The sequence below is a fragment of the Aquarana catesbeiana genome, linkage group LG09 (assembly GCF_042186555.1).
Source record: "Aquarana catesbeiana isolate 2022-GZ linkage group LG09, ASM4218655v1, whole genome shotgun sequence".
Taxonomy (NCBI): domain Eukaryota; kingdom Metazoa; phylum Chordata; class Amphibia; order Anura; family Ranidae; genus Aquarana; species Aquarana catesbeiana.
Window position 1 is genome coordinate 225,033,846 of NC_133332.1, and position 72,089 is coordinate 225,105,934.

The 72,089-nt window shown below is 42.4% G+C and overlaps 2 protein-coding genes across 2 annotated transcripts in view; both read left to right on the forward strand.

Moving 5' to 3' along the window:
- Positions 1-8,460: 8,460 nt before the first annotated feature.
- Positions 8,461-55,621, forward strand: ALAD (aminolevulinate dehydratase). The gene is made up of 12 exons (XM_073599834.1): positions 8,461-8,611; positions 30,433-30,561; positions 30,647-30,697; positions 36,520-36,616; positions 36,902-37,037; positions 37,516-37,599; positions 38,797-38,885; positions 42,691-42,746; positions 45,845-45,932; positions 48,316-48,402; positions 50,496-50,625; positions 51,517-55,621. Exons 2-12 carry the CDS (start codon positions 30,449-30,451, stop codon positions 51,576-51,578), a joined length of 993 nt encoding a protein of 330 aa, XP_073455935.1. The 5' UTR covers positions 8,461-8,611; positions 30,433-30,448; the 3' UTR covers positions 51,579-55,621.
- Positions 55,622-66,404: 10,783 nt separating this feature from the next.
- HDHD3 (haloacid dehalogenase like hydrolase domain containing 3) overlaps positions 66,405-72,089 on the forward strand; it is an 8,799-nt gene continuing 3,114 nt past the window's right edge. The window contains exon 1 of the mRNA XM_073597972.1: positions 66,405-66,743. The gene's annotated coding sequence lies outside the window, so the exon portion shown is untranslated. The remainder of the gene's footprint in view (positions 66,744-72,089) is intronic.

The window sequence follows — 72,089 nt, forward strand, 5'->3', positions numbered from 1 at the left end:
AAAGAAAAAGGAAAGGGAAAAAAAGGAAAGGTAAAATAGAAATAGAGAGGACTGGACTAGGGGAGGGGAGGAAAGAGAAGAGGGGGGAGAGGTGGGGGAGGGTGAATGGAAGAGAAAAAGATGGCAGGGATGGAGACCCAGACATGCGGCGTGCCCTGATGTCACCCCTTCAATTGCAGGAGGAGGTGCCCTAGAATTCCAAATAGAATTCCACCTCGGGCCAGAAAGAGCAGAGGGGCAAGAGTGCCCCTAAAAGAATAATTATCTGCTCTAAGACCATGAGGTCAAATACCAACAATAAGGGGGGAGGGGTTGGGGGGGAGGGAAGGGAGGAAGGATGGGTGAGGGAGGGAAAAGGATTGTTAGTCTCGGGTAGGTCTGCTGCGGCACCTTTGGTCTCTGATATAATGTGTTCCCCATGTCTCCCTGCTTGGGGTGCCCCTCCCCCCCGGCCTGCCCCGGGGTGAGTGGGGGGGGGGGGGGGGGGCGGAGGAACTGGAGAGAAATTGAGAAACATGAGTTGTATAAAATATTTGACATATAATGTCTGAGGACTAAATTCCCCATAGAAAAGGCATATGGTATTACGAGAACTGGAAAGAAGTAATATTTTTACAAGAGACACACATTGCACAGGATACAAATGTCAAGCTATATTTGAGGAATATTCCAATATGGTATTATGGAGATTCTCCAATCAGGAGGGCAAAAGGAGTAGCAATAGGCTTTGGGAAAAACGTTTGTTTTACAGTAGAAAAGAGAAAAGTCGACCCAGAGGGCCGCTTCCTTTTCCTGAGAGGGACCTTACAGGGTATGAAATATACGGTTGCAAATGTATATTGCCCCAACAAGAACTCCAAAAAACATTTGGTAGGAATATTAAATGATTTGATGGAATTCAAACAAGGCAAGCTAATACTGGCTGGAGATTTTAATTTCTCCATGGATCATAAATTAGATAGTTCGTCAGTTGCATTGGACATAGAATATAAACAACTAAGAAGGATTAAAAAAAAATACATAAAGTACTAGTTGACATCTGGAGAATTCAACATCCAAGTACAAAAGACTATACATTCCACTGGACGTGCACAGTACGTATTCTAGGCTGGACTATACTCGGTTGAGCATAGAGGCCTGGAGGTTGTAATGGAAACAACAATAGGAATAACAACAGTGTTGGATCATGCCCCTGATGAAACTACAAGTGGAGACCTTTGGGAAAAGCCCATGGAGACTAAATGAAGATCTAATAGATGATAGGGAAACAGAAAACACCATAATAGAAGAGATCGACCAATATTTCCTGAAGAATGAGACGCCAGAATTAACAAAAGCAACTATATGGGAAGCACATAAGACTGTCATAAGGGGAAAACTGATTTCTATTGGGGCAAGAAAAAAGAAGGAGAGAGAAAATACCATGGACAAAATTGTAAAAGAAATTTATGACTTGGAACAAAGACCTAAAAAGCAAGCAGAAGTGGAAAACCACAAGACCCTAATTATAAAAAGAAACCAATTAAAAAATTGGCAAAAATCTTAAGAAAAAAGAAGTCCTTAAATTATATTAAAAAGAAAACAAATGAAAGAGGAGAAATGCTAAATAAGACAACAGATATTGCATCGGCTTTCCAATCGTATTACAGTGCAACTCTATGCAATAAGAATCCAAGAGACAAAAGAAGAAAAAGAAACAAGAAAAACACAAGATTACTTAACCGATTCCCGACCGGCGCACGCCGATGTACGTCGGCAGAATGGCACGGCTGGGCAAATGGGCGTACCTGTATGTCCATTTGAATTGCCCGCCGTGCCATTGCGTGCGCGCGCCGGCCGGGAGCTCCGTGAGTCGGGTCGCGGGTCCCGCGGACTCGATCGACACGGGGATACCCACGATCGCCTCACGGAGAGGACGAACAGGGAGATGCCTTTGTAAACAGCATCTCCCCGTTCTGCCTAGTGACAAGTGTCACTCGATCTCTGCTCCCTGTCATCGGAGCAGAGATCAGTGACGTCACACATACAGCCCATCCCCCTACAGTTAGTAATCACTCCCTAGGACACACTTAACCCCTCCCCGCCCCCTAGTGGTTAACCCCTTCACTGCCAGTGCCATTTACACAGTAATCAGTGCATTTTTAATTGCGCTGATTGCTGTATAAATGACAATAGTCCCAAAAATGTGTCAAAAATGTCCGTCATGTCCGCCATAACGTCGCAGTCACAATAAAAATCGCTGATCGCCGCCATTACTAGTAAAAAAAAAATAATTAATAAAAATGCCATAAAACTATCCCCTATTTAGTAAACGCTATAACGTTTGCGCAAACCAATTATTAAACGCTTATTGCGATTTTTTTTTTTTTTTACCAAAAATATGTAGGAGAATACGATCGGCCTAAACTGAGGAAAAAAAATGTTTTTTTATATATTTTTGGGGGATATTTATTATAGCAAAATGTAAAAAATAATGCGTTTTTTTCAAAATTGTCGCTCTTATTTTGTTTATAGCGCAAAAAATAAAAATCGCAGAGGTGATCAAATACCACCAAAAGAAAGCTCTATTTGTGGGAAAAAAAGGACGTCAATTTTGTTTGGGAGCCACGTCACACGACCGCGCAATTGTCAGTTAAAACGACGCAGTGCCGAATCGCAAAAAACGCTCTGGTCAGGAAGGGGGTAAAATCTTCCGGGGCTGAAGTGGTTAACGAAGGCCAAATTACGAAAACGGAACACTTGACAGAGTTGGAAAAACCAATCACGCAAGATGAAATAAAATTGGCACTGAAAGAAACCCCTACAGGCAAAAGCCCAGGACCAGATGGGTTTACGATCAAATATTACAAAATTTGTCAAAATTAACTGATCCCAAAGCTGTGCGACTATCTGAATAAGTTAGGGGAAGACAAAGAAACAAGGCGAGAGTCACTATTAGCTCACATTACAATAATACCCAAAGAGGGAAAAGATAATACCATCTGCTCTAACTACAGGTCCAAAGCCTTACTGAACGCCGTCGATTAGCGATTGGGAATAGTTTCAATTAAAACACTTGGTAAACACATTACCTCAACCAATTAGAGATGGAAAGAACTTAAATCCATTGGGAAAGCTCTGTGGTGTACAAATTTCATTGAAACATGGTATATCTAGAGTGAACGGAATACTGACAGAATTGGAAGGACAAGAGGTACCCATCTATATAGAGAAATGGGAAAAAGAAATAGGTACGAAACTAGAGGACCAACAAGTTGAGAGAATGATAGGAACAGTTTATAATTATGCAGCAGATAAACACAATAGAAATGAACTATGAGCTATTGGTTAGATGGTATCTGACACCGGATAAAATTCACAAATCCCCACAGTGTTGGAGGGAACGTAAACATCGGGCCACAATGACACAGATCTGGTGGTAATGCCCAGAAATTAAGAAATATTGTCAGGAAATCCTGGAATATATAGAAGAGATAACTGGAGAAAAGATAATCAACAGCCTGCAGACGTGTCTATTTCATGAATCAAAACTTTCAAACAATACGGAAAAACATTAACTCCAATATTGTTGAATGCTGCAAAAGGACTGATTCCAAAGAAGTGGTTAAGCATAGAAAAACCAGATGTAAGGGAATGGTTTGAGCAAATAGAATACTACAGCAGAATGTAATACCGTTGCATCAGAGAAAAACGGCAATCAGGAAGATACAACAGTATCTGGGGAAGATGGAAATTTTTTAAAACTTCGTAGAAATACTTAGGAAAGATGACAGAGGGTGGCAGGGCCTGAGTAAGCCCGGAAATAAGAAAGAGAACCGAGGGCAGACCAAACGGGAAAGGGGAGGGGAGACGGGGATGGGAGGGAGGGAGAGAAGTAGGTGGGAGGACAGACGAATATGGATAGGGAAAGAACAGAATTTTCATAAGACAGATATAAAAAGTAATGTCAGCGATTAAGATTTTAATATTAAACTTTGAAAAATTTTGATAATAGAAGAAACAGAAAAAATGGGAAAAATGGGAAAATAAACTTAAAGTTGAATAAGTCTCTCGACAGTGTTTGCTGAAGTAATATAGGAAAAAAAAAAGCAGACAAATATGGATTTTTTTAAAAAAGTAAGGGTGCTCTTGTAAAATAGTTTAAGACTGAATGGTTAGAGTTCAGTCATTACAGCTACAAAAGTTTTCTTCTACAGAATACAGTGTATATTTGCCTGTGGCTAATTGGGAGTGGCAGCTCATCTTTTGCCTACGTCAACTCCCATAATCTCGGCATTCACACCAAACCGACCAGACAAAATTCAGTGTGATTTGTTATTCATTCCAGGACCTTGTCAGCAAATTCCTAATATGTTTACATATTCAGAGAATCCTTTCCTCTGGATGATTTCAGGATAGAGTGTTTGCCCCGTGGCATGCTTGCCCACAGAGACATGGGTACAGGACAGAGCCAGGCTGTATGTCTCCTTAAAGTGGAACTTCACTCCCCCAATCAGCATTTTTAATCCTTATGCTGCTAGCATTAGTAAATAGATGGAAAAGTATATCATATTTACATTTTAAACTTTTTTTTTGTTTACATTTCTGCAGTTACCTCCTGATTTCCAGGCCTAGGCAAATGATGTCATACATCCCAGGAGTCTTCAGGGTGGGAGGAGGGGCTTTCTCAGCTAAGCACACCCTCCTGCCTGCGTGCCTGAGCTAATGGGAGATGGATCCCAGGAGGTAAATGCTCCATGAATCATCTGCCCTTACTCAAGATGGCCAAGGCCAGAAATGCTAGGCAAGTATTTTGTGGTTTCTCAGTAAAATGAAGCATGGGGACTTGAATGGGTGGGTGAGTATGCTTTTAAGGGTCTGTAAAGTTACAGTAGACTTTTCAGTTTAGACTGGCAGGTTGAATCACCCATAGGATTCTCTTCTCTCCTATAAAATGTTTTCTACATTTTGGATAGAGCAAGCTGGGGTTATAACCCCTGTCAGATATTTTTCACCATCTGTGTCCCATTGCTGAGATTTCCCCTCACTTCCTGTCCCATAGACAAACAGGAAGTGAGAGGAAATCCCGGAAAATTAAGAAAATTCCTGGGGGACCCCCAGGTCATTAGAACTAGTATCTCCAATGGAATTTTCCCCCTCTATTATTTTCTGGGGACAACCCAAAATTTGTGATTTTCTTTTACTTTCATTTTCAATACTAATGGTAAACAGGACAAATAGAGAGGGTGAATCTCCTTAACAGGGGCACAGACAGCAATAAAAAATAACAGGTGTTCTAATCCCTCCCCACTCTGTCCAATACTAAAAAAAAAGTTGTGCCATTAGTTATACTTTAATTTTAGCAGAAGGGCCTTGTTCACTTTTAGGGGTTCTTATTTAGTTTACAGAGAATGCAGTATTAGCAGTGTCTCTAGAAAGGCATGAGACAACACACAATATATACATATATACAACATTCCAGCGTGGCTGTACAGCGAGTCCACTTAGCACAGATCAGACTGGGGTTCTCGGTCACCCCTACCCCTAATGGACACAGGGTGATTTACATATAGGAGGGGCTGGGGGAGCTGATCACAGGGTTTCCAGACCTCTCCAAGGTAAGCTGGGTTCCACAAGCCCCCCACCTAAAGTGACTCCCATCACAGGCATGGAGTGGATACCATGGAAGGACCATGCCAATGGAGTCTTTAAAGTAGAACTATAGGCAAAACTTTTTTTTTGGGGGGGGGGGGAGGCAGGGTTTTAACCCCTGTCAGTTTTTTTTTTTTTGCCATCTGTGTCCAATTGGGGATGTTTACCTTCACTTCCTGTCCCATAGCCACAACAAGACGTGAGAGGAAAGCCCTGAAAATTAAACAAAACTTTTGTGCCCCCCAGGTCACCAGAACTACTGTCCTCATTAGATTTTCCCTCTATTACATTTCTGGGAACAACCCAAAATAAAATTTGGGATTTTTTTCCCTTTCACTTTCGAAAATAACAGTAAATAGGACAAATAGAGAGCATGAATCTCCCTAAGGAGGACACGAACATTAATAAAAACCTGACAGGGGTTCTAATCCGTCTCCAGTCTTTCCAAAACTAAAAAATGCCTTTAGTTATACTCTAAAAGGGTTTATTCCAAACTATGGCAAAATATGTTTTTCTTCAACTTTATTTAATATTTTAAATGATGTGTGGGGGGAAAAAAAAAAAAAAAAAAAAAAATATATATATATATATATATATATATATATATATATATATATATATATATATATACTATATTACCAAAAGTATCGGGACACCTGCTAGCTTCAACTCTTCTGGGAAGGCTGTCCACAAGGTTTAGGAGTGTGTCTATGGGAATGTTTGACCATTCTTCTAGAAACACATTTCTGAGGTTAGGCACTGATGTGGCCGAGAAGGCCTGGCTCACAGTCTCCGCTCTAATTCATCCCAAAGGTGTCAAACATTCCCATAGACACACTTCTAAACCTTGTGGACAGCCTTCCTAGAAGAGTTGAAGCTGAAATAGCTGCAAAGGGTGGGCCAACTCAATATTGATCCCTACGGACTAAGACTGGGATGCCATTAAAGTTCATGTGCGTGCAAAGGCAGGCGTCCCAATACTTTTGGCAATATAGTGTGTGTGTATGTGTGTGTGTGTGTATATATATATATATATATGTCCCGGAGACAACTTGGTGGAGGTGGTCCTCCGAGTTAAATTCTGGGCGAGGGTATTTATGTGACAGACGCCATATTGTGGGGTTCGTTTTACAGCCACCAGCTGGCCCTCCTGGCCGACAGGTATGCATTAGAGAGCAATCTCGTGGTCCTCTGTTCCGGAGGCCCACGTCGCTGCGGCGCATGGGTGGGCCCAGAGGCTTGTCTGGGGCCTACCACAGCAGCCGTGGAATGGTCCTGAGCTGTCTATCCAAAGGGAGGAAGCTGGACAACCGAGGAGATCCCAGGGGAGGACCTGTCATGGAAGGATCACGCAGTGTGCTGGTCTATAGAGGGACCTGGTGACTCGGTTGGAGGACGTATCCTAAAAGTAACTATACAGCATAGTGTTGCCGGGTTGGCTTAAAGGTTCAAGCACTGTGATTGACGTTCATTGCAGAAAAAGACCAATACATCCTGTGGCAGAGGATCGTACCGGTTTATCCCAAACAAGTCTGTGGCAGAGACTTTTGTTCGTGCTACGTACTGGCTGCTAGGCAAGTGAGAGAGGCCTATCCAGGCGAGCAAAGAGTGTGTCCCACGAGGGGAGCGCATTCTATTATAATATCCAAATTCTACCAGGACATTTGTCAAGAACCTTATGAGAAGATATTTGAGTTTCTTCTGCAGTTTCCCTTCTGCCTCTTTCCTGCTATTTCCTTAGTAAATTGTTCAATAAAGCATTGAAAACGTACTCAAGTGTTGGTGCGTGTATCGTCCAGAGGTAAACTCAATGGAACCCCTAGACCCAGTGCAGGTAAAACAGAGGGAAGGAGAGTGAAGGTAACAAGCCCGCTTAAACCAGCAGCTCCACCGAGAGTTGGTGCTACATTTGTTTTACAAATCTGTGTTTTCTAAGGAAAGAGCATAGTTGTCTCATTACAGGCATTCTTTCTTTGAATAAAACCTCTGCTGAAGTCCTGCAGAGGAAGAGAGGGGGAGGAATCCATTACTTGGGTGTCTAAATTCCAGCTTGGAATGAGGAATCTCACCAGCATGCCATGGGGTTGATTTACTAAGGGCAAATAGGCTGTGCACTTTTCAAAGTACAATTGCACTCTGCAAGTGCAGTTGCTCCGGAGCTTAGTAAATGAGGTAAAGCTTCACTTTTCAAAGAATACCCAATCACATGCAAGGAAAATAAAAAAACAGCATTTTTGCTTGCACGTGATTGGATGATGGAGGTCAGCAGAGCTTCTGCTCATTTACTAATCTCTGGAGCAGCTGCACTTGCAGAGTGCAACTGCACTTTGCAAAATGCACAACTTTTGTGCCTTTAATAAATCCCCCATGAGTCTCCAAAAAATAGGTCCAAAACTTTATTCACTGTTACAGCAAACAGCAACATTTTGGAGCCTCACAGGACCCATTCATCAGGCATGTGACCTAAATTCCAGCTCAAGCTATTAAACTCTGTAAACATGCTTTTTTAATAAGAGGAGAAAATGAAAAATAAATGTGATATAGCAGTGTAAAGCCCCATCTGCATTTATTCCTTTAACCACCAGCATGCTAGGGCAGAAGTCTATTTAAGACGTGTATCTGCATGACTGCACACTAGACCTCTACAGTCACAACATGAGAGCCCATCATTACAAGATAAGGCAAACAAACAACACAGGGAGCATAACTACACTATTAATTACGTATTCTAGTGAGAAAGTGTACAATGCCTTTAAAATAAAATTCAACTCTACAAAACCTATTGAATCTGATCAGAACCTGCTGTACTTCATTTTCGCCACAAGATGTCGCCAGATAGGCTGCACACAGTGGGGAGATGGGAGTGGTTATGACAATGAAGGGGGCGGTGCTGAGGCCAGTTCCGGATGACATGTGTCTTTATGACATGAGGACAGAGGACATTGATCTGCAGAGTGTATAGAGAGGAGATCGGGGACAGGTGAGTGATCAGACTGAACGATTAATTATCATCTGTACTGCAATAGCTGTGTGCATATATTTATACTGAGCCTCCTGAGTAGTACTGGGATCTTCTCTGCTGGACGGTGTGCATGAGGTCACAGATGTATACAGTGGATGGGATATATGAGGTCAGAGATCTGTGCAGTATACAGTGGAGGATGGGATATATGAGGTCAGAGATCTGTGCAGTATACAGTGGATGGGATATATGAGGTCAGAGATCTGTGCAGTATACAGTGGATGGGATATATGAGGTCAGAGATCTGTGCAGTATACAGTGGATGGGATATATGAGGTCAGAGATCTGTGCAGTATACAGTGGAGGATGGGATATATGAGGTCAGAGATCTGTGCAGTATACAGTGGATGGGATATATGAGGTCAGAGATCTGTGCAGTATACAGTGGATGGGATATATGAGGTCAGAGATCTGTGCAGTATACAGTGGAGGATGGGATATATGAGGTCAGAGATCTGTGCAGTATACAGCGGATGGGGTATATGAGGTCAGAGATCTGTGCAGTATACAGTGGATGGGGTATATGAGGTCAGAGATCTGTGCAGTATACAGTGGATGGGGTATATGAGGTCAGAGATCTGTGCAGTATACAGTGGATGGGGTATATGAGGTCAGAGATCTGAGCAGTATACAGCGGATGGGGTATATGAGGTCAGAGATCTGTGCAGTATACAGTGGATGGGGTATATGAGGTCAGAGATCTGAGCAGTATACAGTGGATGGGGTATATGAGGTCAGAGATCTGAGCAGTATACAGCGGATGGGGTATATTGGGTCAGAGATCTGTGCAGTATACAGCGGATGGGGTACATGAGGTCAGACATCTGTGCAGTATATAGCGGATGGGGTACATGAGGTCAGAGATCTGTGCAGTATACAGTGGATGGGGTACATGAGGTCAGAGATCTGTGCAGTATACAGTGGATGGGGTATATGAGGTCAGAGATCTGTGCAGTATACAGTGGATGGGGTATATGAGGTCAGAGATCTGTGCAGTATACAGTGGATGGGATATATGAGGTCAGAGATCTGTGCAGTATACAGTGGATGGGGTACATGAGGTCAGAGATCTGAGCGGTATACAGTGGATGGGGTATATGAGGTCAGAGATCTGAGCGGTATACAGTGGATGGGGTATATGAGGTCAGAGATCTGTGCGGTATACTGTAGACAGGGTATATAAGGTCAGAGATCTGTATAGTGGAATGAGGTATATGAGTTTTGAGATCTGTACAGTATACAGTGGATGGGGTACGTGAGGTCACAGATCCATGAAATATATGTACTATATAGCAGTGGAAGGTGTACCCGAGTGGTTTGTTGAACTAAAAGTTTCAGCATGCCTTGCTAAATTGAAAATCACTGTGAAAAATTGCATGCCCACTCTCACGCAGCATATGTTGTGACACTCTCCAGCTGGTTCGTTATTTGGGAAGATTGCCACTGCCCATCGAGTGAATGGCTGCTCCTTGCTGGTGTGGTTTGGCCCTAGACAGGAGGACAATGCAGATCCTCATCTGCCATGACTGGGCTGTCTGACCTCTCAGGGGTAATGATGATCCCTGGGGTTGCCACTATGGAGTGGAGAGAAGTATTGCAAGAATGACGGCAGATCCCGGGCACTCAGGACCGACATGTATGACCCGGCTTGAGATATCTTCTGGTCTGTGGCCAGCCTGGGTCTGGTGGGCTGAGCTGCATACACCATACAATGTGATAATCAAAACAAAAAAAGGAAGGCGCTGTCCTAATAACCCAATTCTAAATGCATAAATTACAATTCTACCATAAAGGGGGAAAAAAACGAAACGTTCATGAACATGGGTAGCTTGCAGATGAATCAGTTCACAAGTCCATCTGAAATGACCAATCACTGTGCTCTTCAAAAGAATATTGATAGCTTTTGCCTAATCTTCAACATATAGTGCTCCAGCAGGTGTGTGAAATAAATATGCGCTCACCACAACCAAGTCCATGGATGCCCTCCCGGCAAACTAAGCCTGCACTGTAGCCATCTTTCGGCTATAGCACAGGCAGGAAGTGGTTAAACATTGTCCATGCATTTTTAATGCTGAATAAAAATGCACTGGACTGCATCTGGTATGAATGTGGCTTTAGTGATCATGTAGCACAATCTTCCCCTCAGAGTGTTGTGTTTGGTTTGGAGGATGAGCCCCATTCACACCAAATACAGTAGGAAGTGTTCCTGAATGCATTCCCACCACATAGACAGTGCAAAGTCAATGTTGACTAATGAGCATAGTTCACAGCATTACATTGGAGTGCGGAAAAGTATAGCAAGCTGCATTATTTTCGTAACTGAAATGTGCAAAAATGTGTGTAAACTTAACTCTGGCACCAGAAAACAAGTTTGGCTCTTGCTGTCCTTCCCTACACCTAAAATGCTTAGAACAAATGAACCGCAATTGTATTTCGAACGCACGTGTAGAAACGCCTGAAAAACGTGCAGTGACTGGGCCCTAAGCGGGGTTAATTTCATCGACTAAAACATTTTCATTGACTAAATTAAAACTATTTTAGTCTACTAAAATACTTCTAAAACAATTGCGATGACTAAAATCCGACTAAAACTAAAATGGCATTTTAGTCAAAAGACTATGACTAAAACTAAATTGAAATTTGACGTCAAAATTAACACTGATCTGTAGTGGTTGTTCAAACCTAAATATCACAAGACCCCTTTCACGCTGAGGTAGTTTTCAGGCGTTTTAGCACTAGAATAGTGCCTGCCTCCCATTCTCTGCAATGGGTGCTTTCACGCTGGGGTGGTGCGCTTGCGGGACATTCGGAAAACTCCTGCAAGCAGCGTCTTTGGGGTGGTTTGGGAGGCCTGTATACAGCGCTTCCAAAACGCCCCTGCTCATTGCAATGAATAGGCAGCGCTTCCGAATCGCCTGAGAAGCAATTCAGAAGCGCTGCCACATGGGAGTTTTTATCCCCTTTGCTGGGGTTAAAAGCGGCCGAACAGTGCCGCTTAAATAGCGCTAAAGTGCCGCTAAAACGAGCGGCGCTTTAGTGCTAACGCGGCTGTGGCACATTTAAGAGAAATGCTTAAATAATGCATTACAATTGTTGACTAAAATGTACTGGAGATTTAGTCGACTGAATACGACTAAAACAATTGCAGAAGACTAAAATGGGACTAAAACTAAAATGCCATTTTGGTCAGACTAAAGCCTTGTACACACGGTATGATTGTTGGCAGGGGATTGTCTGTCTGCTGACAGACTATTGTCCTAAAATCTGACCGTTAGTACGCTCCTTTTGACAATTGTTGTCCAACTTTCAGCCAACAAATGTTAGATGGCGGGCAAGTAAATTTTCGGCGGACAACTTTCTGTTGTCTGATTTTCGGATGGTCAGTACACAAGTCCGTCACACAAGTCGAAAGTACAAACACGCATGCTCGGAATCAATGCTCACCAAACCCGAAATTAGCAGAAGGGGCCCAAAGGGTGGCGCTCAAGAGCTGAAATTCCTCGTAGTACATCACTTCATTCGTGTTTGTTGCACGACAATTTTGTACCTTTTTAGTATGCAAGACAAGATCTTGGCACATTCCCTTTTGACAAAAATCAGATGCTCGGTTGGCCAACAATCGTACCCTGTGAACGAGGCTTTAGACTAAAACGAAATCAAAATTTGCTGCCAAAATGAACAATGGCCCTAAGTCTAGGGAAATTGGGATTTGAGTTCTGGGTGGATGCTGATGTAGTATGCAGGTTTGTTGTATCCCGTCAGGACCTTGGTGGCCAGTTCTCCCAGGCTGGGGGTTCAGCTCTACTCCTTCTAGCCAGTCATACAAGGCCTGTGAGGGGTCTCCCATCTACACACAATAGAAAGAAAAGATGGATCATGGGTGGAGGATCCAGTGTTCACCAAAGTATAACTAAAGGCATTTTTTAAAAAGCTTTTGGATAGTGAAGAGGGATTAGAATTTCTGTCAGGTTTTTATTGCTGTCTTTGTCCCTGTTATGAAGATTCACCCTGTTTGTCCTGTTTACCGTTATCACTGGGAGTAAAAGAAAATGCCCAATTTTGGTCTGTCGCCAGAAAAGGAAGAGAGAGGAAATCTTCCAGTGGGGACACTAGTAACGACCAGGGATCCCCTCACTTTGGAGTGTTCATATTCATTTTTGTTTTGGCTATGGGACAGGAAGTGAAGGCAAGTCTTCCAAAAAAGTTCAAATCCTTGTTCCTGGGAGATTTCTCTCCATTTTTTTTTTTTGTCAGGTAACACCCTCTGAAAATTAACATGTGTCACTGGAACAGGACGTGAAGGGAATTCTCTTCAATAGGAACCCAAACAATGGAAACCTTTAATAGGAATTTTAGTTCCTGTATTCACACCTCAGAAGAGTGTAAGCAGAGCAAATTTCTGGGGATTGTGAGGTGTTTTTTTTTTTCCCAAGTCATTTAACAGACACTATACAAGTGTTTTCGCACATGTATCAAGCATCGGGAGTTTGTTTCCTGGGCTGGGAGAGGGGAGGACAGCGGTTCTATAGGCATAAAGGAAATGTGTGTTTACAGGCGCTCCCATTGAAGTCTATAGGACCAAAAACGCCTGAGTACACTTAAAAAAAAAAAAAAAAAAAAAAAAAAAAAAGCTCCCTTTTTAAGATACTGATGCAAGAGACCAACAATGTTTTATAAAATCTTCAGTGCGTACCCCATGTGAGCCGAGTCTCAAAGTTTTAAGCAAGGTCATATCTGTTTGCAGACAGAGGTCTCGGGCGTTTATCACACAAACAATTGTAATTGAACTACTTGGTTTCAATTCTATTCAATATGGCTCCGTTCACACACCACATGCACATTTTTGCATACTTCAGCACGTTCTGTTTAGGGAAGCCCATTCATTTCAATGGTTTGCTCTATGTGCAAGAAATGCACAAAGAAGTGCCTGACCCCCTTTTAAAACCATGCCGCACTAAAACACATGGTAATTCATTACTGTCCTTTTGGCGCACTTATTAGCAAGGTGCATGGGGATGCCATAAAGAATTAATGGCAATGCCATGTGTTTGGAAAAGAGCTGCACATTGTGGGAAAGTGTACAGGTGTTAACAAAGCCTTATGGTTTGTCTATCCCAGGATGGGAGGAGTATATCAAGCATCCGCTATGGCCTTAAAGCAAAGTTCCAGCCTTTTTTTTTTTTTTTTTTTAATTACCCCGTGATTGTTACCGCTTGCTCGTTCCTTTACAATTGGCAATTGTTAACAGTGTCCCCTTTTTGTTACTTGTGCAGCATTGGTTACTCACTGTGTTCTCCTTTAGAACAGTGCGGCCATCTGGACTGTGGGCATGTGAAGCCCGCTGGGTCTCTCCTCCTGGGATTTCTCCCGATCTTGTGCAGTGTGATGGAAGTGTGCCCTCCTGGCAACAAAGCACTGCACTACCACTATACATTCCCTATTCAAAAATGGCGCCCATCTCCGCCTAGCATTGCATCATTTCCTGTTTTCAAATAACGGGATGCTAGCAGCGGGGGATTCCAAATGACTCCTGGAGCCAGGACCCAGGATCCGATACAGCCATAGGAAATGACGTACCTCGCTTTGATGAGGTAGGGCGGAAGTCGACAAAAAAAAACGAAGGAGAAGGTGCTAAACAAAGAGAAAAAAAAATATATATATATCCAAAAAAAAAAAAAGGAGGGCGGGGGGTTGGGGCAGTCGTTTGAACAAGACTAAGTTGTCTTTTTGCCTGGAACTCTGCTTTAAGAAGGAGTAAACCAATCGATTTAATAGTTTCCAAAAACAGTTACATTCCCGTCATGCCAGAAATGCTAACTGTCACATTGGTTGAGCTTGCAACCAAACTGTCAAACTATCCAATGGCTGGTGTCATAACTGATCACATGTGCAGTTGAAGATTAAACAGAGGCCAAGATGGCAGCTTCCTCAGCTGAAAACGATAGGGTTTACTTCCACATTAAACTGGAATTCATTTATAAAGAGCAATGCATGGCAATTAAAGCTCCTTATACACTAATACCAGCAGTAAGAACCTGACAGCAGTGCAGAGACCTCCACACTCCCAATCCAAATTGGAGAAAAAATGGCAGTTGGGCTTTAAAGAGTTTCTGTCTGGTTCCAGACATTTTCAAACTTGGGTTATGTAAGGCCCCTTTCACACTTGTGCGACGTGTCCAGGACTTGGGACTGCATGACAAGTCGTACCCCATGAATTTTCAATGAGTACCATTCATATCTGTGCGACTTCAAGTCGACTTTTGATGCAAGTTGAGGTCCATAGACCTCAAGTTTACACAGGCATTCCCTGGAATCGCTGCAAAATCACGCAACTTTCAAGTTGCCGCAGTGTGAAAAGGGCCTTACCAGTCGAAGTCCATGGACTGTACAAGACTTGCGGGTTCTTAGCAGATATGGGACACCCCCCCCCCCCCCCCCCCCCCCCCCCGTGTCACTTTTCATGGTGCTGACTTTCTAATTTGCAGACATATGAGGATGGTTAGGCATAAGATCCTGTTCTTAAAGGGATGTCTGGTAATATTTATTGCTGTTTCACTTCTCTTTTCTGTTGCTGCCAAACCAAAAGCTGCTTTCAGTATGATTCGGGTGTATCCCCCAGTGTGAAAAAACGATACGATTAGTGGCTTTGTTCTGAATATTATACACTACTGCTAATTTGTTATCTGAGAAATGTGTATTAATTGGCTTCTAGATGAGACTGACTGCTTCCTGAATTCTTCATCAGTTTGTTCATTTCTGTTCACATAGAGTTAGAGGAGCTTCACCTCCCTTTTTTTTTCTTTTTAATAAATAAATCGGGTACTTACCAGTGCCTTGGGTCCAGTGCTGTCTTCCTGCAACCGGATCTTGTGGCTTGTGGGTTCCTGGTGCCGCCATCTTGGATACGGGAGCCACGTTTGGCTTCATGAGGAAGCCGCAGGAAAAACAAGATGCTGCCATTGCTGACCTTTTGAAAATGCTAGCTACCTGGCTGTTTAGTTTTGAGACCCCCCAACCTGGCATAAGCAGGCAGCAAAAGCAGTGTAGAATCACAACACCTGATCTGCATACTTATTCCAAGTAAGTGACTTAGAAAGTCCTGGAGCCATTAGGTCAATATGACAGCCAGGGAACTAATATTATCAGGAGTAGAGATTGGCAGTGAAACTCTATACTTCCTCACTGGAGGTTTTCTATAAGATGCTGGTTAGCCACAGAAATTGTGACCACTGCCTGGTCTGAGAAAATTATAGTAGAACTAAAGGCAAAACTTATTATTATTTTTTTTTTTTTTTAGTTTTGGATAGAGTGGAGAGAGATTAGAACCCCTATCAGGTTTTTATTGCTGTCTGTGTTCCCCATTAGGGTGATTCACCCTCTCAATTTGAACTGATGACCATTATCACTGAATTTTGGGTTGTCACTCTAATGCCCCGTACATGTGGTCGGATTTTCCGACGGAAAATGTTTGATGGGAGCCTTTTGTCGGAAATTCCGACCGTGTGTAGGCTCCATCGGACAGCTTCCATCGGAATTTCCATCGCACAAAATTTGAGATCTGGTTCTCAAATTTTCCGACAACAAAATCCATTTGCGTAAATTCCGATCGCGTGTACACAATTCCGACGCACAAAGTTCCACGCATGCTCAAGCAGAAGAGCAGCACTGGCTATTGAACTTCATTTTTCTCGGCTCGTCATACGTGTTGTACGTCACTGCGTTCTTGACGTTCGGAATTTCCGACCAACTTTGTGTGACAGTGTGTATGCAGGACAAGTTTGAGCCAACATCCGTCGGAAAAAAAACATGGATTTTGTTGTCGGAACGTCCGATTGTGTGTACGAGGCACAGTAATAAAGGGGAAATCTTCCCATGGGGAAACTAGTTCTGATGACACTGGTGACAACCATGGCTTCCTTCATTTCAGAGGGGTTCCTCTCACTTCCTGTTTTGGACTATGGGACTGGAAGTGACGAGAAATCTCTCCAACAGGACACTAATGGTAAAAAAAAAAACTGACAGGAGTCAAAATCCTTTCTCACTGTACCCAACATGATAAAGTTCTAGTTCTACCTTAATCCAGAGCAGGTAACAGGAATCTTGTCTATGCCTCTATAGTAGGTCTCCACCCTCCCCACACTATTTTTATTCACCCCCCCCCTTACCTTACCATACCTTGTTGCAGGTTCTGAATATTTCAGATACTCTGTCACCCAGTGCATACAGCATTGTCCTGAACAATCCTCTCAGAATTCTGATCCCACTTGGTCCTGCGCCACCATCCTCTCTTGTGATGTCATCAGGAGGCCCACCAACTCTCTTGGGTTTAGCCACTGGGTCTTACGATGACACACTGCTAGACTTGGCCTTCATGATGCTGTTTGTTCACTAAAGTTCTCCAACAAACCTCTGAGGGCTTCACAGAACAGCTGTATTAATACTGAGATTAAATTACACACAGGTGGACTCTATTTACTAATTAGGTGACTTTCAAAGGCAATTGGTTTTACTAAAATTATATGATTATTCCCGCGCTATCTTGTGTAAACTAAACAGAACTCCGATAGGAGAAGCTGCCTGCACCGAATCGGGTACAACCCAAACCCTGTGGATAAATAATAGTAAACAAAGATGGTGCCGCGCTAATCCTGGATAAATTAGCTAAAGTAATTTAAGTGGTGTAAAGGGGTACTCACATAAACAGCATAAAAACGATCATATCTCCAACGAGCAGCGAGCTCGTATATCTCTCACAGCATGTAAAGCCTGTCCCGTCCCTACGCGTGACGTCACACCACACGTGACTTCATCAGGGGATGCGTACGCATAAAGATATCGCTCTACACCTATAGGAGGACCCCCCTAAAGACTTAAGGTCATATGCGTTTTGCCCTATTACCCTAAGGTAAGGGACCACTTCTTACCTGTGTGTATAAACACGAAGATGTGCACTGTGTGATTTTCCATGAGCACTGCACTGCGACTGTTGCATGTTAGGACGTTGCTGCCACATTTTCAAAAAAGGACTTTTTGTTTTTGCTGAAACACTTTGTACTGTTACAACTGCTGCATGTCAGGACGTTACAGTCACACTATATCAAATAGATTCCATGCTATAGCACTTGTTAATTTCTGGATATTCTACTATTTCCTATAAAAATGTCATTGCACTGTTGCACAATGTCACTTTAAGTGTTGCACGTTTACTATGTACTAAAAGTCACTTTAGATTGCATTATGCACTTTTTTTAATCGACACTCTTCATATTTTTGATATTTTGTTTATGGGCATGATGAGATCTAATTATTGATGGATTATTATTTATTGATTAGTGACACTTTTTACACTATTGATATTTTGTTTATGGACATGTTGAGAGATATTTACTGACCATTGTAACCACAGATGATTATCATTTCCCCACTCAGAGCTGTTGCCATATGAGTGGAGATTGATACACGTTTAGTGTTATCACTGCTATAGTGTCACTATACCTGTGATTACACACGGTTTATGTATGCCACACCACTTTAAGTTACTTTAGCTAATTTATCCAGGATTAGCGCGGCACCATCTTTGTTTACAATTGGTTTTACTAAATTTTAGTTAGGGGTATCAGAGTAAAGGGGGCTGAATACAAATGCACGCCACACTTTTCACATATTTATTTGTAAGAAATTTGGAAAACCATAATGTCATTTTTTTTTCCACTTCACAATTATGTGCCAATTTGTGTTGGTCTATTACATAAAATCCCAATAAAATGCATTTACATTTTTGGTTGTAACATGACAAAATGTGGAAAATTTCAAGGGGTATGAATACTTTTTCAAGGCACTGTATAATTTTGATGAGGATTATTTATAAATATTTAGGAAATACTGTTTTAGAACCAATAATAAAGGGCAGCAGCCATTTGTTATACCTAATAAGTCTGTGTGTCTATTTAACCACTTTCCGACCAGCCGCTGCATTACACTGCGACAGGTTGGCTCGGTTGCACGAATCGCCGTACCGGTATGGCGGTCCCTTTTTAATGGCAATAGCAGGCCATTAGGAGGCGATGCGCGTGGCCAGCAGCTGCGATGTCCGCCGTGTCATTTATACAATAATCGGTGCATTTGTATAGCACCGATCGCTGTACAAATGTCACTGGTCCCAAAAAAGTGTCAAAAGTGTCTGATCTGAGATCACTCAAAAAATAATAATAAAAATAATGATAATAAAAATGCCATAAATATATCCCCTATTTTGTAGACACTATAACTTTTGCGCAAACCAATCAATATATGCTTATTGTGTTATTTTTGTTTAAAAAAAAAAAAAAAGTTTTGCCTTTAGTTCTACTTTAACAACTTCAGCCCCGGAAGGATTTACCCCCTTAATGACCAGGCCATTTTTTACGATACGGCACTGCGTCGCTTTAACTGACAATTGCGCGGTCGTGCGACTCTGTACCCAAACAAAACTGGATCCTTTTTTTCCCCCCACAAATAGAGCTTTATTTGGTGGTATTTGATCACCTCTGCGGTTTTTATTTTTGGAGCTATAAACAAAAAAAGACTGACAATTTTGAAAAAAGACAAAAGAATATTTTTTACTTTTTGCAATAAGTATCCCAAAAAAATAAAAAACAAATTTCTTCATCAGTTTAGGCCAATATGTATTCTACATATTTAATGTACAATACATATTGGCCTAAACTGATGAAGAAATTTGTTTTTTATTTTTTTGGGATACTTATTGCAAAAATTAAAAAATATTGTTTTGTCTTTTTTCAAAATTGTCGGTCTTTTTTTGTTTATAGCTCCAAAAATAAAAACCGCAGAGGTGATCAAATACCACCAAATAAAGCTCTATTTGTGGGAAAAAAAGGATCCCAGTTTTGTTTGGGTACAGAGTCGCACGACCGCGCAATTGTCAGTTAAAGCGACGCAGTGCCGTATCGTAAAAAATGGCCTGGTCATTAAGGGGGTAAATCCTTCCGAGGCTGAAGTTGTTAAAATAGAACTAAAGGCAAAACTTTTTTTTTTTTTTTGTGTGATCTGTGTGCCTTTTAGAGAGATTTCCCTTCACTTCCTGTCCCATTGCCAAAACAGGAATTGAGATGAAATCCCTCCAAAGTGAGGTGATCCATGGGTGTCGCCAAAAATAGTGTTCCCTATTGGAAGATTTTCCTTCAATTTACTATTCTTGGGACAATGCAAAATTTGTGATTTTTTTTTTTTTTTTTTTTTTTTTTTTTTTCTTTTACTTTCACTTTTGGTGACATTAAACAGAGACCAATGGGGTGAATCTCCTGAATGGACACAGACAACAATAATGACCTAATGGGTTTTTTTTTATCTCTATTCTATCCAGAACAAAAAAGTTTTGCCTTGAGTTATGTATTGTACTTTAATGTTATGTTTACTTTCTGTCCTCTGGCTACAAACCCATTAATGAACATTGTGTGCTTTCATATGCTCCTCACACATGACAAAGAGAAATTTCTAGACGGTCGTATTAATTTCTTGGTTTGTGCCGTCATACCATATGAGGTCTGTAAACCTACAAGTGCCGCATGAAAACTTTAAAAAAAAATGTATCCAGAGAAAGAGCACTACAACTAATCCCCCAGTCACTCATTGAATGACAAATCCTTTAAGCAGATTTTGGGAAGGTCCCCTTTCTCCTATTCCTAGTCTGGAGAATGAAAGAAATGTCACATGACTACCCATTCCATGCTTCCTTTTTTTTTTTTTTTTTTTTTGATGTACTGTGGAATAGAAGCCAGCCCTAGTCAGATTTTTACTGCTGTCTGTGCCCCGCCGGAGAGGCTCACTCTTCTGTTCTTCTGTCTTGGTGATCATTGTCACAAGGACGTAATGGAAAATCCAAAGTTTTACAGTTTTCACAGAAACAGGAAGTGAGGGTAAATCTCTGATAGCTGTCTTATAGTAAATGTTCTCCCACTTCCTGCTGTATCTGTAGCACAGGAAGTAAAGGGAAAGCTGCTCAATGGGACACAGAATCACCATTACTCTGTCTCATTGATTTGATTTCCCTTCACTTCCTGTCCCATAGCCAAAATGAAAAGTGAGAGGAAATCCCTGGTAGTCACTAGGGTGCCAATTGAAAAATGTCCCCTCTATTCCTGTTCTGGTTACCACTCAAAATTTGGGGATTTTGTTCCAGTGTCAGTGATGGCGGTAAACAGGCGAATCTTACCTAACGGGGACACAGACAGTCATAAAAACCTGACAGGTATTCTAATCCTTCTCCACTCTATCCAAAACTGAAAAGGTTTTTCCTTTAGATCTTCTTTTATATGTTCAATACTTTTGTACTAAGCGGTACAGTGGTGTAGTGAGTAGCACTTTCGCCTAGCAGTAAAAAGGGTCGCTGGTTCGAATCCCGACCATGACACTACCTGCCTGGAGTTTGCATGTTCTCCCTGTGCCTGCGTGGGTTTCCTCCGGGTTTCCTCCCACACTTCAAAGACACGCTGGTAGGTTAATTGGCTTCTGTCCAAAAAAAAAAAAATTAATAAAAAATGGGCCCTAGTATATGAATGTGAGTTGGGGATCTTGGATTGTGGGCTCCTTGAGGGTAGGGACCGATGTGAGAGTGCGATGTATGTGGAGCACTGTGTAAAATTGACGACGCTATTTTGGGTACCTTAAATAAAAATAATAATAATAATAGATGGGCATCTTAATGAGACACAATATATAGGGATAGGGACAATTGTAGACACGCACCCACACTCACTCAAGTTGAACTGGATGGACTGTTGACTTTATTCAACTTTACTAACTATGTATCCAATGAACCAGGTGTGAACCATTTGTACATTAGGTACATTTTTATTTTTATTATAGATTTATGAGCGGTAACCTAATTCATAATAGTTCATGGTATCTCGAGATGTAATACATTTTAAACAAACCTTGAGTCATGTATGCACTACTTGGGCTCCATGCCCACTGGACATCAAAATAACTTTATAAAAACGCCAGTAGCTTTGCAGTGAGTCTTTCAATGTTTTTTAAAGTTTTTGCGATAGCGTTTATTAGTGTGTGTTTTTTTTTTTTTTTTTTTTATGGATCAAAAACATTATATGCTGGTGTGCCACGTTTTTATGAACGTTTATGAGTGTCTGGCGTTTTTTTGTGGTCAGAAAAACGACTCCTGAACACGATTTTAGAGAATTCAAAAAACAGCCTATAAACTCCACTGCTAATAAACGTCCAAAAACGTCCATGTGTGCATGGACACATAGGATAACATAGAGGGGAGTTTATGGGCTGTTAAAAAAAAAAAAAACGCCCAAACTCCCAAAAACGGCCATTTATGAGCTTCAGTGTGCATGGAGCCTTATTGTTTCTAGTTGAGTTTGGGATCCTCCTATCCTCTCCCTGTATGGGAGGGAGGTATGTCCATATGGACTGAATGTCCAGGAGAGGGAAGGTATCTCTGCTAACATCTTAAAAGGACAGTGCAGCACTGGACCAATTGCGAAGTGAATAAATAAGTGATTAAATATGTTGTAAATTATATATAAAGTATATAACTGGGAAATTAACCTGCAGTGATAAAAAAAAACCATACAATACAAGTTGTGCAAAAAAATAACGTGAAAAGCGTAAATGTTTATAGCAAAGTTCATAGATGTGATATAAGTGTACAATCAAGTCCAAAGATTAATCAATGCAGGGTTCAGAGTTGAATAATCCACCGCCAGTGCAGCCCGCCACCAGATGATAAGTAATGGAGGCTTACCAGAGAGCCTGCGACCGCCCTTACTCAGGGGGGTCAAAACAGGCTTAGTAGTGGAAGATAAACTCCTGGGGATGTCCCACGATAAACTCCACAGAATGTCTTGCCGGTCTCCTTCTCGGGCAGCTGATCAGCATTGGCAGGGGCGCCAGTACGGAAGGAATACTCCCAGGGACGCTTCCAATACTTCTTCACAAAGAGATCAGGCGAAGGTAAACCACAAATCCCCAAAAAAGAAAGGGGGACTCCAATAGTGCAGATAAACTAAAACTGTTTTATTTATTAAGTAAAATAGATTAAAAAAAAACTGATAAAAAAGGGAACAGCATCAGCAGAGGTAACAAATAGACTCCTTTGCCGTTTAAAATAGAATCGCGCATGCGCGATGCGTGCTAGCGTTGTGACCCTACGGCCGTTTCGTCACAACTGACGTCATCAGGGGTACGCAACCGCGCATGCGCCTTATAAGCACAAGCGATGCGCTGTGAAGTGCGATCGTTGGCTGACCTAAAACCGGGCTAGTGCTTGATTGGTTGCACAAAATTACTGCGCACAGCCCACATAAAACCAGACATGAGACACCCATAAATTTAGTATGGAGAATTCTCTTCTGACAACGCAATGTGCAAGGAATGAATGTAATACAAAACAATGCCATCTAGTGGCAAAAATTGAGAAATGCCCAAAAATATACAGATCAATACAAAAACAATAGAGATTGGGGCTAAAAATCCCTCATATAATAGAATACAGAAAGGGGTAACAAGTAAAGTGAATTTACCACAACAGCTGTTAGATTACCTCAACAGCTATAGTACATCCCAACCAAAAGGTATTGTAAGGATAAAAAAATATAAAAAATTGTATTTTTTCAAATATATATACAATTTTTTATATATATTTTTTTTTTTATCCTTACAATACCTTTTTGGTTGGGATGTACTATAGCTGTTGAGGTAATCTAACAGCTGTTGTGGTAAATTCACTTTACTTACTTGTAACCCCTTTCTGTATTCTATTATATGAGGGATTTTTAGCCCCAATCTCTATAGTTTTTGTATTAATCTGTATATTTTTGGACATTTCTCAATTTTTGCCACTAGATGCCACTGTTTTGTATTACATTCATTCCTTGCACATTGCTTGTGTTATTTTCCCTATGTCAGAAGAGAATTCTCCATACTAAATTTATGGGTGTCTCATGTCTGGTTTTATGTGGGCTGTGCGCAGTAATTTTGTGCAACTAATCAAGCACTAGCCCGGTTTTAGGTCAGCCAACGATTGCACTTCACAGCACATCGCTTGGGCTTATAAGGCGCGTGCGCGGTTGCGTACCCCTGATGACGTCAGTTGTGACGAAACGGCCGTAGGGTCACAACGCTAGCACGCATCGCACATACGCGATTCTATTTTAAACGGCAAAGGAGTTTATTTGTTACCTCTGCTGATGATGTTCCCTTTTTTTTATCAGTTTTTTTTTTTAATCTATTTTACTTAATAAATGAAACAGTTTTAGTTTATCTGCACTATTGGAGTCCCCCTTTCTTTTTTTGGGATTTGTGGTTTACCTTGACCTGATCTCTTTGTGAAGAAGTATTGGAAGCGTCCCTGGGAGTATTCCTTCCATACTGGCGCCCCTGCCACTGCTGATCAGCTGCCCGAGAAGAAGCCGGCAAGACATTCTGTGGAGTTTATCGTGGGACATCCCCAGGAGTTTATCTTCCACTACTAAGCCTTCTTTGACCCCCCCTGAGTAAGGGCGGTCGCAGGCTCTCTGGTAAGCCTCCATTACTTATCATCTGGCGGTGGATTATTCAACTCTGAACCCTGCATTGATTAATCTTTGGACTTGATTTTCCACTTATATCACATCTATGAACTTTGCTATAAACATTTATGCTTTTCACGTAATTTTTTTGCACAACTTGTATTGTATGGTTTTTCACTAGCCATCATCACTGGCTGTTTTTTTATCACTGCAGGTTAATTTCCTACTTATATACTTTATATATAATTTACAACATATTTAATCACTTATTTATTCACTTCGCAATTGGTCCAGCGCTGCACTGTCCTTTTTAAGCTTTTCTCTATGTGCCCTCGTATTGGGGTTATAGTGCTTAGCTGCAGGACCTCCTTCACAGTTTTTTCTTATCATTATTTGCTTTTTTATTTGCTTTTAGCGCAATTCTTTTTTTCTTTATCTCTGCTAACATAACATATTGCTAATGTCTCATTGTTCCTCTTATTGTTGTCCTTGGGACCATGTAAGAAGAACCTTTCTTATTTCTTTCTCCCTCTTCCTTTTTTTTTTTTTTTTTTTTTGTTAAACTAAAAAAAAAATTAAAAATAAAAAATAAAAAATATCTATATATATATATATATATATATATATATATATATATATATATATATATATATATATATATATATATATATATATATATATATATATATATATATATAGACACAGCAACACTCTGTAGTGTACTATGACCATATACAAACTAGGTGATTAGCCACAAGTGGTTTGTATGCAGAACTTTGCAGAAACGCCAACTCTAGACGCACACGCGTTAGTCGGAGGCACTATTCACATTTGAATACTCAGATGTAAACAGCAGTGGTGCTAGATTTGTACAGGTTAAAAATGGGACAGCTGCTGTTGTTCATACAGTGTATGCAGGCAGCATTTGGACCCGCTGGCAAGAATTTTTATCGCCTGCTGCCCCTGTGCAGCCAGGTGCATGCAGCCTTATATTTCATATGAGTTCCATTTGATGCCAGGTGGAAAATTCCTAAACGCTGCATGCAGCTTTGTCATCACTGTGTGGCTTCAAAGGTGACTGGGAACAGATTCAAATTTACTGATGTTGTGTAGTCAGCGGTTCTGTTATCTGGACTCTCCAGACTGTAAACTGCTGGTAAAAGTTAGAAGAATCTCTCCGATCTCTCATTGTCCATGTGCATGGGGTTATACTGCGGTATGGTTGTGGGAATAAAAGGTGCGGCTGTGTATGCATTGCAATAGATTGGAATGAATGCTTAGTGGAGGGGCCCGTCTATACTCTAATCACATGGTCAGTCCCAGTGTTATAATAACATATACTGCATTCCTCCCATTTCATTTTGTGCAGCAGACCTCAGTATTATGTGTTCTCTGTAGTGGGCTGTCAAACAATTGTAGGAGAAGGGTGGAGGGGGTTTTGGGAAATTGCTTTCACAGACTGCTTCCTATCACAAGGAGGAGAAATTGTCATTTTGTATTGTGCTTCTACAGACATCTCTGGCTTCAGGTTGAAATAAAGAAGTCATCTATTGTTACTTCATAGAAAGACAAATGGCTATTACAAAAAACTAAACCGAAAAAAAATGCACAAAAAGTGTCACCAAATAATCAAATCTTGTCTATAATCCTATGGCACACGTTCCTGGAAAACAAGGCTCATCAATGGTGGGTGCTGCAGCGATTACCAGCTGAATCTTGGAGACATCAAGAAAGTGTTCATGTTTGCCAGCACACCATGGATCTACAATCACAAATTGTAGATCCATAGTGTGCTGGCGAATATGTACACTTGTCAAATAATAAAAAAAACAATAATTTCTCAGTGACATCTGCACTCACAAAATGTCCACATAAACATTATACATATTAATAATATTAATAAGAATGAAAAACATGTTGCGCTATCAATCTAAAGTGCATAAATTCAATCAAGCAAGAAATTCATATGTATCAAAAAATAGTAAATAAGAATGTGGTAAAAAACATTCATAAATAATCCAGTAAAGTCCATCAGAAAAAAAGAAAAGAAGTGCTCTTGTGCAAAAATTTAATTTATACTCGTGTATGAACAAAAATCCATATTTCAGTGTGGATAGCAAAATCTTCACACCCAAAAGTGCACACCCAACTCTCCAGCCATTTACCAGCTGGGGATGGTAAATCTGAGGATGGGGATCTGGCTGCACTTTATGCCAGTATCCCCATGGGATGGATAGATAGGTCATGAGGAAAGCAAAAGGTTTGTCAAAGGATCTGTGGGAAAAGGTAGTTGAACTGTATAAAACAGGAAAGGTATATAAAAAGATATCCTAGGAATTGAGAATGCCAATCAGCAGTGTTCAAACTCTAATCAAGAAGTGGAAAATGAGGGGTTCTGTTGAAACCAAACCACGGTCAGGTAGACCAACTAAAATTTCAGCCACAACTGCCAGGAAAATTGTTCGAGATGCAAAGAAAAACCCAAAAATAACTTCAGGTGAAATACAGGACTCTCTGAAAACATGTGGTGTGGCTGTTTCAAGATGCACAATAAGGAGGCACTTGAAGAAAGATGGGCTGCATGGTCGAGTCGCCAGAAGAAAGCCATTACTACGCAAATGCCGCAAAGTATCCTGCTTACAACACGCCAAACAGCACAGAGACAAGCCTCAAATGTTCTGGCACAAAGTCATTTGGAGTGATAAGACCAAAATTGAGCTTTTTGGCTACAACCATAAATGCTTCATTTGGAGAAGAGTCAACAAGGCCTATGATAAAAGGTACACCATTCCTGCTGTGAAACACGGAGGTGGATCGCTGATGTTTTGGGAATGTGTGAGCTACAAAGGCACAGAAAATTTCGCCTAAATTGATGGCAAGATGAATGCAGTATGTTATCAAAAAATACTGGAGGAACATTTGCATTCATCAGCCAGGAAGCTGCGCATGGGACGTACTTGGACATTCCAACATGACAATGATCCAAAACACAAGGCCAAGTCGACCTCTCATTGGCTACAGCAGAATAGAATGAAGGTTCTGGAGTGGCCATCTCAGTCTCCTGACCTCAGTATCATTGAGCCACTCTGGGGAGATTTCAAATGTGCAGTTCATGCAAGACAGCCCAAGAATTTACAGGAACCGGAGGATTTTTGCCAAGAGGAATGGGCAGCTTTACCATCTGAGAAGATAAAGAGTCTCATCCACAAATACCACAAAAGCCTTCAAGCAGTCATTGATGTTAAAGGGGACAATACACGGTATTAAGAACTGGGGTATGTAAACTTCTGATCAGGGTAATTTTTAGTAGTTTCTGTTGTGATTATGATTTAAAAAGAGTAAACACAGTTGATTGACAATAAATGACTCCAGTCAAACACTAATCATGCGTAAAAGAAAAGTTTTTGTGTTATTCATATTCTCTGAAAAATGGCCAAGAAATCATTAAATTCTGCCAGGGTATGTAAACTTATAAGCACAACTGTATATAACCTCGTCAGAGGTCCCCCTCCTCAGAACTACATGTCCCATAATCACTAGTGCATGTGCACCTCAGACATTCATGCGTTTTGAGCTGCTGTGTCAGCTGACACAGGTAGTGCCCTCATAGCAGCATGTATTTAGCCCCAGTAGCAGACACAGCATTGTGGCTTCAGTGGGGCTCCATAGGAACCTGGAAAGCGAGACCGCCAGTATAAGGGGAGCTGGGTGAAGCTGCAAGAAAGGCAGGAGGGAGATTCACACAACAAAAATCTTTAGATCAGCTGCTGAAATTGTAAAAAAAATAAAATAAAACCCTGACGGAGGATCAAACAACGTAACCCAACAAATACAAGTTTGGCTAAAGTTAGGCTTCCAGATTGCGTTTATTGTTTTGGGAACTCAATTATTTGGCTTTGATTGCTGACCTTGAACGTCAGATAGCCAAGTGCCAGGAATGAGCAGTGATGATAACATGTTCTCGGTGTCTGGGGATTTAAAGAAAAAAATTTTTATTATACAGTATTGAAGAGTCAGTCCATCTAAAACTGATATATCAGTTTTTGGTGATGGAGAGCTAAACCACCCGACAGTTTCCTAATACCTCTTTTCTAATTAGTGGGATCTTTTGTGAGTTCCCTGGTCTGCACATTTGTTGTGATCATTAGGGGGAATTTCATCATTCCTACTGTATTTTTTTTTTTATTTTGTTTTATAAAATACAACTGGAGGAGTTGGAACATGCTATTGAAATATATAACCTGTTATATGCTCTCCATACCTGGTTGAGCCAATGCCAACAGGCAACATAGGTTGGACTTGATGGTCTTTTTTCAACCTCACCTACTATGTAACTATGTAACAGACCTCAAACCACCTTTTTCTATATAGCATTTACTTTTTGTAAAGTTGGAGGAAGCATGTATGCTGAGGAGGGAAACAGGAAGAACAGGCGGCAGTTGTATGTGAGATATAGGAAACCTTTTAAATCAGGGATGTCCAACCGTGTGACCTTCCTGGGCCACATTGGAAGAAAAGGAATTGTCTTGAGCTGCACATAAAATACACTAACAATAAGGATAGCTGATGCGCAGAAGTCGGGCAGATCACAAGTTAAGGATCACTGATACAGAAAATATACATGAGTAATAAAACGTCATTTAAAAAAAAAAGTAAAATAGGGCAACATAAAACTAGTGGGATATTTAACACTGTTTTTGATAAACTAACGCATCAATATCTGGTTGGACGAATGGAGTAGCGATTCTCAATTTAATTCTTAAGGTGCTTATCGGATCTTTTGGTTCTAATTTTCCCCTTGCATGATTCATCCTGGAAAATGGTTGTTCACAAATATAGGTGCTGTCGAAAACTGATGACATGAATAAGGCGTGATTGTGAAGAGCGGGATGCTTTTCTTTGGGAAAATAAAATCCCAGTAAAGAGGCACTGTCAAATTTTTCTTCAGTTGCATGTGTTCGCTAAGTGTAAATGCATTTTTACAAAAAAAAAAAAAAGAATTCCCCCAAAAATCGACATTTCTTTTTAAGTAAGTTTACAATTTTGTGTTGGGCCGCATTCATAGCCTTCTTGGGCCACAGGTTGGAAGCCCCTGCTCTAAAGTGTGTACTTGTCTCATTTCACAGCACTAAGGCCTGGTTCACACCTAATGCAGGCTGTAGTTTGCATATTCCAGGTGCATTTTGCATTTTTCAATGCACATTTTTGATCCATTGAAGTCTGTGGAACCAAAAAACAGAAAAAAGTCCCTGGCCCTTTCCATAAAATGCACAAATCCATCCATAAAATGCAAACATCCATAGGAAACCATGTTAAATGGTCTGTAGTGTGTTTCTGCAAAACTGAAAACGCATTAAAAAATGCACAAGTGTGAACCAGGCCTAAGTGTAATTTCTCTCTGCTGATTGTTCCTCTGTTACCTACATGAGTCACTTCTGACAAGTTTTCCTGACACCAAAGGAAAAAGGGGAGGGAGCTCCAGCACACAGCCTTTGATTTGACAGCCTCAGCTCTGTTCCTCTGTGAAGGAGGGGGTGTCCATTCCCTCCAATCGGCTGTCCTCACTAAGCCCTACAGAGTGTAACTTCAGCTCCCCACCCCTGCTTTCTGAAAGTTTACACAAGCTGTATAAATTCTGGACTTTGAAGAGAAGACTGCAGACAAACAGGTACAGCTTATGGTTATGTAGGGTGATCTCTTTTGTATCACCTGAGGCCAATCACTTCACTGGGTATATATCTAAAGCCTGGTACACACTATTAGTGTGGTTTTTTTTTTTTTTTTTTTTGTTTTGTTTTTTTTTTGTTTTTTTTTGTTTTTTTTGTTCAATCCAGCGGGCTGGAAAAAAAACTGGGGTGCTTGTACTAACTATGCAACTTTGTCTCTGGCTGCATTCATAGCTGTCTTGGGCCACAGGTTGGACACCCCTGCTTTACACATACCTGCTCCTTGTTTATTCCTCCAGGCTTTGGTGAGATAGGTTATTGGGCATGCACTCCTCAAAGGGATGAAAGGGATGTCAGGATTGTTATTTGATATAACGCCTTGTGTAGAATGCTCTGAGTCTGCAGAACATACTGTTCAGAAATATAAAAAAAAAAAAATCTGAACTGTCAAGGCCTTTGATGAACATAGTAGAGGTCTTGTAGGACCGCAACAATGCAAAATCTGTAAAGTTATTTTCGCTAAGCTATTCTTTACTTATTGATTTTATTTGCACTTTAGTTATGATATTTTCTTCCTATGCAGTCACCATACGAGCAAGATGGACGCAACTTCTGTACTACACAGTGGATACTTCCATCCGACTCTCCGAGCCTGGCAGACGTCAGCCACCAGCCTACATTCCCACAATTTCATGTACCCCATCTTCATCACGTGAGTAAAACCCTTCAGTTCCATGTCTGGCTTGACTCTTCAGTGAATCATTCTTCATGAATGAATTGTTCTCTTTGTTTTTCAGGGATGATCCAGATGGTATTGAAGTGATCGCCAGTCTGCCAGGACAAGCACGGTGAGGGACATTATCAAGTTCATACTTTTGCAGTATCACTTTAATTTACAATTATTTAGCATAATTGTATTTAGATGCATTGATCTTGTCATATCTTTCTGCATCTTCTTTATACTGTGAAATGCTTTTTGGAGTGATTGCATTTCATTTGGACAAGTGGAGGCCTCAAAGTTGACCTGTTATTTAAAATATCATTGGAAATTGGACAAAAGAGTATTTTTCTGCATTACCAAACATTTTGTTTAGTAATTAAAAGCCCTTTTTCCTACCATGATTTACAAACTCTCTTCTTTTAAGCCCCTTTCTCAGGGGGTGGATCTGTCCGAGTGCAATCCACCTGATCATCAGGGGATCTCTCCGCTGATCCCCGCTGAGCAGGCGGATGACAGGTCCAGTGCTGCAGAGCAGACACGGACACAGCCCGCTCTCCTCTGTGGGGTGGTTGGACGGAAATGGACTGCACACCAGTTTCAATCTGATTGTCATCCGATCGGACCCACTGGACAGATGGCGAACGTATCACCATACATCTGTTTTCAGCTGATTTTGTGGGATTGGATGCCAATGGAGGACAATGGATGGCCCAATTGGGTCTGCCTGAAGAACGGACAGGCGGACCTGATCAGCCCAATCTGTGAAAGGGGCCTAAGGAGCAGTGTGGACATTTGACGTGATTTGAGCCCTCAGAACCTCTCTCATTTTGAATAAGACCGACATTATCCATAAGATACAGAGGTCAGCAGGAAGCAGAGCCATCTATAAATAAATTTTAACTTAGTTACAAAGTTGGGTTGAAAAGAGATGCATGTACATCTTGTTCAACCAAAAGGTAAATATAAATGCATTAAAGTGGTTGTAAAGGCAGAAGGTTTTTTTATCTCAATGGATTCTATGCATTAAGATAAAAAGCCTTCTGTGTGTAGCAGCCCGCCTCAGCCCCCCTAATACTAACCTGAGGTCCCTTTCTGTGCAGCGATGCCCACAAGTGTCTCAGCCGTCCAAGATTCTCCTTCCTGATTGGCCTGAGACACAGTAGCGGCATCAATGGCTCTCACTGCTGTCAATCGAAGTCAGCTAGCCAATCGGATGAGAGAAGAGGCTGGCCGGGTCTGGACTCCATGTCTGAAAGGACTCAGCTCGGGTGCCCCCATAGCAAGCTTCTTGCTGTGGGGGCACTCAACAGGAGGGAGGGGCCAGGAGCACCGAAGAGGGATCCGAGAAGAGGAGGATCAGGGCTGCTCTGTGCAAATCTACTGCAACAGAGCGGGTGAGTATAACATTTGTTTTTTTTATAGGGAAAAAACACAAGCTTTTACAATCACTTTAATGTTTTTAAATTAAAATAAGAAACGTGTTATGCTTACCTGCTAAGTGCAATGGTTTTGCACAGAGCAGCCCCAATACTCCTCTTCTTGGGTCCCCCGCTGGGGCTGATGGCTAACCAACCCGTGCCGAGTGCCCCCATAGCAAGTGGCTTGTGTGATTAGGGAAATCCTTACAGTCATCTGTGGCCAACTTAAAGTGATATTGAAATCTTAAAAAAAATAAAAATAGATAACAAACATGTTCTACTTGCCTGCTCTGTGCAATGGTATTGCACAGAGCAGCCTGGATCCCCCTCTTCTCGGGTCCTTACCCCTCCCTCCTGCCAGTGCCCCAGAGCAGCCTGGATCCCCCTCTTCTCAGGTCCTTGCCCCTCCCTCCTGCCAGTGCCCCAGAGCAGCCTGGATCCCCCTCTTCTCAGGTCCTTACCCCTCCCTCCTGCCAGGGCCCCCACAGCAAGCAGCTGGGATTGACATCTGCCAAAGGCCAATCAGGAGCTCTCATGGACATCGTTTGATTGAGATGGGGCACAGGTAAGTATTGGGGGGGAGGGGGGGCTGAGGGGGATGCTGCACACAGGTTTTAAACCTTCATGCATACAATGCATGAAGGTAAAAAACCTTGTGCTTTTACAAACACTTTAAAGAAAGAAGTCCAGCCTGAGCTCGTTTGGCTGGGCTTCACCTATGGGTCACAGGAATTCAATTCGTTTTGCACTCCTGTGACCTGTTTTCAGAATAGAGCAGACTGAAGTCCACTCTGCTGACATCACAGGAATCCGTCCAGACACAGTGTCATCACGACAATAAAGTCTGGATCCGCCAGGTACCTGGACAGTGAGCCGCTGAGAGCCTAAGACGGCAGCTCCCCGCCACAGTACAGCGCTCCAGTGAGCGTGGAGGGGGGGGCAGAGCGGAGAGCTGCTGATTGACAGTCAGCAGCTCTCTACTGGGGAAGCTAAGAGAACCGAGGAATCGTCGGTATTCGATCGCTCGGTTCTCAGTGCAGAGGCACCGGGGGACAGATGCAGCATCGGACTGATTGCTGCATCCACCTAGGTTCAGGGGAAAAAAAAAAACATACTTCTCTTTTAAGATTTACCAGGACACCCAGATCATACTGCATCATTGTTTTGCTTGTGTCTATCTAGCAAGGTTACTTTGTGGTATATGCAAGGAAGCTGAGACCTGTGCAGTGTGTAAATGTGCTTTTACTATACAAAGGTGCTGTACATACAAAACTATTACAATATTAGCAATACAGTACAAGACTGACAGATATCTAAAATGCCTAGCAAATAAACAGTATATGGTCTATAACAGTAGAAATACGCCTAAAAGTTACTTAAAGTGATAGTAAAGGAGCATTTTTATTTTTTTTTAAATAACAAACGTCATACTTATCTCCACTGTGCAGCTCGTTTTGCACAGTGTCCCTGAACATCCATTTCTGGGGTCCCTCGGCAGCTCTTGCGGTTCCTACCTGCATTAGATAACCCCCTTGGAGAAGCGATCTCCCGAGGGGGTTACCTTGCGGGCGCGCTCCCGAGTCCAGCATTCGGCGTCCATAGAGGCCAAATGCAGAACTCGGCCCTGGACCCCGGCACCTGCCTCATTGGATTTAATTGACAGCAGCGGGAGCCAATGGCTGTGCTGCTATCAATCTATCCAATCAAGAGCTGGGAACCCGTGGCAAGGGGGACGTGTCGATGGAAATTTGGGACTCAGGTAAGTAAAACGGGGGACTAGGGGGCAAGGGACTGCAAGGTGTTTTTTCACCTTAATGCAAAGGATGCATTAAGGTGAAAAAACACAAGCCTTTACAACCCCTTTAACTCCGGTTACTGTGTAATCATGATCTCCGTTGCTCCTGGAGATCAGGCGCCTTCTTGTTCGCTGATTACAGATTCGAGTGTCCTTCGGTGTTAATCCATGTTGAGTCGCTCCCACTATCAGTCTCTACTGCTCCTTTTATTTGGGCTTTTGTTTGCCAGTTTGTTGACAATGGTTACAAAACAACCAAACTTCCAACTGTCAACAGTTCCCATTGTTACCAAGGCATTTGTTTGACAAACCTGATCTCTGTTACAATAGCAATCAGACTAGTTTTTATCACAGTCTTATAGAAAAATTATATTTTATATCAAATGCAACACAATCATGGATTCACTCAGATGTACACTCCCTAAATTATATGACATACCCGTGAGACCTATTGTGTGCTCTTTTTGGTCTCATCTGTAAACACAGAAATGGTGCTTTTAATCCCAGACTTTATATCATTTATAAGCATGTTAAAAGGTAATGGTCATCCCAGAGCAAAATTGCTTTGTTTTGTGACCCATGGTAATCTGACAGAGAGCTTTTCAATTATTTACTCCCTTGCCAACCATGTAGTGCATATGTGCAGTGGCAAGGAGGGAGGGCTTTGATGCCTGCACACATATGCGTTGATGGTGGCTGTGGTTTCTGTGCTGGGAGCACGCTCACTGCACACTCCTAGCATAGTTATCAAGCTGTCACAGATTGTTTCTGGTCTCTGGTTATGATTGGGAGCCAGTGGGATGGGTTCTTAATCATGTAACCCCTGTGACAGCCACAAGGTTAAAATAATTCTTGGCTCTTAGATGGTCCCTGGACACAATGAAGAAAGGAATAATTTGGTCTTATTCAGTTTGGTTTTCTTGTCCATTCCTTTTCTTTGAAAATATATATATTTTTTAATCAAGCTGTACATTTAGTGCAATGAATACAATACTTTCATCTTAATGGTGTTCCTGAGGATTGTACTAATGAATGCATACTCTTAGGTTTTGATGATCTACAATGCAGGACTGTTGCATTGTGGCTTATATGGAGCTGTTTGTGACCCATTGTGCGGTTCAGGTCTCTGCCCCTTGCCTGTGCATTGATATCTGCTGATGGTATTGAGAGAGAGAGAGAGAGAGAGAGAGAGAGAGAGAGAGAGAGAGAGAGAGAGAGAGAGAGAGAGCCAACTCCCTCATTGTGGCTGTCACAGATAAGGCCAGCAGCCCTGCTGTTCTACTCTGATATCCAGCCACTGGCCTGATAATGGTCCTTTTCATCTGCTGATCCTGAAATACGTCTTTTTATTTTACTTCTAATTACAAAACTCCAGAAACAGTTATTCATTTTATAACACGGGATGCTACTTTGTATATCAGGACCTGATGCATTAAGTTTTGTGTATGTATGTATGTGTGTGTGTGTGTGTGTGTGTATTTTATATATATATATATATTATATATAATCTGCCCCCTGTGAAGCTGCTTATATAGTAGAGCAAGATAATGCATGGTTGGAGCAGGTTTAATGCTGACTTATGACCTGCTGTGGAGGGTGTGTGGCCATACACAGCTGTAATTTGTTTTTAATTATTAATAATATATTAACTAATAAAATCTAATCATAATATTTAAAAATGTTCAATTAAGAATTTGAATAGGGCTTTTGTTCAGATGCCCACTTTTTAAAGGGGGTATATTAGTTTTCAGTCAATTTTATTTCATAATTTTTTATTTATTTTATAGGTTTACAAGTTTATGTACTGTGTGTTTTGTTTTTGTGTTTTAATTTTTTCCTTCTATCCATCCCAGTAATTTTTAAAAAAAATTTTTTCCAGCAGGCCACCTTCCAATAAGTGGTTTGTCTCATTCAGCTGTATCTATTATAGACAATACACTTTTCATAACACTGTGCTCATGAGGAACTGTACAGCATGTAAAAATGAGACTAGTGCTCCATCTACTGGCTGGATGGAGAACTACATAATAGTCATATACAGTATTTTTTATTTTTACCAGACTTAAATGGGCTGTAAGGGTTCATGTTTTTTTGTGTTTGTTTTTTTTTTTTTTTTTTTTTTTTTTTAATAACAAACATGTTAGACTTATACTGTATTATATTCGACTTTTTAATTAATATCAACAATTTTAATTAATATGAATTTGTCTGCCATTATCGGTACCTTTTTAGCGCAAAAAAAAAAAAGCTCAAGAAAAATGTATCCCTTTTAAATTCTATGTATGTCTTCACACTAGTCCATTGCACTTCCGTTGTGGTGTTAAAAAATCCAGCTTGGTGCATTTTTGGTCAGTTAAAAAAAAAACGCACCTCCCTGTTCACATACATTGAAAATGCAGCACCTGTGTTACGTTTTGATGCATTTTTTGAGTCACATGACCTATGAAAAACGCACCACAAGCACAATAATCGTGGTGAAATTGGGCCAAAATCACTGTGAATTTGCAGTAAAATTGCCATGAATTTGCAGTAAAATCGCTGCCATTATCTGCACCTTTTCTCTTATTGGCATTCTACCGATAACACCATTTTCATGTTTCCGCGACTGAAATTTCGGTGCATCCCTAGCATAAACCCAACGTACATTGCTTAAAACAGAATGTTTAGTGGAGTTCTATGGCTCATGCTGTGGTTTCAGTAGGGATGAATGTGACTGTTGTCCTGTGCCATCTGCAGATATGGAGTGAACAAATTAGAAGCCATGCTGCGCCCCCTGGTGGAAGATGGCCTGAAGTGCATCCTGATCTTTGGTGTCCCCACCAGAGTCGCAAAGGTAGAAAAAATTTGAAGACTTTTTATGTTTAGAATGATAAGCAAAAAAAACAAAACACCTACTTTTTTTTTTTTTTTCTGTCTGTGCAATCCACTTCCCCATTTCTTGTCCAGGTATCACAGGGATCGGAAGTGTGAGTAAACCTCATCATTGGGGTCACAGGCAGAAATAAAATCCTGATGGCAATTTGAAAAAAAAAAAATTGGCTTGTTTTATGCTTTATGTGCACCTTCTGTCGGTGGGATAAATTGTACTGACCAGTGATTTGTGTTTGTGTATAAATAGGATGAACGGGGCTCAGCAGCTGACTCAGATGACACTCCTGCTATATTGGCCATCCGGAAGATTCGCTCTCTCTTTCCAGACTTGCTGATTGCCTGTGATGTGTGTTTGTGTCCATACACCTCCCATGGGCACTGCGGTAAGTATTCAGGAACTGCACAGTGGGCCCATCATTAATATTTATATACTCGTCACCATTGCCACAAGTCAGCACTCACTGAAATACACACTTTTGCAGTTACATTCACCCATGGATTGCAGTGCTTTTTATTCTGGCATTAGGCAGCTGGCTGAACTGCTTCTTAATCCCCTATGTTTGCCAGAATCCCTGTTTCCACCACCTCCCCACTCTCCCACTTACACACAATGGAGCGGAAGAGGGAGGTTGCATAGCACAAAGGCTGGAACCATTCCAAGAAGCACTGTAAAAAGCCAGCTGAATCAACAACCCACAGTGAATTATATAAATATCAGATTAGAGGTAATTTAAGGGGTTTCTGACTTTATCACCATTTCCAGCATGGCATTAGCAGATCTCTAATTAATATGGCTTGTTTCCCCCATTGTTCCTAATCTCATTGTGAAACCTGCTGATTGCAAAACCTTCTGTATGGCAGGAATCCTGCGGGAAGATGGCAGCATCCAGAATGAGGCCAGCTGTACTCGGCTGGCGGAAGTGTCTCTGGCTTACGCTCGTGCAGGTACATTGTTCCTAAGATTCTGCTCAATAAGTCAAATGTATATTATCACATATGGAGTATTTGGGAAATTCACATTGGGGATGGCTGGTATTCCCTCTAAATTATTAGATTTGATCTATGACAGATAATCTTTAACATGTATTAGACAAAAGTTTTTTGTTTTGAAATGAATAAGGTTTTTTATTTTTTTCGGTCTGTGTTTTGTTGGGGAGATTTTACTTCCTGTCCCAAAGACACAACAGGAAGTAAGAGGAAATCTATATTAAGTGAGGGAAAGGTAGTTTTGAAATTCCCATCACTTTCTATACTGGAGACAATGATTACAAGCCATGCTCACCCCAGACTGAAATGTTAGTTTTGGATGAACTTAGAATAAACAAAAAAGTTTTGTTGCTCATATCAATTAGGAAATGAAAGCATCTAATTGATCTGCTGGTCCATAATCACCATCTTTCTCTAAGGCCAGCCATACACAGTGCAAATTTCTTTCCTGCAACCACGGGTTGCAAGAAAGAAATCTGCACAATTTCCCCATCAACACAGACAGTGTTGACAGTGGAATCAGCAATTGTCTTCCCCTGGCAGGGGGCGGGGGAAGCTGCCCGCACTGGGAGACGAATCGTTAGCGATAATTGCAAGAGAATCTGGCAGGCTGGTTGTTCCCAAGTCGATCAATCAACTTGGTACATTCAGCCTGCCCATTAGGGTCACACGGGCATTTCGCCTGGCAGACTCCATTTTATTCAGCAGGGGATCAATCCGTTGATTTCCACTGAGCAAGCAGATGACAGGTCCATCTCCGCTCACTGTGCTGAGACAGACCTGTCAGAGCCCCGCTCTCCTCTATTGGGAGATCAGATGAAAACAGACCGCCTGTCTGTTTTCATCCGATCTGCCAGACGGATGGAAAATGGGGTCTCCATCGGTCTGAATTTCATAGACAGGATTGGATTGGACAGCAGCGGGTGTCAGCGGACATGTCATCGCTGACATCCGCTGCCCCATAGAGGTGAATGGAGTGTCCGATCAGGTCTGCCTGAAAAACTGACAGGCAGACCTGATGGGACCACCCGTGTAAAAGGGGCCTTAATGTTTCAAATCTCTGCTGCTTCCTGCTGAAAGTGTATGGCCAGCCTAATTCTTTAAACCCTGGTGAGATCTTCTTTGGTAATGCCACGCTGTGTTGTGTTTTGGCAGGATGTCACATTGTGGCCCCCTCTGATATGATGGATGGCCGGATTGGCGCAATTAAGAAGGCTTTGATATCCAATGGTCTAGGAAACAAGGTGAGATGTTTGTTTCAATTTCTATAAGCTATATAATGAAAATTGTGTTTTATACTGTATCTGCATGGTAAATATTCAGGAGTAAGGATGAGCTCCGGCGTGTTCGCATGGCGCACGTGCCGAGCCCGCCAGGAAGTCGGCACGGCGCAGCGCTAATCACAGGCAGGGAGACATTTCCCGATCTCTGCAGCCGCACATCGGGAAATGTCTCACTGCTTGTGATTAGCGCTGCGCCGTGCCGACTTCCTGGCGGGCTCGGCACGTGCGCCATGCGAACACGCCGGAGCTCATCCCTATTCAGGAGTGAAAAAGAAAAGTAGAGTTGACTGCACCAAAATGAATCTTATTTTAATCCTGTCCAGCTGCTATCTAATGGAGGGACCTCAATCAAAATGAAAAGTGAAAAATTAAAGCACCATGTTCAGGTGTATGTTAAATAATCAATCAATATGATAATCTCAATTGTATAGAAAAAAATATCTCTATATACTGGTACCCAATGTGAATCATCCTGCAGTGATAATAGCATGTGGAATTCAATAACAAAATGTATGAAACCTAATGTACTACAAAATATAACCCAAAAACCAAACTAATAAATAAAACCCATGTGTGGAAAAATCTTCAACAAAATGAAAAACCAAAAATATCAGTGGAATGTTCTGACAACAATTATTGTACTTCGATGTGTCCAAAAAATGTGTATATCTAAAAGTCCAAATAATAATAAATAAAAGCAAAGCACGCCTGCCTGCTGACCACTTCATTGATATTGAGAACTAATGCCGCGTACACGCGGGCAGAATTTCCGACAACAAATGTTGGATGTGAGCTTGTTGTCGGAAAATCCGACCGTGTGTAGGCTACATCGGACATTTGCTGTCGGAATTTCCACTCACAAATGTTTGGGAGCTGGTTCTCAAATTTTCCGACAACAAAACTTGTTGTCGGAAATTCCGAGCGTGTGTGCACAATTCTGACGCACAAAATTCCACGCATGCTCAGAATCAAGCAGAAGAGCCGCACTGGCTATTGAATTTAATTTCTCTCGGCTTGTCGTACGTTTTGTACGTCACCTCATTCTTGACGTTCGGAATTTTCGTCAAGATTTGTGTGACCGTGTGTATGCAAGACAAGTTTGAGCCAACATCCGTCTGAAAAAAATCCACGGTTTTGTTGTTGGAATGTCCGATCGTGTGTACGTGTCATTAGAGTGAAGGAGTGCGGAGACCTGTCACCACGGAGCTACAGACTATTGCGCCCTGCAGAGGAAATAGCCTGTTCGCTGGTCTATTAACACCAGTCACTACACATCGCTGAGTGATCTCGATCATAAGCGGTGAAGGATAAGTCACTTGATGCAGTGTTAGTAATAAGAAGATTTACATTATTATTTGATGTCACACTTGGATATACACAAATTTGGAGATTTTTTATTATTATATGGACTTTTAAAGACTGAATTCCAACCAGGTACAAAAAAGCCAATATATTCAGTACAATAATTAATAAATATTAAAGACTGAATTCCAACCAGGTATAAAAAAGCCAATATAATCGACTTTATGGATTACTGTCATTTTAAAAGCTGCGTACATAAAACTAGCATAAATACTTAAATATGTCTCGCTATCCAGCTTCTGTAATCTTCTGCACAGAACCACATGTGATGGTGAGGCACAGGAAGAAAAAGCACAGTGAGCAGAAGGATGATCTCATTGGCCTGCTGCTTCTCCTTCCTTGTCCAATCACCGGCTGGGACCAAACTGTATTTATTATTAGACCCTGTTATTGGGATAAATAAATGCTGCAGATCTGATGTGCATGCACCTATATCCTTGCCCTTCCCTAATCTTTTCAAAGTCAAAAAAAAAAAAAAAAAAAAAAAGCTTTGGCTGACATTTTACTAAAAAGAGTCATGGGGGAAACAAAAACCCAAACTGCTGCAGTGTGCACATACATGAAGCAACCTCTCAAACCCTCTCATCATGTCTGAGTCCCGGACAAGTTTTTGGCAATTCCTAATTTTGTCAAAGCTTACAGGCCCCTTCCTGTAGATTCCTATTGGCCAGGGAAGGTCCAGTAGTAATACACGGGGGCCAGGGCTTGGCAGTAAAGTTCTGACACTACCAGTAACTTTGCCTGTCAAAACAGCCCAGGATTCAGCTGTTATAGGAAGGTTTTGGAGGCTGCTGCAATAATGTGCACCTCTAGGTGCCTGTACCTTCATACCTGCAGCAGTTTGGGTTCTTTTTTATTCCCCGTATACTTATGCCTCTTTAACCACTTGCCGACTGCCGCACGCCGATGTACGTCTAAAGTTTGGCGGCGGATATCGTTGTTATGGCAGCAGCTAGCTGCCATAACCCTGGTATCCCCATTTTCGTGCGGCGGTCGGCTTTCAGATAAAAGTGGTCTCTGCAGCGGATTTGACACGAGATGACTTTTATCGGTAGCGGGAGAGTGCCCCCCTCCCGCCGCGATCCGGTGCCCTCCGTCGCTTACCAGAGCCGTTGGCGGCAGAGGCGATCGCGTCTGTCCCCTTGTTGTGCCTGGGGACGAATGAGGGGAAGATGGCGCCCATTCGTCTCCATGACACTGCAGGGCGGAAGCGACGTCAAAATGTCACTTCCGCCCAATTGTCTTAAAGGCAAATTTTTTTCAATGTCAGTTTTTTAAATTACTCCTTTTTTTTTTTTTTTTTTATTGCATTTTAGTGTAAATATGAGATCTGAGGTCTTTTTGACCCCAGATCTCATATTTAAGAGGTCCTGTCATGCTTTTTTCTATTACAAGGGATGTTTACATTCCTTGTAATAGGAATAAAAGTGACACTTTTTTTAAACAGTGTAAAAATAAATAAAATCATGTAAAATAAATGAGAAAAATAAAAAAAATAAAAATATTTTTTAAACCCGACCCCCCCCCATCCTGACGAGCTCGCGCGCAGAAGCGAACGCATACGTGAGTAGCGCCCGCATATGAAAACGATGGTCAAACCACACATGTGAGGTATCGCCGCAATCGTTAGAGCGAGAGCAATAATTCTAGCCCTAGACCTCCTCTGTAACTCAAATCATGCAACCTGTAGAATTTTTTAAACGTCACCTATGGAGATTTTTGAGGGTAAACGTTTGACGCCATTCCACGAGCGGGCGCAATTTTGAAGCGTGACATGTTGGGTGTCAATTTACTCGGCGTAACATTATCTTTCACAATATTAAAAAAATTGGGCTAACTTGTCTTATTTTTTTTAATCAAAAAAGTGAATTTTTTCCAAAAAAAGCGCACTTGTAAGACCGCTGCGCAAATACGGTGTGAAAAAAAGTATTGCAGTGACCGCCATTTTATTCTCTAGGGTGTTAAAAAAAAAAAACAATTTACAATGTTTAGGGGTTCTAAGTAATTTTCTAGCAAAAAAAACTGTTTTAAACATGTAAACACCTAAATTCCAAAACGAGGCTGGTCCTTAAGTGGTTAAAGTGCTATACATTTTTTTGGGAAAAAAACACTTATCCCACCCCCTGTCCTCTTCATCAAAGCTCATCACCATGTTGTAATGTTCCATAGAATTGAGATGATGACATCCCCATGTTCTTATTGCTGCTGTTGTGTTCCAGTGTTATGATAGGTCAAGCATGTGTCAGGATTGGCCACAGGTAATCACATCCATCCTGGGCAAGTGAGTTGAGCTTAGCACGCTCCCATCCTAGGCTGGAAGTGAGAACCTGATAGAATATACCTTTTGTATGCCATAGTTATTAATGAGGTTAATGTTCTTTGGGGATTTTTTTTTTTACCCCAGGTTTCAGTCCTGAGTTACAGTGCTAAGTTTGCCTCCTGCTTCTATGGCCCATTCAGGTAAGATTGGCTCCATATCTAACATTTCACAACTTTCTGCCCGCCATTTTCTTTTCTGTTTTAAAGTTAACAAGTCAGAAATTTCAAAGCATTTCTGAAAAAAAATAAATAACTGAATCTCCACTTGTTGGATTGTTGGAGTTGTTAGACTAGGTCCACCTTAGCTTTAAGGCATAACTGTATGTACTGTTATTCACTTGTATTCTGTCCGTATCAGAGCAGAAATGTCCTTTTATTTGTCAGGCTGTAAAGGCCCATTTAGCACTCTTGTCTTCTGCTTGAACTCAAGGCTTATAACTGACACTTTAACTGCCGCTGTAGAGGATAAAAATGTCCGTTAACAAAAACATCACATAAGCATTCTTTATTGATGCTGAAGCAGGAGATGGGACAGCCTTTACAGGGACTGTAGCTTTTGCTCTGACAGAGGGAAAATACATATAAATATTAAAAAATTAAGGAAATAATGTAAAGTGACTGGCCTCACGTGATACAGAGAGATGACAAAAATCCTACTACATAAGTTGTACCTGTCTATCTGCAACACTTGTCTGAGAGTTCAGAAAAAATGGGATGGGGAGCTTAAAGTGTTACTAAACCCAGTAATATGAAAATAGTTCATCTGCGCCCCCCCCCCCCCCCCCCCCACAGTGCCCACAGCGCCCACAGCTTATAAATCTTCTTTTAACATTAAAATACTGCCACTATATACCTTTTTCGCTGATCTGTATACCACCTTCCCATGGTAAACTGCACAGTTTGTCCAGAGTTGTGTGTTCGGGTAGGAGGAGATTTCCACTACAGCCTGTATACACGCCCACATGTGTGATGTCAATATCTGGAACAGGATCTGTTCTCTCCAGCAATAGAGACTAAACTGAGCATGTGCAGGACGCTACCCTCACATAATATGGCCTTGCCAAGACAGTGCAGGAGGGAATGATCTGTCCATGTAGTGTAAAACAGCCTTTTTACTCAAGGCAGAGGATTAACCCCTCAAGTTTCACAGTGAGTATAACAAGCATGCTATTCTGCATGTACAGACTGATTTTACTGTTGTGGGTTTAGTCACACTTTAGGTTACACTCTGCAGAGCTCAGTGAGGAGAGCTCTGAGAGCTTATTGGAGGGGAGGGACATACCCCCCTTCATAGAGGAACAGAGCTGAGGCTGTCAATCAGCTGGAGGTCCCTCCCCTGTCACCTTTTTTTCTCTTGGTGTCAGGAAAGCGTGTCAGAAGTGATCCATGCTGATAGCAGAGGAACGAAACAGCAGACAAAAGTAACATATATTCCTTTTAATTGGGACAAGTACACACTAGAGGGATATGCTTTGTTCATATTTCATGTCTGAGGTTTACAACCACTTTAGGTTTGGAGATTATGCTCTTTTGGTATCTATTTGTTTTTTTAAAGGAAATATATAGCGTATTGTGAGTGAGTGCACATTTTGAACTGCTATTGTAACTTTTACCCAAAAGTATTTTTGTTGTGGTTTGATCTGATTTTAAGTTCTGCGGTTTTAGGTTGTCACAATTGTACGCAGATCTGCACATTCTTTAAGGACTAACTGTAAGACATCTGTAGTTGTCACAATTGCTGAATGACACTGATATAACCGCACCTAAACGTTGCTCTGTTTTTGGTCATTCTGAGCACACTTCACAGATATGCCCTGAGAGGAGCAGTACAACTCTGTTGTTGTGCAGTATTAATAAGCAGGAAGCAAAGCCTGTATATCTAGCGACTAAATATTAACCACTACTATATACATACAGTATATCATTGCAAACTATGCATGGAAAACCTGATTTCTCCATCGAGAATGGGTTAATGATTTGTGTAAACTAAATGGACTTTAGACTGAGCCTGATCATTGTGTAACTGGCTGTTTATAGAAACCCATTTGGAAAAAAATCAATGTTCTGTTCCTTTTAGATCTGTCATTGTTATATTTATATCCAGTTTCCTGCACGCTTGTTTATATGCTTGTGTACACCGTACTGCATCAAATCCACATAATGCTGAACAACACTATCCTAATTTCAGAAAAAAAAGGTATTTCTTTGTGGGGAGGTCCTTATTGTTTCCTGGATCTCCAAGCAAAACTCCTAGGCAAATGGCTAAATGCATAGTTTACATACGTGTCTTATAATTCACCAAAGATCTGTAATTCAGTTCAGATGGTCTTGTGATTTACACAACTTCACTGTCACTGCATAGCGAGGCGGGGGGGATGCAATTCGCTCTTATTTCAGCAGTTTGGCTCCCTGTGTTACTTCTGCCTCTAGACTGCTCTTTGGACAATGATTTGGCATCATCATTGATATACATTGACCACGGGGGTGATTAAAGAAGTAGCAGAGGGATCTTCTAGGCTTTGCCAGTGCGGCAGAGGTATGTAAATCACAAGAGTGGCTGCCCAGAGCTTTAACCACTTCAGCCCCGGAAGGTTTACCCCCCTTCTTGACCAGACCATATTTTTTGCGATACAGCACTGCATTGCTTTAAATGACAATTGCGCGGTTGTGCGACCATGTACCCAAGTAAAATTGATGTCCTTTTATTTGCCCACAAATTTCTTTTGGTGGTATTTGATCACCTCTGTGGTTTATATTTTTTCCGCTATAAACACAAAAAGACCGACAATTTTTGAAAAAAAACCCCAATATTTTGTTTTAATTTTATTTTTATTATTATCTTTACTAGTAATGGCGGCGATCAGTGTTTTTTTTCGGGGGGCTCTATTGGTGAGTCCTTGGTGCTGTGGCCGTTACAAAGTGTTCTCACCAACCCTGTTGGAGTTTTACGTTATATAATGGAGAATGTAACAAAAGGAGCTGGAACACACAAACGTGGAGGAAACACACAAAACGTTCAGGTGGACAAGTAAGGAGCCATGAATTCTGGCACAGAGATCCCACTGTTGGAGTGTCCAATATGCATAAGAAATTATCTGGAGTCTTCTAGATATGGTCATTTTAACAAGGGCTCCTTTTCCTCCTGACTTCTCTTTGGTTGGAGTTTTTTTTTTTTTATTTGTACCTGAGCTTTCCTCCTAAGTGAAAAAAAAATGTTTAAATTGATTTCACTATTGCAGAGATGCAGCCCAGTCCAAACCTGCCTTTGGTGATCGCAAATGTTACCAGCTGCCTCCTGGAGCAAGAGGACTGGCCAGCAGAGCGGTGGTAAGGACAAAGCAGTGAACTTTTCATATTCTATTGTACATTCCTGTTTTGGGAGACTATGGCGTTTCCTGTAAACTATTTTCCTACATACTCCACGCTGTTTACAGAGTCTCAGCAAACCGTTAAAATTTAACTAAAAAATGCAGACGCCAAACATCCCTGTTACAATATAGAAAGCCGGATTGTACCAGGGAACTCTTCTAGCCTGTCTGACTATAACTACTGATGTCTGTCCAGCTGTCAGTCTCCATCTACCCTAAAATGGAACTTTACCCATAACAACTTGTTAAAAATAATGTTATTTAGCAAGGAACATACATTCCACGTTAACAATTCTGCTACCAAAATAAGTGTGTGCTGTAAATTGCCTCCAGCATTGCTCCTGTTTCTTCTTGTTGGAGGCTGCCATTTTGCTCATGGCCCCTGAACAGCAGTAAATCTTTAGGCTGTCAGTACATCAGTCTCTACAAATTTGGCACAGTGCCTTTAAATAGAGAGCAACTGAGCATGTGCAGAGCAGGGAGAGACAGTGTATTACTGCATTTTAAACACTATAGACACTTATTTTTAATGTTTTACATGGCTATACCTGCAAACGGGGCCAGCCTGAAGTGTTCCAGCAAGACTTTATTTTCTGACTAAAGTGCCACTTTAGGCCCACCATACAAATTACAGTATGGCTATAAAATCTCTATAAATTGACTAAAGCTGTGTAATATAAGGCCCTGCCTAAACTATCCAATTCATTTGTATCTCATTAGATAGGCCATTGTAATATATAGTTCAATGTGGATGAAACGTGTGTGCTGAGCCTAATGCCCCGTACACACGGTCGGATTTTCCGATGGAAAATGTCCGATCGGAGCGTGTTGTCGGAAATTCCGACCGTGTGTGGGCTCCATCGGACATTTTCCATCGGATTTTCCGACACACAAAGTTGGAGAGCAGGAGATAAAATTTTCCGACAACAAAATCCGTTGTCGGAAATTCCGATCGTGTGTACACAAATCCGACGGACAAAGTGCCACGCATGCTCAGAATAAATAAAGAGATGAAAGCTATTGGCCACTGCCCCGTTTATAGTCCTGACGTACGTGTTTTACGTCACCACGTTCAGAACGATCGGATTTTCCGACAACTTTGTGTGACCGTGTGTATGCAAGACAAGTTTGAGCCAACATCCGTCGGAAAAAATCCTAGGATTTTGTTGTCGGAATGTCCGAACAAAGTCCGACCGTGTGTACGGGGCATTACTGTGTGTCTTGTGGTGCCTGTCCATCTGTGTCCCACTGCATCTGTTTATCTATTGCAGTCCGTTTCTCTGTGAACGGATCTGTCTGTCACAGCACAAGAAGCAAATCTCCTAAGTGCAAAATACAGTACCAGCCAACCAAAATCCATTTTGTACCAGCCTGAGTGCAATAAAATGACATCTGGTTTTCAAAAATGATGGATTTGTACACTTAAAGCAAAGTTCCACCCAAAAATGGAACTTCCGCTTTAAGTATTTGTGACCCCCTGACATGCCACATTTGGCATATCATTTTTTTTGCTGGGGGAGCGGGTACCTAGTTTTCACAGGTACCCATCTCCCACTTCCTCTCCTGGCGCCAAGCCAAAGTTCAGCTCTCCCCCCTCCCTCCATGCAATCTTCTGGGACATGTCACAGGTTCCAGAAGATTGCCCGGCCATTCCCAACGCGCAGACGTTGTGTGAAGACACAGCCGGGCGCCCACGATTGCAATGCCGGTGCCGCAGAGAAGAGGGGGAGGGAAGTGAGGCTTCGGGCGGCCGCATTGCTGGACCGTGGGACAGGCGAGTATCTGTTTATTAAAAGTCAGCAGCTACACTTTTTTGTAGCTGCTGACTTTTAAATGGGTAGAACTCCGCTTTGAGGGGAGCTTTAGACCAAAGTGTGAAAGCTGCTATCTCTGACCTCTGTGTAGGAAGATGCTAGTTGCCTGGCTGTCATGTTGATAGAGTAGCTTTGGACAGTTCAATAAGCTCTACTTGTTAAGGATCAGTGACTCACAAGATCAGCTTGACAGCCAGATAACTTGGGTTTTCAGAGCACGTTAGCAATAGCAACTTTCATATTTCTTTCAAGTTTCACTTTAATGCTTTCCCCCTTCTAGTTTTTAGAATGTCTGTCTGCTTTCTAAGGAATTATATTATTGTTGTTTTTATTACTATCATTCCTCCTTTTTTATCTATCCATTTAGAAATGCAGTCAGCCTGCAATTTGGTGCATTTATGTTACTACGACCACTTTTCTCATCTTTAAAATTTACAGCAGATAGTACTTTATTGCTTTCTGTAAACATTAATGTAAGCATTTCTGCTATATTGATGCATGAGGCTGTTATGTGATGTGTCTGCACAGGACCGCGATGTACGAGAAGGAGCAGACATGTTAATGGTGAAGCCAGGAATGCCATATCTGGATCTGGTGAGAGAAGTGAAAGACAAGGTAAGGAGGAGCATATAATCCTTTCCTGTTCAGTATGAAATTAAAAAAGGTTTTAGCCGGAGTTGGACTTTAGGGCAAAGCAACACCCCTGCCCCCTCCCCTTCCCAACAACTATATACTCCCCTTTCCTTTACTCCCCCCCTGCTTTGTTCAGGGCTTGGAGCCGAAGACAGTGTGTTACTTCCAGGCATGTTATTTGCTCCAGTGGCTGGTAGCTTATAAAAGGCTTTCCTCTCTGAACCTAAGGGTGGGGGAGGAAAAGCTGCTGGGGAGAGCCAACTTAAAGTGGATCTAAAGGCAGAATGTTTTTTTTTACTTTAATGGATTCTATCCATTAAGTTAAAAAAACCTTCTGGGTGCAGCTCCCCCCTCCCCCAGCTCTCCCTTTTACTCACCTGAGCCCCATCCCGATGCATCCATGTACATGAGAGCAGCCGCTCCCTCGTCTTTCTTTTCTCATTGGCTCACAAAGCAGTGAGAGCCATTGGCTCCTGCTGCTGTCAATCACAGCCAATAAGGTGATAGCGGGGGGTGGGGCCAGACCGCTCTGTGTGTGTGAATGGACAATGTCCATTTAGAGGAGCTCGGGAGCAAGCCTGCTTGAGTCTTGCTATTGGTGGCACTCGGAGCCAGGACTGCGGGCAGGGGACACAAAAAAGAAGATTGGGGTTGCTCTGTGCAAAACTATTGCACAGAGCAGACAAGTATAAAATAAAGTTAAGTTCACCTGTCCTTGAAAAAGTCACGTGACCGTGACGCAACGCGTGGGAGGAGCCAAGGACGCTCTATGCAGATTGTCAGTATCTAGCTGTGTACTGCAGCGATTCTGCTTGTGTCCGAGGTGGCTGACTGCTCTGTACACCTGCATATGCCTTTCACTATTGGGCGCACGTGAGTGGATCTAACACATGTTTGCCTGTGTACCTGTTATTAAGAGCATTGCGCAATGATATTTTTCTTTTATCTGCTTTACATATGATGTCTGACGGGGATCGTTACATCTGATGTGACTAAAGCAAAGGAACATTGTCGTTTAAAACTGCCAAAAAGCACTCCAATTAAGCAATTGTGTGCTATTCAAAAACTTTGCTATTTGGGACTAAAAGCTAATTTTCATGTGATTTTGGTTGTCTGATTTATTTATTCACGCTTTATGGATTATCACTAGAAGTGACTCTATATTCAAAATATTAGTATTTATTTATTTATATATTTATGCACATGGTGTCACATTTTTTAGATTGCATTTTTTTTACCACTGCTGGATTATTATTATTATTATTATTATTATTATTATTATTATTATTTTTAGTATATGGCTACCAGTGTCTAAGAGCCAATTTTTCATGAATTTTATCACATTGTGAAGCGCTTCAAACACATTTTATCCATAAGTTCACCTGTCGTAATATATTCAGGATGTAACATGTTACGAACAAACTGGCCCCCGATTCCCCACTGGGACAGCTAACAGGGATATCCTCCCCCCACTAGCTGTCACAATTAAAAAAAAAAAAAACGCTCCGCCCGGCCATGCCGCTCAGTCACAGTCTTCTGTGAATAGAAAACTTTGCGGCTGTCGGCTTGTAGTTTTCAATGAACTACCACGGCACTGTATGGCGCTGTGGTAGTTCACTGAATCTTCCTATCAGATTGTATCTGCTTGCCCATACAATGTACGGGGCACACAGATACACTGACAGGTTTGCAGGAGGCTTGCATGGCACCAGCGCTTTGCTGATTGTGTGTGCAATCCTTTAGAAGCTCCAGAACCAAAAATTAATAAATGCTGTTCCTTTTTTTTTTTTACCTGCAAAAAAAATGTGCATTTATTATTTTTTTGTTAAAAGGTGAACTTATCCTTTAAATTACAACCTTAAGAATCACTTTAAAGTGAACCTGTTGCTTTGTCCTGCATGGGCAGAGTGAACATTTTTTGGCTTGTTGCTGAATATGGGGCGAGAGTGAATAATATAAGGTGTCCCATTGTCTCACAGGGCCCTTCTGCAGTAACACAAACATGTAAACCTATAAATGTTACCTCACCCTGTAATGTAATGCTCTGTGTCACCTTTTCCATTGATATTTTTCAGCACCCTGACCTCCCGCTTGCTGTGTATCACGTATCTGGGGAATACGCCATGCTTTGGCACGGCGCAAAGGCTGGGGCTTTTGACCTGAAGGTGGCAGTATTGGAGGCCATGACTGGATTCCGCAGAGCGGGTAAGGGCAAATTCATACCACCTTATCCTGGCTGAAAGGTTTTCAATAATGTCCCTACTTGCTACTAACCCAATGCGTTGCATTCTTTTTTTTTTCCGCAACGGGTCTAATGCCCTGTACACACGGTCAGACATTGATCGGACGGACATTCCGACAACAAAATCCTAGGATTTTTTCCGACTGATGTTGGCTCAAACTTGTCTTGCATACATACGGTCACACAAAGTTGTCGGAAAATCCGATCATTCTGAACGCGGTGACGTAAAACACATACTTCGGGACTATAAACGGGGCAGTAGCCAATAGCTTTCGTCTCTTTATTTATTCTGAGCATGCATGGCATTTTGTGCGTCGGATTTGTGTACACACGATCGGAAATTCTGACAACGGATTTTGTTGTCGGAAAATTTTATAGCCTGCTCTCAAACTTTGTGTGTGTTGGAAAATCCGATGGAAAATGTGTGATGGAGCCTACACATGGTCAGAATTTCCGACAACAAGGTCCTATCACACATTTTTCCGTCGGAAAATCCGACTGTGTGTACGGGGCATTAGTATCCAAGATGTTCGTAAACTGTTACCAGAAATGTAATTCCAGAAAAAAATACTCTTCTTTGTGCAAGGAAAAATAACAAACTTATAGTTTACTGGACTTTATCTCTAACTGCTAGGTTCATGTGCATAAATTTGAATCTTAGCTCTACTGTAGGTGGTCTCTCCTGCTTTGCATGTTGTAGGTATGAACCGGAAAAGAAAAGCAATAGAAGCTTACTTTGTTCTAATGCTGTATGAGCTGAGCTGATATGATTTAGTGGAGGAACTGGTACATGATTTGTAACGGTTGCAGGCTCTGGCTGTTGAATGGTTATATATTCCATTTCTCTTCTACAGGTGCAGAAATCATCATCACATATTACGTTCCTCAGCTTCTCAAATGGATAAAGGAGTTGTGATGTCATAATGGAATGAGCCAGAATTCGGAATGACCCCTGAGGCTGTACACTGATTATCTAAGCTCCTGGCACCTAAACATGGCATTTATGCTGCTGCAGTCCTTATGTTCCGTATGAAACAGAGGACTGTGTTTTTACTACAAATGTGTATTAATGTTTTTTGTTTTATTGTTCTGCAAACACTGAAGAGTAAATCTAATAGTTCTTTGGTGCTTTTTAATGGTGGCCATACATGCTTCGATTTTACTATTGATCAAAATAACTAAACAGTCAAACGATTGAATGGCCATAACTTCCTTTCTGATCAATTTAGATCGGACTTGAGCAAACCTGAGACAATCGGCCAGGCTGGAAAATTATTGATCATGCAGCAATGATCGACAACGCTTAGATACTGTGGTCATAATTTTGATTGCATTTTGATCAATCGGGTTATGGAATTGCATGGGAAATTTAGAGATGAGATCAATAATTTACAATTGTATCTTCTCACTATTGATTGAAATCCACTTCCCCATGTGTTATATCAATTGAATGGGTTGTTGACTATAGCATGATTATTCCTATCTGCAGAGATCAATCAGACAAGAAATTGATCATTTGTTGAAGCGTGTGCGGCCATCAGAAGTGTACCTGTCTCGGTTATACAATGGACACAGCCAGTTTAAACAGTATTCTGGGGAGAGTGCAGCCTACAAGAATGCAAACTGCAGTCAGCACCTTTGAATTTATTGATAGGTTGCATAGGTGACAGGTACACTTTAAAAACAGGACATAGGCGGTAACTTAATATTTGATTTCACGTTGAGATTTAAGCTCTTAGTTTATATATTTTGTTAGATGTTTAAATTTGTTTTAAAAAATGTAGGCCTAGGCTCTGGGCAGTTTATATATTATTCAGATTGCTTTTGTGTAATTTTTTACTTTAACATATCCATCCTAAAAGGTGGTTATGTAGTGCTAAAGAGAACCTGTGCTGTATACATGTAGAGCAAACCAAAGCAACTAGTTGGTGGCAACTTTCCTCCTGCACCTTCGTCACTCTCCCTTACCCCCCACCCCCCCCAAGCTGTTTTACCTCTGAGAACTGAAGAGTTAAAGTCCTCATGCACATGGACGTTTTTACAGCTGCTTTTTTGAGCTTTTTTTGCAGCTTAAAAAGGCCTGTCTATGTTAGTCTATGGCTTCATGCCCACCTAGGCGTTTTTGAGCTGCAAGTGGCATAAGCGTTTTTAAGCTGTAAAAAAAACCCAGGACCAGTGCCTTCTGAAAGACGTTTTTCAGCTGTAAAAACGTTCTAACACTGAAAAACGCTCAAAAACGCTTAAAAACGCTCAAAAACGCTCAAAACGCTAACGCGGAAAAACGCTCAAAAACGCTAAAAACCGCTATTGCAAAAACGCTGAAAAAAGCTGAAAAAAGTTAAAAAAATTCACTGCAAAGATACTGGCGTTTTCATAACATTTTTTTAACAGCCTGTGTGCATGAGGGCTAACCCTTTTTTTTTTTTCTTTTTCTCTGGGTATGGGGAAACATGTTACTCGCTCCCATTCCTCCTACATGACAGCGTTGGTGCTTGGCTTCAGCTAGGACCAAATTTGTAACTTACTCAAAGCCTCTTCTCGCCCCTGGAATAGGGTTGCCACATCATCCCTTTAATCCAGGACACACATTAATTACACAGGTTCTGTGGCTGATTAAGGTGGTAATTAAACACACTCGCTGCCTTATCTGCATTAAATCTGCCTCAGAACCCGTGTAATTAATATGTGTCCTGGATTAAAGGGATGATGTGACAACCCTACCCTGGAACTGAACAAAGCTACGGGGGGGTAAAGGGACAGTAAGTATAAGGCCCCTTTCACACGATCGGACCGTTCAGGTCCGCCTGTCAGTTTTGACGACGAACCTGAATGGGCGCTCCATGTTAGCCTATGGAGCGACGGATGTCAGTGGAGACATGTCCGCTGACATCCGACCCCGTCCGATCCGCTAAAAGCAGACGGATGGCCCTACGTCCAGGTCCGTCGCTGGCGGATCGGATCATCCGATCCCTCCATAAGTGAGCAGAGAGGGACCTGTCATCCGCCGGCTCAGCGGTGATCAACGGACTGATCTCCCGCTGAGCCGGCGGACCAAGGCGGGCTCCATGGAAACGGAGTCCGCCTCTTGTGAATGAGGGCTAAGATGCTGTGGAGGAAAGCTTTAAGTTAACTTGCTTTGGCCTGCATAGTCAGAAGAGAAGATAACAAGTGCCTATAGTTTGTTATGCTGGACCTGAAGTGTCTCATACTATGCAGAGATCACTGTATGCAATCAGTTCACGGATTATTAAAAATACTGCAAGAAGAGCTAACTGGCGTGCGGCTGATATTTTTTCCCATTTTCAGTGAAGAGTGGAGACAGACTGTAGGTTATCCATGTTCAGGAGAGGCCGGATTTGAGTGGCGCTATGGCTTTGTGTGTTTTGTACTAAGAAGTGTCTGCATTGTCCTACAGCACCCTAATCGGCTGTACTCTTGTTCCTGGGCAGATTTGAAAAAGAAAGGGTTAACCTAGTCGCCATGAGTAACACAAGCCATTCTTATCTTAGACATTAAAGCAAGAGCAGCAACTTCTGATACACGAGTAGGGTGTGTCCATGTTTTGCTGCCCCACCTTTCTCACATACAGTATCTTCTCATCAGAGAGAGGCGGGTGCCCAAATTACAGAATGTTGTGTGCCTGAAGCCTGGAAGCAAAAGTAGGGGAAGATTATGAAAGCGGGTGGACAGACAGGAATAGCAGGCATTGGGGCTGATTTAGTAAAACTGGAGATTGCAAAGTCTGGTGCAGCTGTGCATGGTAGTGAAGTAGAATAGTAAAGTATCGAACCAGGCAGAACTTCAGCAATGCAGGTTTATTAACAGCTGATAACATACAGGTTTATGTTCAAAGTATTACAAGATACAGGTCTAATTTATACAATTTCTTACAATGCAAGCATATTAGATATAGGTATTCTTATCCTCTAACCAAATTGAAACAATTGTGAATTGTTCTCACCTTGAACCAGAATGGGTCTTTTCTGCCAATTCTGGGAACCCGTCACCTGATAGGGACCAGTCGATCGGCCGGTGGTCTGGACCCCTCACAGAGTTCTGGGCTCCAGCTCGACCAAGTTCGTGAGGGAAATTCACCTGAGACCACATTCTGGAACAAGTTAAGAAGTCTTCTCTGACTCGTATGAGAAGACAAGTTACGGACAGATATTTGCCCATTGGTTCTGACCTCTATGACCCGTGCAATAGGGCAGCATACACAGAGCTCAGCCTTATGAGCTCCTATCTGACTTGTCTGTCTAACAATTGTAGAGCTTGCATTTATATACCCTTTTACAAGTCTTATCTTAACCATCTCTCTTACATATGATTGGTCGCTAAGGTCTACGTCAATGTAACTAACCATACATCTGACACCTGTTCTACAACCAGATAAACTTAATTATTCCCAAAATTCCTATATGATCATTAAAGTGATTTATAACTGGTTTTGTCCAATTAAAAACACCTGTGTAGAGACAGTCTGGCACCCAGCTGTGTTATCAAACTCCCCTCATCTTGATAAGATTTAACTAAGTTCAAGAATTAAAGATTTATGACTTTTGGGAAAATGAACTTTCAATAACCCCACCAGATGTGTTTTTATATGTCTCACTATATGTATGTATTTTAACAGTTTTAATGAGGGCTCAAGCAGACCTTTGTTTGACCCTGTCAAACTTAATTCAATGTACTGTACATAACTTTATTTCTAAACCACCTGTTTTCTTATCTTTGTCTGATTTATATGCATTTCAAAGACTTGAGACAATTCTGTATAACTTGAATCTATTCTAATGAACTTTCACCCAGTAGACTATCTTAATACCTTTTTGGAGAACACTTGTGTACAAGTACTTGTCATAAAGCAGAGTTCATTTAAAGTTCAACACTTAAAAATGAAGACTTTCTAAATCTGGAAAACACAGTATACATTATTAAAGATTAATAATTGTTGCTTTACTTATTGAATCATAGTATTGATAAAACCACTACTAAATAATAATAATAATAATTATCAATAAAATATTTGCAAATCAATATGAATAATATGAAATACATTGGCTAATATGAGATTCTACAACAGTAGCCAGTTTCTAACCTCAGATCATTCAATTAAGCTTTAACAAAAAAACAAAAAAAATGGAAGCTGATTGGCTACCATGCACAGCTGTACCAGATTTTGCGCACTCCAGTTTTAGCAAATCAATTCAGTGGGGGTTATTTATTAAAGCTGGACCATGCAAATTCTGGTGCAGCTCTGCAAGGAAACCAATCGGCTTCCAGGTTTTATTGCCAAAGCCTAATTTAACCAGGTGAAGTTAGAAGCCGATTGGCTACCATGCACAACTACACTAGATTCTAAATGTTCTAGTTTTAGTAAATTTCCCCCAATGTGTGCTTCAGGCTTGCTTCCTAGTTCTCTTGAAATATCTGGTCAATATCTGGACTGACTTTAAGGGAACCTGTCACACCTGAGGCAGCCACTGCTGACTCTTGGTAGTTCTGGTTTTCAGCATCACTTACTGCAACATACACAGGTTATATGCATTAGCAGCTGCTTGGTTTTTTTTTTTTTAAATAGTTATTTTACACTGAGGGAAACTGTACATTTTTCTATGTCTCCTCCAAAGAAGGTATGGTACTTGCTGCTTATTGGGAACAAGTACAGAAATTTTTCTGATCACCTACTACACTGAGAACATAAAAGGGGCTACCTGTGTCCACAATGGGAACACTACTAAGCCAGATACAGGTATATTTAACTTCCAGCTACATTAAAGTGGACCTTCACCCTAAATCAACAATCATTTTGGCCCTGCCTCCTCTCCCCCTCTCTCTAACATTTGGATCTTATTTTTATTTTAACTTTAACCACTTAAGGATCGAGCCTCTTTTTGAGATTTGTTGTTTACAAGTTAAAAACTGTTTGTTTGTTTTTTGCTAGAAAATTACTTAGAACCCCCAAACATTATACAATTTTTTTCTAACACCCTAGAGAATAAAATCGTAGTCGTTGCAATACTTTCTGTTACACCATATTTGTGCACTTACAAGTGCACTGTTTTTGGCAAAAAATACACTTTTTTGAATGAAAAAATAAGACAACAGGAAAGTTAGCCCATTTTTTTTTACATTGTGAAAGATAATGTTACGCCGAGTAAATAGCCAACATGTCACGCTTCAACATTGCGGCCGCTCGTGGAATGGCGACAAACTTTACCATTAAAAATCTCCATAGGCGACAGTTAAACAATTCTACAGGTTGCATGTTTTAAGTTACAGAGGGGATCTAGGGCTAGAATTATTGCTCTCCCTCTACCGATCACAGCGATACCTCACATGTGTGGTTTGAATACCGTTTTCATATGTGGGCGCTACTCACGTATGCATTTGCTTCTGCACGCGAGCTCGGCGGGACGGGGCACGTTTTAAAATTTTTTTTTTTTCTTATTTATTTTACCTTTTTATTTTTTCACTATTCTTTTTTTTTTTTTTTTAAATTCTTTCACTTTTATTCCTATTACAAGGAATGTAAACATCCCTTGTAATAGAAAAAAAACATGACAGGACCTCTTAAGTATGAGATCTGGGGTCAAAAAGACCTCAGATCTCATATTTACATCGGTAAGCCGTGGAGGGCACCACAGCACGGCGGTAGGGAGAGAGGGGGCCTTCCGCCGTTGATGAAAGTGAGCTTGTGGCGAATCCGCCACAGAGACCACTCTTATCGGAAAAGCGGACCGCCGGCCAAAAAAGAGGCTATCGCTAGCTGTTGCCATAACAACGATATTCCTCTTCAAAGTTAGAACGTATATCAGCGTGTGACGGTCCGGAAGTTTTTAGCAACTCAGTCTTCCTCACCTAGGCATGAATGTTTGTCCCCCAGCCACCCCCACCCTGGATTCTGTAGATGTGCCACAGGGCTTTGTGTCCTGGCAGAGCCTTACAGCACATCTGTGCGCATTCCATCTACATTTAGACAGGCCTGGTATGGAATTCCCAAAGCTCAAAGTGTCCACACATGTGCGGAGAAAAAACCCCACACGTGCGCAGATGAGCAGCAGGACTGTGCCGGGACCTAAAGATTCAATGAAGCTGTTCAGCACATCTGTGCATGCAAAAAAATAACAAAGATTAGGATGAAAAGGGGGGCTGAAGTTCCTCGTTTAGAGGATGCAGAACCGGGTTCCCTTGGAAAGCATTTCATAGTTTTGTTACACCATAGCCTTGATCAATCACTAGGGGGAGCTGTGCCTTTTTGAAATGCTTTATTGTGTTGTTATTACCAGTAATACCAAGAAGTTTAACATTCAAAAGGTGAACGCTACAAAACCCTTACAACTTTGAAAACTGATTTGTTAAGCTGAAAACCTTATGTAACAGACGCACAACTGCTCTTGTGTTTCCCTAATTTTCACTACAGTACTGTGCAGTTTAAATCAAATCTGTGCTTTGTAACAACCAAGGAAAAGTAGTGGGTTCGTTTTAAACCCCCTTCCCAGCATCATATATATACAAATTTTGTCTCTAAAGCTGGACATACATGTTGCAGTTTTACTATACATTTAGCTTTTAATCCACCAAAATGACATATTACATGGGCCTACCTTAACAGTCCATTTGATTTCTGTCCAATCCTTCAAGTAGGTTTGTGGATCACAATGCACAATTGGATTACAACATGTATGGACAGTTTAAGTTCTTGGCAACCTCACAGACTTGTGCTTTCCTAGGCAGACCTGCAATGAATATCTAGGTGATGATTGGCTGCTTTTGTTTTGGTACCAGTTTGACCTGATCGTAGTAATAGCAAACAATCATCTGATATGGTAGTTGTGTTTATACGACTTACTACCTATGTCACTTTTACCTGTGACAGCTTAGTGTGCCTTTTTAAAAGCTTACCCCACCAAAAATAACAATACAGCCATTGGTAGGCCTGATGCCACGACTGCAGCTGTGCCTGTACATTCGTTTGCATACAATAAATTCTGCTTATGACTTTTTCTTCTGTAAGCCGCATACTACACTACATATAGCACAGATCATTCAAAGCACTAGTGAAGCCACTATGTTTTTATTTTGGATACAGAAGAACAATAATCTACTTTTATTTCCAGTTTTGGTGTCTTGTTCCTTTATGTGTGATTATAAGAATGTTTGTTTTGATTTTGAATATAATTTTTTTTTTTTTTTAAATGTACTAATTATTTTAAAGCAGAGTTCCACCCAAAAGTGGAACTTCCACTTTAAGGACTCCTCCTCCCCGACATGCCACATTAGGCATGTTGTTTTTTTTTTTTGGGGGGGGGGTACCTAGTCTTGACAGGTAATCAGCTCCCACTTCCGCTCGCGCCGCCTAGGCGACTCCTCCTCCCCCCCCCCTCCCTCCCTGCAATCTTCTGGGACATGTCACAGGTGTCAGAAGATTGCCCAGCCATTCAGGACACGCAGCGTGACTCTGAAGCCGCAAGCTGTCACAGCCAGGTGCCCCACTAGTGAAGCCACTATGTTTTTATTTTGGATACAGAAGAACAATAATCTACTTTTATTTCCAGTTTTGGTGTCTTGTTCCTTTATGTGTGATTATAAGAATGTTTGTTTTGATTTTGAATATAATTTTTTTTTTTTTTAAATGTACTAATTATTTTAAAGCAGAGTTCCACCCAAAAGTGGAACTTCCACTTTAAGGACTCCTCCTCCCCGACATGCCACATTAGGCATGTTGTTTTTTTTTTTTGGGGGGGGGGGTACCTAGTCTTGACAGGTAATCAGCTCCCACTTCCGCTCGCGCCGCCTAGGCGACTCCTCCTCCCCCCCCCCTCCCTCCCTGCAATCTTCTGGGACATGTCACAGGTGTCAGAAGATTGCCCAGCCATTCAGGACACGCAGCGTGACTCTGAAGCCGCAAGCTGTCACAGCCAGGTGCCCACACTTGCAATGCCGCGCAGCGGAGAAGAGAGAGAGAGAAGCGAGGCTTCAGGCGGCCACATCGCTGGACCGTGGAACAGGTGACTGTGTGTTTAGTTTATTAAAAAACAGCAGCTAAACTTTTTGTGGCTGCTGACTTTTAATAAACAGAAAAATGAGTGGAACTCCACTTTAGGCGAACCTGCTATGAAAATGAAACTACTCACCCTGTGCTGGGCACCCTCTGCTTCCTAAACATGGGCTGGGCTTGGATGGTTAGTTAGATTCCTCTATGCACACAAGTGAAGTCTAAATTCAAAATATAGCCAGTCCTTGATGAATTGGGTAAATATTATTCTGTCTGCCCAGGATAACTGTTGATCCTTTCCTTGCAACTGCTTAGTCAAGATCATGAGACTTCTGGAAAGTGAAAGTAAGAATGAGAGGAGTCTTCAGTCCTGTATAATCTTCAAGTTGGAAAGTCAAGTTTACACTGGGCTTCCTCTTCCCTCTCCCAGAGGTGAACAGAGCAGTGGCAAGATAAAGGAAGATGAGTATGCACAGCTGGTGTGGTTAACATTCAAATGAACCTGTGGAAGAAGATAGATAGAACTCTGCTTCAATCACCTTTTATTGGTTCCAATTATTAAAGCGACAATCCATACAGCAAATGTTAGTTAAAAAACACATCAGCTAACGCGTTTCACACCTTTCTTGGTGCTTAATCATGGCTGATGAGTGGACACACAAAGCTGCTTGCTATGGGGGCACACATTGGGGGGGGAGGGGCCAGGAGCGCCAACGTGGGACTGGAGAAGAGGAGGATCTGGGCTGCTCTGTGCAAAACCTATTGCACAGAGCAGGTAAATATAACATGTTTGTTATTTTTCAAACAAAAAAATGAGACTTTAGCATCTTTTTATGACATCATGTGGGGTTCTTCTCTCTCACAGCAGGTTTCACTTTTTTGAAATTGCAAGGATCTGTGAATAAATAGACTACAAGTCCTGCCTGCCAGCCACTGCAGCAGATGGACTTGGAGTTCTCAAAGGAACACAATTATGGTAAACACTGCACTCGTAGTCCATTTGACACTTTCCCCAGCTTTTCAACTGGAAGCAGGACAGAAAACTGGAGGAACAGTCTGCAGGAGACTGGAATTGCACCCATGATCAGTGGATTGCGGGTGCAATGCTTCACAGGCTCCTATGAAAAAAAAAAAAATTATAAACACATTTTTTTTCCAGTAAGCATACAGTACTGTGAGAAAGTTTTAGGAAGGTGTGCAGAAATGCTATAAAGAAATAATGCTTTCAAATATATATATATATATTATTTTTTTATTTTTTTTATCAATTTACCAAATGCAATGTGAGTGAACAGAAGAAAAATCTAAATCAAATCCGTATTTGGTGTGACCACCCTTTGCCTTGAAAACAGCATCAATTCTTCTAGGTACACCTGCACACAGTTTTTGAAGGAACTCGGCAGGCAGGTTGTTCCAAACATCTTGGAGAACCAATCACAGATCTTCTGTGGATGTAGGCTGCCTCAAATTCTTCTGTCTCTTTGTGTAATCCCTGGCAGACTCTATGATGTTGAGATCAGGGCTCTGTGGGGACCAAATCATCACTCCCAGGACTCCTTTTTCTTTACACTGAAGATGGTTCTTAATGACATTTGCTGTATGTTTAGCATCTTTGCCTTGCTGCAGAATACATTTGGGGCCAATCACACACCTCCCTGATGGTATAGCATGATGGATAAAGATCTACCTGTATTTCTCAGCATGGAGGACTGCATTGATTTTGACCAAATCTCCAACTCCATTTGCAGTAATGCAGCCCCAAACTTGCAAAGAACCTCCACCATGCTTCACTGTTACCTGCAGACACTCATTATTGTTCCGCTCTCCAGCCCTTCAGCGAACAATCTACCTCCTGCTACAGCCAAATATTTCACATTTTGAATCATCAGTCCAGAACACCTGCTGCCATTTTTCTGCACCCCAGTTCCTATGTGTTTTCCTGCATAGTTGAATTGCTTAGCCTTGTTTCCACATCAGAGGTATGGCCTCTCTGATAGTATGACATGATGAATAATTATCTGCCTGTATTTCTCTTCCCTGCATTTCTGCTGATTGAACAAAACAAAATTGACCAGATTCTCGATGTGGATGGGGGAATACTTCCAGCTGAGTCATTCTATTCTGACAGTGGGGAGACTTCCCCGCCATTAGAATACACTGCTCAGTACTGCACTCTATAGCGATGCTGATCAAGTGTGGAAAATCTGACAGTGCGGTTGTACAGAAGTTGATCTGTAGGTCGACTTCTGTACAACCACGGTGTCCCTACATGGATCAAAACCTGGCCAGTTCCTGCTGAACTGGCTGAATTTTGATCCATGTATGGCCAGCTTTGGGCAGTTGCAAAGGGATTAAAGCGGAGTTTCACCCCAATTTTTTTTTTTAAAGTCAGCATCTACAAATACTGCTGCTGCTGACTTTGAAAATAAGGACACTTACCTGTCCAGGGCGCCCGCGATGTCGGCACCCGAAGCCGATCTGTCTCTCGGCTCTCGGGTGGAGGCACCGCCATCTTCGGTAAGGGAATCAGGAATTGAAGCCTTGCGGCTTCACAGCCTGGTTCCCTACTGTGCATGTGCGAGTCGCGCTGCGCGTCCTCACTGGTCCCTGCTGTCTTCTGGGACCTGTGTGTCTCCCAGAAGACAGCGGGGGGGGGGGCAGAGTAGGGGCCGGATATGGTGTAGATCACCGCGGAGCCTGCAGTGATCTATGCCTAGAAGTGGGAGCAAATACCTGGATTATACAGGTATCTGCTCCCCCCTCGCCCCTGAAAGGTGCCAAATGTGACATGGGAGGGGGGGAGAAATCCGATCAGCGGACGTTCCATTTTTGGGTGGAACTCCTCTTTAACAGACAGTGTATGTTTACATTTTTTTTCCTAAACGACAATGTTGCTTAAATAAGCTTATAATAAATAATTAAGTTTGTATCCAGTCTCAGATTTTGGCAGATCCAAAGGGGATTGTACAACCAGACAATGCTAATGGTAATCTTTACAGTAGTCACTTACATAATCAGAGGTAATATTGTACCAGGCAATTGCCGGTGCTGAGCTCTTGGTCCTGAAATCCAATGAATTCCCCAGTGTACCTCCAGCTGTGTTGTCTGTGCCAGTATGCCATACTCCATGCAGCAGGCTACTTGTAGTTTCACCATCAGTTCTCCCCAAACTTTGGGAAGAGACATCCAACCAATGACAGGAGCACATAAGGGAGGATATATACACTATATTGTCAAAAGTATTGGGACGCCTGCTTTTACATGGACTTTAATGGCATTCCAGTCTTAGTCTGTAGGGTTCAATATTGAGTTGGCCCACCCTTTGCAGCTATAACAGCTTCAACTCTTCTGGGAAGGCTGTCCACAAGGTTTAGGAGTGTGTCTATGGGAATGTTTGACCATTCTTCCAGAAGTGCATTTATAAGGTCAGGCACTGATGTTGGACGAGAAGGCCTGGCTTGCAGTCTCTGTTCTAATTCATCCCAAAGGTGTTCATCAGGTTGAGGTGCAGGCCAGTCAAGTTCCTCCACCCCAAACGCGCTCATCCATGTTTTTATTGAACCTGCGACATCGGCTGGTTCAATAAAAACTGCCCGACATTCGGTCCATGTGTATGGCGGCTGGTCCGACAGAAGCCGGTCGTTTGGCTGGCTTCTGTCGGGTGAGCATGCTGGAAAACCAGCAGCCGACCGGCTTATGATCAGTGCTCTCAGCCAATGGCTGAGAGCACTGATCAGAGTGTTGTGGTGGGGGCACGTCCCCCTGTCAGAACACAACAGCTCAGCAGGGGAGATCGCTGCACTAACATCAGATTTTTAGTACAGCGGCACCGACCGGAGCTGATAGTTGTTTGGTTTTTTTCGTTCAACCTGCTGCGTTGAACGGAAAAAAACAGTGTACCCGGTTTAATTCGGATGGCTTTTCAGAGAGCATCTGAAAGTGGTGAGGAGGTGTTGTATCACCTCCTCACTTCCTGCTTTAACCCTGCACTAGTGCACTACAACTGCATGCATCACACAGGGTTGCAGGTCACCCCTATTTGGTTGTGTGTACGGTTGCATGTTCAGCAAGCAGCAATGCTCACTGAGGTTGTGATGTGATGCATGCCGGATATAGCTTATGTGCTCTTCCCTCTGCTGCTTTTACAGCAGAGGGGGGGGAGTGATCGTGGGGGGGGGTAAAAACATGGCTCAGCCGCATGTCATCATTGCACCCCAAACACAAGTGTAGATGAGGCATTATCATTACAAGGAAAGTCTAGCAAATCTATTTTTTTGTTTTGTTATGTTTTACTGAAAGCGGAGTTCCACCCAAAAGTGGAAACTCCACTTATCTGACTCCTCCCCCCCTCCGGTGCCACATTTGGCAGCTTTCGGGGGGGGGTACCTATTTTTTGACAGGTACCTGTCCTCACTTGCAGAAGATCACACCACAGCGTGGTCACTCATAAGTTCAGCCCACCTCCTCCTTCCCCCGCCACCAGGGCAGGACTTAGGGTGGTGGGGGCCCCTGGGCTTGAGTCACTTTCGGGCCCTACCTTCTATACATTACTTTAAACCTTTAGTTTTCTTTTAAGCACACCACTCTGATACCGTTTGTCCACCATTACATCACTGCAGACAGGTTTTCTCAACGGCAGTAAATCAGGTACTACGTAACTGCCAATAACCAATCAGCAAACCTCAAGATAAGAGTTTAAGGAATTTTAAGGAAAAAAAAAACTAAGGGAAAAAACTTACATTTAAATGCTCATCAATGCAGCCTTGCACAGCGTCCATCTGCATGCTTGTCCAGTGTCATTTGCAGCCTTGCAGCCTTATCAGTGTCATTTGCAGCCTTATCAGTGTCCATCTGCAGCCTTGTCAGTGTCATTTGCAGCCTTTCCCAGGCTGCAGGTAACTGCAGTGACACGTCAGTGTCACTGCAGTTTAAATATGGCGCCGCCGAGATACACAGAGCCGGTCTTGTGTATCTCGGCTCCTGCTGGCTTTTCCCGGCTCCTCTCGCAGTCCCCCCCAGTCCCGCCCTATGATGGACATAACACAGGTCCAATGGCGGGACTGTGAGCGGAGCAGAGCGCCGCCAATATACATACATAGCCGAGTGTACTCCGCTAGCTCCGCTCACAGTCATGCCCAGTCCCTGTGTTATGTCCATCATAGGGCGGGACTAGGCGTGACTCTGAGCGGAACTAGCCGAGTATAGCCGAGTACACTCGGCTGGGGCCTGCGGGGCTCCCTATTGGCGGGTCCCATGGGCTTGAGCCCAGTCAAGCCCAATGGTAAGTCCGGCCCTGCCCGCAACCGGTGTTCTGCCGAAAACTCCAATCACCTCACTTTTGGTGACTGTCCAGCAGCAATAATTGGAGACTTGGACGAGTTGGGTCCATATACTATAATAGGTGGACATTGTTAGTCCGCCCGATACTAACCAACAACATGGCCACCTCTAAGGCTGCGACAACTTTTTTCCTCCTTACCCAGTGTTCTGTCAAAACAGTCAACTTGTCGTGTACCGTAGTGTATATGCTGCCAATGTTGTGTGAAAACAGGCAACTTGTCCAAATCTCCAATTATTGCTGCTGGAGAGTCACCGGAAGTGACCTGGTTGGAGATTTTGGCGAGTTGGAGTTTTCGTCAGAACACCGGGTCATTCAGAAAGCGCAGCGCGCTTCACGCATGCACAGTAGGGAACTGGCTGTGAAGCTGCAAGGCTTCTCTGCCGGTTCCCTTACTAAGAATGGCAGCGGCAGCACCCGAGAGCCGATGGAAACATCGGTTGGGGTGCCAATATCACTGGATTCCAGGACAGGTAAGTGTCCATATCAGACATCCCAAGTCTCCTGCGAGGTGCAGGAGTCTCCCAGATTTCTGCGGTGGCTCCCGCACACCCACAAGCGCCTCACGATACCCCAGGAATGATTGGTGCGGTGAGGAACAGCTGTGAACACTGATCTCCCTGTATAGATTTTTAGCTGCCAGCCGCACCAATCATTCCCCGCTGTTCCTCTGATCCCCTGTTCTCCTTTGCCCCCCTCCGTGTCAACCCCTCCCCCTGCGCTCCCTATCCTGCTCCTCCCTCGTCCCCCATAGCCGACTTCTTTCCTCTCCCGCCAGCTGAGGAGGATCCGTCAGAATGGAGAGCGGAGGAGGGGGCAGGGTAAATATGTCAGTTACCAACCCCTTCCTTGTCTGAATTGGACACAGTGAGCGAGATCGCTCCTGTGATAACTGAGCAGAGTAAACTGTGTGTTGCTCTGCTTCAGTTTATGAATGAACAGGAGCCTCTGTCTCCTCTCCATTCATCTTCAGTGCTGAGAAAGGGATTGGGGAATCTCTGTCCTCAATCCTTTCTGTCTCAAAGGGGAGATGCAAGAGGTCTGTTTAGACCCCTAATATCTCACCAAAGCCCCCCCAAAAATATTTTTAAAAAAATTGTAAAAAAATTAAAGTGTAAAAAAAAATATATATAGATATATAAAATAAAAAACTACTGACACCACTCTCCCCTGCCCTACCAACACTGTCCACTGCCTCAACCCTCTCTCACCAAAAAGACTTGTATAAAAAACAAATTCAATTGTAAAAAAATCAATAAGTAAAAAAAAAACTACTGACGCCATCCACTGCCACATACCCCCTTCCCTAGAAGCACTGTGAAAAAATATTGAAAAATTTATTTAAAAAATGCACTTGGGGGGGGGGGGGGGGGGGGGGGGTGGGTATGCGGGCGCGGAGCACCACCTTCCTAAAATGAGTTTTTGCAGGTTGGGATATCTGCCATATATTAAAAGTCAGCAGCTGCAGTATGCTTTTTGGAGGGGGGCGGGGGCGGAATTCCTCTTTACCTATAGAACTAAACAAATTAATTGGAGGTGTAAATTCAGTGTAACATGTAGAAATAAAAGTTGTTTTTATAGAAATGGCAGGGTATCCACAAGAACTAAATGAGGAAAATCCCATCTAGTCCTGAATCTATTATTACACGGGAAAGGGTGGAACCTTTCTCTCCTGCTCTTGTTTCCTGAGCTGAGGGAAGATTATAACAGAGGCAAATCCTCACACGTCCTCGTTCCTATTTCCGGTAAGTGAGAATTGGGGAGCAGAGAGATCATGTGATCAAAGCTCTGCGTTTGTGTAGTATAAGGATTATTTTCGTCAATAGCTTTATTGATAATTGTTTATGTGTACACTGCAACACGATTCTGTGCATGTTCAGGATTACAAAGCAAAGTTCTGCACTAACTAGAAATGTGATTGATTATAATGGCTGATTGAAAACCTAGAAGCCCTCTGGATGGTGCACAGGCATAGTAGGTCAGGCTGAGCTTCAGGCAGATCTTCGCCCTCCTCACCCACTTATCATCATTACCCCCCCCCATATTTCATTTTTAATACTTGTTTTGGAAAACCTGGGTGGGAATGACACCCCGCAGCTGCCCTCAGCCTCCTGGGTAGGGATGAGCTCCGGCGTGTTCGCATGGCGCACGTGCCGAGCCCGCCAGGAAGTCGGCACGGCGCAGCGCTAATCACAAGCAGTGAGACATTTCCCGATGTGCGGCTGCAGAGATTGGGAAATGTCTCCCTGCCTGTGATTAGCGCTGCGCCGTGCCGACTTCCTGGCGGGCTCGGCACGTGCGCCATGCGAACACGCCGGAGCTCATCCTTACTCCTGGGATACTGACATCATGCGTGCCAGAAAGCTTTGTGGTAAACTACAGCACATGCACCTTGGTGTGTCATGGCAGCAAGAACCGAGAAGAGACCACCTTCCACATGACGAGAGAGATGGCAACGAGGGACCGATAGTAGCTGCAGAGCAACACTGGACTGGGCTTTTCGGTGTGTTTATGAAAGCGGAGTTCCACACAAAAATGGAACGTCTGCTTTTCGGAACTCTCCCCCCCTCCGGTGTCACATTTGGCACCTTTCAGGGGGGAGGGGGGTGCAGATACCTGTCTAAGACAGGTATTTGCACCCACTTCCTGGCACAGACTCCCGCGGGAGTCTACGCCTCTTCCCGTCCCTCCGCACTGTCTCCTGGGAAACACACAGCTCCCAGGAGATAGCGGGGACCAGTTACGACGCGCAGCGCGACTTGCGCATGCGCAGTAGGGAAAACGGGAAGTGAAGACGCAACGCATCACTTCCTGATTCCCTCACCTAGGATGGCGGCGGCAGCTGCCGAGAGGCGAGCGAGTGATCGTAATCTTCACGTCACAGAAGATTGCTCGGCCATTCACAGCACAGCTCAGTAAGGATGCCAGCCCCCGTGGAGAGGAGCGGGGCTTCGTACGCTCGAATCGCTGGACCCTGGGACAGGTAAGTATCCATTTATTAAAAGTCAGCAGCTGCAGTATTTGTAGCTGCTGGCTTTTAATATTTTTTTTAGGTGGACTCCCACTTGAAGGACAACCCAGAGAAAAAGTAAGGAGGGATAAAAAATAAAATATAGAAAGGTGGGTGAAGTTCATTTTTAAAGCTGTATTAATCTCCACTTTTTTTTTTGTTAATGAAATGTGCCTCCAGGAGGTTCATGCCATAATTGACTAGTATGCACCACATATTAGCACATTATAATAGACTAAGGCCGGCCATAGATGGTTCAAATCTCGGCCGGTTCAACAGGAACTGGCCGAGATTTGAACCATATGTAAGCAGGCTGAATGATCGATCAATTTGGGTGCAACCGGCCCACCGGATTCACTTGTAATTATCGCTAGCGGCTGTTAGAGCCATTTGCAATCATCACTGTCTTCTCCCGACGGGGATGGCTTCATGATGGAATTGTGCAAATTTCTTTCCTGCAACCCATGATTGCAGGAAAGAAATTTGCACCATCTATGGCCTGCCTTCCCTATCCAACAAAGGCCTTCAGGGCTGCACTGTCAAAGCTCCGGCTGCTTCCATCTTTGTCCCGGTTCTCCTTCTGGGTTTGCTTTCTCTGGCCACGTTGATGTCACTTCATCACAGCACAGAGTGGGTCCCGTAAATGTGGTCTGAGTTGTGCATGCACAATTCAGATTTCGTTACTGCTGACAGGCCGAGGAAAGCATATATGGAAGAAGCAATCACTAGAGCAGGGGTCTCAAACTTGGCAGCCCTCCAGCTGTTTGGCGAAACTACAAGTCCCATCATGCCTCTGCCTGTGGGAGTCATGCTTGTAACTGTCAGCCTTGCAATGCCTCATGGGACTTGTAGTTTCGCAACAGCTGGAGGGCCACCAGTTTGAGACCCCTGCACTAGAGTCTCATGTTATAAAAACCTGGCCTGTCAGTAGTTTCTAAAATTTTCAGTATCTTCAGTACAGCTTTAACCAATTCCCACCCGGCCTATAGCAGATTGACAGCCGGGCAGGACCCTCTTCTTTCTGGGTGGAGATTGTATGACGTCCTGCCGGTCGCGCCCCTCATGTGCACCCCCAGGGGCAATCAGTTGGGAGCCGTGTCCCTTGGACACAGCGCATCACCGATAAGGTTAAAGAGCCAATGGCATTGGCTCTTTACCATGTGATCAGCTGTATCCAATCACAGCTGATCCCATGTAAACAAATGCAGGTTATGGACATTTCCTTTCCTCAGCGCTGTCACTGTGAGGAAAGGAAAGCCGATAACCGGCTTTCCTGTGACAGCACACATTTACACTGCTAATCAGGGAACCGATCATCAGTACAGCCCCATCATTGCCTCTTCATCAGTGCAGCTTATCAGTGGCCATCAATGCAGCCTCATCAGCGCACATCAGTGAAGGAGAAAAATTACTTTCTTTCAAAATGTTCATTCTTTTTTCATTTGTTTAGCAAAAAGTAAAAAACCCAGTGGTGAAGAAATACCACCAAAGGAAAGCTCTATCTGTCTCGAAACAAAACAAATATAAATTTCATATGGGTACAGTGTAGCATGACTGTGCAATTTTCATTCAAAGTGTGACAGCGCTGAAAGCTGAAAATTGGCCTGGGCAGGAAGGGGGTGAAAGTGCCCAGTAGGCAAGCGGTAAAGAAACACTGTCCTGTGCTCTAAGTAGCCTGCCCATAAATGACTGATACTCTCTTCTCCAGTGCTCCTTCTGTCACAGTCTCCTCAAAGTAGCAGATGCTTCAATGTATGAATTCCAGACTGTGAGTGTCACACTCTTCTTAGCCCTGATGAAGGGGGTGAGGTCAGACCCCCGAAATGCATTTCCTGTTGTACTGAATTAATCTTTGGAATAAGAGTTCCCAGACAGAAATAGGAGACCTAAGAGACATTTGAACTCCCCCCCAACTATTTATTAAAATGACTGGCTTTAACCGCTTGCTGACCAGCCACCGCAGTTTTACTGCGGCAGAATGGCATGGCTGGGCGAAACGACGTTACCTTACGTTGCTTCTCCTTTTGGCCACTAGGGGGGCGCGTGTGCACGGACATGATGCTAGTGTCCAGCGGACGTAATGACCGCCGGGCTCATACATATCGCTCGTGACAGAGCGGGAACCGGGATCTGTGTGTGTAAACACATAGATCCTGGTCCTCTTGGAAGTAGAGACAGATTGTGTGTTTATACTATGTATGAACACCAAACTCTCTCTCCTCTTAGAAATTCCCAACCCCCTTCAGTTAGAACACACCTAGGGAACACAGTTAACCCTTTGATCGCCCCTAGTGTTAACCCCTTCCCTGCCAGTGACATTTATACAGTAATCAGTGCATTTTTACAGCACTGATCGCTGTATAATTGTCAGTGGTCCCGAAAATGTGTCCCCCGCAATATCGCAGTCCTGATAAAAATCGCAGATCGCCGCCATTACTAGTAAAAAAAATTAAAATGCCATAAATCTATCCCCTATTTTGTAGACGCTATAACTTTTGCGCAAACCAATCAATATACGCTTATTGCGTTTTTTTGGGGTTTTTTTATACCAAAAATTTGTAGAAGAATACATATCGGCCTAAACTGAGAAAAAAATTTTTTTTTTGATAAAAAATGTGAGATATTTATTATAGCAAAAAGTAACAGATATTGTGTTTTCTTCAAAATTGACGCTCTTCTTTTGTTTATAGCGCAAAAAATAAAAACCGCAGAGGCAATCAAATACCACCAAAAGAAAGTTCTATTTGTGGGAAAAAAAGAATGTAAATTTTGTTTGGGTACAGCATCGTACGACTGCGCAATTGTCAGTTAAAGCGACGCAGTGCAGTATTGCAAAAAATGGCCTGGTCATTGAGCAGCCAAATCTTCAGGGGCTGAAGTGGTTAAAGTGGATCTCTAGGCAAAACTTTAGATATGGATAGACTGGAGGAGGGTTAGACCTCCTCATTGGGAAGATTCACCCTCTCTATTTGTACTGGCGTCCATTGTCACTGAGAATGATATGTGTTTTTGCTTTCAGCTGTTTCAAAAATGCACTAATCTGCCCAAATCGAGCTACAAAAGTAGCTCCAAAACTTTTTTGAGCTTCAGGCATTAGGAATGGACTAATGTCAACTGCCACTTTAGAGAATTTTTTTTTTTTTTCCTTGAGTGTTTTTGAGATTGGTTCACACCTATGAGTGTGGCTGCGGGTGCAGGAATCCCAGCGATTCCCACAACTACAACCACCTGCAGTGAAAACGCGGTGCTGTGAGAAAACGCACGGGACTGCCATTCATTGTGAATGGCACCCCCATGCATGTAGAAATGCAGCAGGTTTACAGGTGCAGAAACCACAATCGCATTTGTCAAAATGGCCAAGCAATTTCCCTGTGGGCCACGTTTTGAAAAATGTGCATGCACCTTTTTCTTCAGGAAATGCCAACACAGCAGCCCATACAAATATGGGCTGCAAGAACGCAGAGATGTGAACCTAGGGTCAAGCTACAAAAAAGCTGGGGTGTGAACAGGGCCTCAGAGGGTAATTCCCCTCAACTTTGGAGTTTTCCACCAACATCCTGTCGCATCTCTAGGACAGGAAGTGAAGGGAAATTTCCCTGATAATACACAGACAGACAAAATAACCTGGCAGGGGTTTTAATGCTTCCTTATTCATAATGGGGAAAAAAAGGTGTACACAGTAGCTGCAGGTCCTGGGAAATGATTATGCAGGCTTTGCATGCTGTACAGCCCTGTGCATGAGGTTCAAGGGTGCAGTTATGATAAGTTCAATGAAAGTAGTCAGATCCTTATGTGCCTCTCTGTAAATGTTCTAACCCTCTGATAAAAGAAGAGCTGAAAAAGAAGAAGTTTGAATAGCTGGCACATATTATGTCTAAGTACATTGTAAAAAAGTCATTTACTTTGCCAAGTGACCTCTGCTAAATTGTTTTGAGTACAAACAGAATTTCCAGGCCTGGTGAAGGTGTTCAGGCTTGCAGCTGAAAGGTGAACCGTTCTGTAGTAATGAGCACTTAATCTCTGTGTTATACACAAATTCACTATTAGACAATGTCCTGGATTTCTCCACTTTGTTAGTGCT

Excerpts from the sequence above, each read along its gene's own strand:
- ALAD (XM_073599834.1), top strand. The coding sequence starts at position 30,449 with ATGGACGCAACTTCTGTACTACACAGTGGATACTTCCATCCGACTCTC. Across the intron at positions 30,562-30,646 it reads ATGTACCCCATCTTCATCAC|GGATGATCCAGATGGTATTG; the intron begins GTGAGTAAAACC and ends TTTGTTTTTCAG. Across the intron at positions 38,886-42,690 it reads CCAATGGTCTAGGAAACAAG|GTTTCAGTCCTGAGTTACAG; the intron begins GTGAGATGTTTG and ends TTTTTACCCCAG.